This window comes from Grampus griseus (assembly GCF_964374135.1).
Source record: "Grampus griseus genome assembly, chromosome: 18".
NCBI lineage: Eukaryota > Metazoa > Chordata > Mammalia > Artiodactyla > Delphinidae > Grampus > Grampus griseus.
The window spans coordinates 12,534,558-12,606,646 of NC_139012.1; the positions used below are offsets into that span (position 1 = coordinate 12,534,558).

Here is a 72,089-nt window from a genome sequence, read left to right on the forward strand (position 1 = left end):
CTCCTTTTCAGAAATGTGTTAAGTACACAGAGCTAGCTTAACCTGTATTTTAGGGAAACATGTTCTTTCTCGTATTTTCTAACATTTGTCCTCAATGAATTGCTGAATTCTACTGTGCTATTCATTTGATCATTAACCGCTCATGGGTTCTCCAAATTCTTCTACCTCATTTGCTAACCATATTGTACCAGGCTGTAATTCTGAAGGGGATGCATAGAACCTGGGTGCTAAATACTGCTGTAAAAAAATAATGCTAGATATCAAACAGCAATTAATTCTCCATCATGTATTTATTGAAGATCAAATCATTGGTTGGCATTTAGCAGGCACTGAATGTATAGAATGTGTTTTTGGTTTTTTTTTGAAGTCCTCCACTGTGGAAAATTTTCAAAATAATAGCTCAGGACTTAAGCCTTACCAAGTGTGTGTTATTAAGTAGATTATGTGTCCCAGGAATGGAGGAGGATCAGAAAAGATAATAGAAACTCACTAATAATTAGTCCAGGAGAGAATCATTCCACTTGAGAATCACTTGCTGCCTTTTCTGCCCCGAGGGCTCTAATTCATGATAACCTGCATTTCTTGCCTATTTATGCTGAAAGTTGACCATGAGAGGATGAGAGTGTAATCCTGACCAGTGAAGCCATATTATCCACCTGACTGAAGAGAAGGCCTCAGCATTGAAGTGTTTCTAATGTAATTGCTATAGTCTTTAGAATCAGCTTCCATACAGGTTAGTATTTTTTTCTATGATGAAAAATGATGAAATTCGAAGTCATTGTTCTCTAAACTCTTTAAAGCAATGACGCTCCTCTGCTGCCCCCTCAAGGTTCTCACAGTTTTTCTCCAGGGAGACAAAATTTTAAATAACCCCAAATGCCACCCAAAATAGAATATATAAAAACCATACACAGGCTGCTCCCAGGGCAAACTATTGATAGTATCAATTATTAAAAAACAGTAATCTTATCTTCCACTTATTTCATGGGGTGACTGTTTACTTCCCATTTAGCAAAATTCAGGGATGATGTATCCTTAAAATACTAAAAAATATATTTTGTGCACATTTTAAGGTAAAAGAGGAAAACCTTTTTTTAGTTTTTGGCCGCGCTGCACGGCTTGCGGGATCATAGCTCCCTGACCAGGGACTGAACCCACATGTTCGGCAGTGAAAGCGCAGAGTCCTAACCACTGGACTGCCACGGAATTCCCAGCAAAACCTTTTTTTTCCAGATGTTTTTAGGTTTTAAGATACCTGCAGTATAAATCTGTCACAATAAATTCCATTCTGATTATAATTTTACTGTGTCCACGATCAGCCTATCGACTCAATTTCTGTTCTGAGATATAAGAATTTACTAGACATCGTAAAAGGTCAACTTTCAGGTATTGTTATTTGTAAACAGTACTGTGAACAGGCCCCCCTCTGGTTCTGTAGGCATAACATGTCTGTGGGAGGGATGGGGAGAGAGCTGACCTGGCACCCATCCTTCGCCAGAACTTCTGCATGCCTGACCTCACTGAATTCTCACAGAGATCCAGCAGAGCAGGTATTTTCCCATCTCCCAGTGAGCAAACTGAGGTAGAGAGGTTATGATGCCAAGTACATTTTCCAAATCCACACAACTAATAAAGAGGATACGTGCAATTCAAATCCAGGCTGATCTGACTGCAAAGTCCCCGCTTTTTCCTCATCAAAAAGTCGACAAGGGCTTCCCTGGTTGCGCAGTGGTTGAGAGTCCACCTGCCGATGCAGGGTTCGTGCCCCGGTCCGGGAAGATCCCACATGCCGCGGAGAGGCTAGGCCCGTGAGCCATGGCCACTGAGCCTGCGCGTCCGGAGCCTGTGCTCCGCAATGGGAGACACCACAACAGTGAGAGGCCTGCGTACCGCAAAAAAAAAAAAAAAAAAAAAAAAAAAAGTTGACAAATAACAAAAGTTGGTGCGGATGTGGAGAAAAGGGAACCCTTGTACACTGTTGGTGGGGATGTAAATCAGTGCAGTCACTGTGGAAAATAGTATAGAGGGTCCTCGAAATACTAAAAGTAGAACTACCATATAGCAATCCCATTCCTGGATTTACATCCAAAGAAAATGAAAACACTAATTTGAAAAGATAAGTACATCCAATGTTCATAGTAGCATTATTTACAATAGCCAAGATACAGAAGCAACCCATGTATTTATCAACAGATGAATGGATAAAGAAGACATAGTACACATATATAGAAACTGGAATATTACACAGCCATAAAAAAGAATGAAATTCTGCCATTTACAACAATATAGATGGACCGAGAGTGTATTATGCTTGGTGAAATAAGTCAGAGAAAGACAAAAACTGTATGTCGCTGTTTACAGGGTGGCTAGACAGACTTAGCAGGATTCTTGCTATAACTGGACAATGTAGAGACAAACATGGCAGTCTGAAAAGTCGAGGTGTAGGTGAAGGAAGAGAGCTCAGTCTTTGTCACTCGCAAAGGATTCAGAGAGAAAATGTCACAATATTTTAAAATATAGACAAAAGATACATGGGAGTTTTTTGTCCTTTTTTTTTTACACTTTTTTTTTTTACACTCTCCTATAAATTGGAAATTATTTTAGAATAAAAAGTAACTCCCCACCCCCACCCCAAACCTGTCCAGTTCTGGTGTCTTTGTCTGGTTCATGCCTCCAAAGGTCTCACTGGCTGAGCCATATTTTTCTTGCTGAGTTTTGTTCATCTGACCTGACAGGATAATTACTGCATTGTATTTCTCCTAACCAAGTAGAACAAAACTTCTCGAACCTATGTGACTGCGCTACAAACCTCAACAAGTGTTTCCTGAACTTCATTCATGAGTACCATCTGCATACTTGCCACAAAGCAACTGTGCCTCTGTTTACATTATAATTTAAAAAGTCAACTCTGACTTTTTTATAGAAAAATAGCAGGCAGCCACAAAGATACATACATTAAAAAAAGTTATTAAATTTTAAAAAATAAAATGAAATGACAGGATAATTAATTTATAAAAATGCATACTTGAAAATATGCTCCCTAGAGAGTGGAACTTTTTGTGCTGATTTAATAATAAAAGGATATTTAGCCTGAGGTCACTTAGTTTAAGATGAAATGGGGTTCTAAATCAATATAATGATCTAGTTTTAACATTTTGATGGTACCAAGAACTGTGCATATCAATTTATATATCCCATTTATTGGAAAGGGCAAGAGATATTTAACCTCCATCTTTAATAGAGTTGGATATTGAGAATTAATTCCTAGCCAAAATGATGTTACTTTTATTCCAAAAAGGCATTTGAATATTTATAACCCTGGAAGCATACATAAAAACATGATTTTTCCTTCTGAGAATATTTAAAAAAATCATTTTCAGACAATGTAGTTATGTTGGAATTTTATTATAAACTGCAAGGGCACAGACCTCGAGCTGGCCAATTTCAAGGATTTCTTTCACAGCAGAGGTATTTAAAGGCAAAATAAATAAATAAATATTAGGTTAATCACTATTGACTTATTGGGGAAAAAAGGGATAATCTAAATGTCCCGTTAAAGAATTCAGGTTCGGTTACCTAGGAGGGTGGGTAGTTTCTCACAGTCGTTTAAAAAAAATTTTTATAAATTATTTATTTTTGGCTGTGTTGGGTCTTCATTGCTGCCCCGGGCTTTCTCTAGTCGCGGCGAGCAGGGGCTACTCTTTGTTGCAGTGTGAAGGCTTCTCATTGCGGTGGCTTCTCTTGTTGTGGAGCATGGGCTCTAGGCGCACGGGCTTCAGTAGTTGTGGCTTGCGGGCTCTAGAGCGCAGGCTCAGTAGTTGTGGTGCACAGGCTTAGTTGCTCCCCGGCATGTGGGATTCTCCCGGACCAGGGCTCGAACCCATGTCCCGTGCATTGGCAGGCGGATTCTTAACCACTGTACCACCAGGGAAGCCCTCAGAGTAGTTCTTAACCGGACTCATATCCATAGAAAAACACACCTGCATTTCATCAGAAATGCTAATTTTCTTCCAGAAGGTTATGAATTGCATTAAGCAAAAATGTTCTGGTGGGACCAACTCTGCAAAGTTCTCCTTGTGAGGCGAGCTGGGCAGAGGTGGCTGAGGAGCAAGCGTGGGAAGAGACTTTTCACTGAATAATGTTTTATAAACCTTGAATTTTGAACCAGGTACAGGTGGCCCTTCGTGTAGAGTTAAGTAATTAAAAAAAAAATTGAAGACTCTCCAGAATTTGGACTTTTCCTCACAATACCCATAAATTTTGTCACGTGTGAGAAATAAAGGGAGAGAGCATCCCTTACTTACCCATTTGCTCCTAACACATGATCTGAGAAAATATGTCAAGGTTTTTTTTCATAAATAATTACAGTATTTCCAGCAAAGAGTTCAGACACAGGAAGCTCAGATTATGAGTAGGTTCTCAATTTTGGTTGGTTTCTGGAATGTTTGCATGATTGGGGGCTGGTCCCCAGGGCCTGGGTGTAGCTGTCACAGTAATAGCCACTACCTGAGTCCCCTGAGCACGCTGCACTCTGGTTACAGCATTCCAAGCAATCCTCACCACCGCCCTCCACCACAGACAAATCAGAGGAAGCCTTTGGAGCATCCAAAAGAAACTATTTGGAAATAACGTAATCTATTCCGGATAGCTCAAAGGCCAAGATGGGACGTTTGCAATGAAACAGGACTAGGTAAGAAGCGAATGCTCTCCTTACACTGTATAATAAAGCAGAAGCGGACGTACAGGGAAACAGGCCTTACCTGCAGGTGGAGGCTGCAGTTTTCAGGCAGGAAGCCTGTGGGTCCAGTGCTCCCTTATCAGGTGGGAAGTTGGGGCTGAAGGGAACGGTGGCCAGAGTCAGATGCTTGGGTAGAATCAGGCCTGTCTGGCCGTCCCCCCAGCTTTGCAGGCCTTCGGGAATGACTTCTAGGAGGTGGCCGCTGCACTGCAGCTGGGCAGGCTGTCTGGGCAGAGCAAGTGGCTGCAGGGTGAGTGGCATCCCTGAAGGCCAGGGAGGGGCCCCTCACTCACTGCCTCTGCTGACAGAGACACTGAAGTTTCCACTTTGGAGGGGAGCAAGGAGCAATCCCTTTTGGGACACAAAAAAGTGAGTTAGTATCCTCAAATGCAACCTTCCTTCTGCCTTATGCTCCTTTGCTACTGCTCTCTTAAGAAACGATGTTATTTCAATCCATTATGTCTCCAAATTTGTGTTGCTATTTTATCCTTACTTTCTTCTTGAAACGGCAGTTTCAGGAAGAGCTTCCATCTTATGGCTTATTGATCATTTATAGTAGTGGTAACCTTTCCCCGTGAGACCCAATTCACAAACACTAAAAACATTGATGGGCTATATTTTTCCTAAAAGAGAACCATCTTTTCTGGCCCTTTAATAATAAACTTTCAGTGTGTTTTTTCGTAAGAAAATGAAATAGGGTCATAACCCTATAAATTCTTCCACTATTTCCTGGTCATACGGGGGCTCTACTTCATTTCAATGGTGGTTTAAAACTATATAGTTTTCCTCCAAGGGGTGAGGGTTAGAGAAAATCCGCGAGAGTGAAATTGAGTGGAAAGCAGCAGCCACTAGCTGCCCTACGAGGAGGTAAAAAAAAGTGGGTAACTGCATTCAGGGATTGGGGCCAAGTTAATGCGCTACAACTTAGTACATTCTCTCTCCACTGCCAACCCAATAATGACTTAGCAGCAGTACCCTCGCTGGCAGGAACCAGAGGTGGGCGTGGGGAGAGGGCTTGGAGTCCAGCCTTCCTGACTTTCTGCTCCGCTGGCACCTTCGCCCACCAAGGCAGCACATGCTACACGCTGGTCCCAAATGCTCGCCTCTGTGCCATCCCTGTGACAGAGCCCCAGTCGTGGTGGCAAGTCTGCAGAGACGATCTCCACTCAGGGTGGGCTTTTCAGTGACCAGGAGAGGCCAGATTTTGAGTGTCTGGTGCAGTCTGCTAGAATGCCTAGATTGAGGCCACTGGATACACATCCTATTTGCACTGATGAACGTTATTTCCCTGATTTCTTCTATTACACACTCCACACCCTCTACTTTCATTGCTCTGAATTCTGATGTGTCCCTACGTGAAGGCAGACCGCCTGTGCGTTCTGCTCAGCATTTGCCCTCAAGCCATCAGTTTTTGTTACACAGCTTAATTCAATAAAACTCTTGACCGGAGTACCTGTCTTGTTGGGTATGAGTGCTGCACCCATTGTCCCTGGAGTATTTTATGACGTTGTTCATCAGCTGTAAACCAAACTTAATTCCATCTCTTCAAACGTGTGTATTCATAATAGCAAACTGACACCGCCAGGCACTGATCTAGGGGCTTCACGGATATTACCACCTCAAACCTCACAGCCACCCTGTGCGGGAGGTCCTGTTGATGGACTGCCTTACAGGTGAGAACGGAGGCACAGGAAGGCTGAGGGGCTTGCAAAGGGTCCAGAATGGTGAGCAGTGGGGCCGGGCTCCCCAGTGCTCGTCCCCCTGGGTGGCTACCACGGGGCCTCCCTTGCCAGTCACTGTGAGGACGAGTCCCTGGTGACCCTGAGTCTGGGGGACAGAGCCACCAGCGCTCACGGTGAGTCCAACGGAACTTCTTCCCCGGTCAGGGACAAACTGCTGCTTTTTCAGGTCGTGGTGCAGATGAGGTAATGGGTGCATTTAGGGGCTGGGCCATGTGCAGATGAGGATGTTCCAACACCAGTCCCTTGGTGCCGAGCAAGTAAAATTGCGTTTCCACCAGCCAAATACACTCATGGTACAACTCCGCAGACTCGGCAAAGCTGCTGATACTTTTCACAACTTCCTAGCCTTCCTCTCAACACCGAGGCTCTTCAGAGAATTTGCAAAAAAAAAAATACTTGATTTTGAAAAATTAAGAAAACGTAAGCGATGATAGCTAACACCATGCCTGACTTCTAAATTCATTTAAATCCTCTATAATGTGGGTACTATTATTATTCCCATTTTAAAAAGAAGGCAACTGAGGTACAGAGGTTAACCTGTCCAAAGTCTCAGAACGTGTACAGTGAGATTTTGGAACCCGAGCAAAGGTTTTAATCAGGTGCCAGCCTGTCTCTGTAGTCTCCTGGGACACAGCCACACCCGTTTGTTGAGTATTGTCTAAAAAAGCAGCTAAGTAGTTGTGATGAAGGTCCTAGGGGCAAAGCCTAAAATATTTACCACCCAGTCCTTTACAGAAGTTTGCTGACCCCTGCTCTTAACCATTCAACATCACTTTCTTTCACGATGTACCTTAAGACCACAGGATTGCTGTCAGGTTGTAACTCAAAACTTACACTCTGTACCTATTTGTTACAAAACCTCTAAGAGAAGCAGGGGAACTAATTTTTAATCTATAGCAAATGGCACTGGACTTGATTTCCATTACAATCTGAATGCTAGTTAAAAGGACAGATATGTATAAGATCAAGAACCATACAAGGAATCACTGACACACATTTCAGAATTATATTCTGCTACTCTAACTGGAATTTGAAAAAAAAACATTTTTTTGTGGAGTTTTACATAAGAACTTATCACACTGCTTTGGGGTTCATTTCTTAGAAATGAATAACTGAGCTATAATTTATCTTCAAAGTGTTTGCGTTCATCCACTCAAATATACAACATACATAGAAAATATAATATGCCCAAGTATTGTCTAGCAACTGACTGTCAGGATTCCAGATTGTGTGAGAAAAAAAAAAGTGGGGGGAGAGTCAGTCCAGGATGGTTTTAGAGTTAACCACCCACCTCCCCATCACCTGGTCAGAAGTTCAAGTGTTGGAAGTAATAATCCAAGCCCACTCCTTGCAGGTAATTCACTTTCTTCTAAACCTTCATACTTCTGGGACTAAGAAGATGAAAGATGGTAGATTTTGGCTATCACTCCTTTGAGGCAAAGAGATGAGAGGTACAAAGTGATTTCCATGGTACAAGCTCAGAGCCAGACTGTTTGATGCAATACTCGTCGGCAGAATGATGCGGTACTAAGTAAATCATTTAGCAAGCTCTTTAGCTAGCTATTACAGGACCAGGTACATGGAGAATGTTTATTTGCTTATGCATTTACTGATGGTTTTGTTAGTCAAACTACAGCTACAGAGTTATGATAAAGTTGCCTCTCATTACAGAAATGTCAAACTAGCTTTAAGACAATTTTGCTTTCCTTTAGATTTAGCGTTAAAAAAATATTCCAAATGAGTTATGCTAAAAACTTCTGACACTTGTGCACATAACGTAACCCTCTATGTCACAAAATATCCAGAAAATGTAAGAGCCACACACGTTTTTTTCCTCCAGAAATAGCTCGGATTCATAAATATATAATTACTGGCTGACATGCAAGGCCACTAAATTTGGTACAGAAGGAAAAAAACATGAATTTTCATCTCGTATAGACAAAATGAAGTATCGCCCAGATAATCCCTAAGAATTGTTAGTTCGTGTTACAATCAGTTATGAGTTTCAGGATCATGTCACATCAAGTCTTTAAAACTGACCTTCCCTGATTAACTTGATTCAACTCCAATTACTTGTTTTCCTACTTCTATCCAGAAGGATGTAGTCAATCTGCAATTGATTCTTTCAGGGACCTTAGACCCCTCTGACGGGTACATCTTCTGACTTTCCCCACTAATGTTTGAACTTGAAGCTACGAGGTTCTTTGCCATATGCCGTAAGTGCTTAGGACAGTGCTCTGCAAACACTAGACTCTCCGAAAACCATGCACCCATCTTCTGACCATACTTCCATCTCAACTTAGGTGAGCACACCACATTTTTAACATTTTAAGTAGTGTAATAAATTTTAAAAAGCAAACCTGAATTGCTCCAGTTGTTTGGCATCAGTACACGAATGGGATTTCCAAACAGCATTCTATCTCAGGAAGTACAGAGGGGTCGAACTACCACATTTTTACTCCGACAGGAAGACAGAATATAAAGCAGGTTCAAATTTCCCCACACACATTGAGCGTCACACAGGTACCCAATGAAAGCAATGATCTTACTAGAGAAGTCACCCAACATGGTGTTTGTCCTGCGAGATACCAAAGCTTCTGGGCCGGAAACAAAATATACGTGAGGGCTATTTGCCCCGAACCAAACCATCTTAATATAATTTATTCTACTTTCCATTCCATTTCAGATTTAGTTTTTTTTTTTTCTTTTTTCTTTGCGGTACGCGGGCCTCTCACTGTTGTGGCCTCTCCCGTTGCGGAGCACAGGCTCCAGACGCACAGGCTCAGCGGCCATGGCTCACGGGCCCAGCCGCTCCGCGGCATGTGGGTTCTTCCCGGACCGGGGCACGAACCCGCGTCCCCTGCATCGGCAGGCGGACTCTCAACCACTGCGCCACCAGGGAAGCCCTAGTTTTAATAAAGTAATGCAAATCATTTAAAGAAAAAACCTTTAATTTTAAATTCTGATCTAGGCATAAAATTCATTTTTGTATCACGGTTAAATTCAGTACAAACTATAAAAATGTTAACACTGGAGTTTCAACAGAAATCTAATAAGACCTCTTAGAAAAATTATTTAAAGAAACAACAGCAAGTCATTTACTGCTATGAGGTTAATACATAAAGAAAAACACATTCACACATTTTACTGAATTTATCAGTAAATAATTTTAGCCATAATACTTATCATAAAATTAAAAGTTGCATGTGGCTCCACAGCAATTACAATTTGCAATAAAAATACTAAGCCAAGTCTTTTTTTCTAACAGGAACAATGCTAGCTTTAAAACGACTGAAGTCTGCACACCAATTGTGAACAGAGTGGGTGTATCATAACTTAGTTTAAATTAAAGTGGAAGATGGTAAAAACTAGATGCTTTTAACTTTGAATTGCACGAGGAAAATATCAGGGGGAAACAAAATTCAGAGCCATCCTTATTCCTTTAAAAAATACTAGATTATTCTTATATTAAAAACATTAAATGAATCAAAGCCAGACAGTACTAAATTTTTACACAAACTTCTTTCGTATTTCAACGTTGTTTATTGAGGAGTGAATGAGACTACTGCCAGACATGCCAACGACACTTCACATTCAAGGGCTGGAAGCTGAAAAGCTTTCCAAACTGAGTCACTGCATAAGCCTTTTGGGGAAAAGAATCGAAAGTGACATAAAATAACATCTTCATGCTTGTTGTTTTTGTCTTCAGCTTTTTTTCAATTTTTGGATCTACTAGTTTGCTGGGTAAAAGGCTTCTTTCTACCGTACAGAAAGACTCACACTCCAATTAATAGAATTAACACTAGGTGTACAGCAACGTGTTTCAACACACATCTAATGCTGAAGAACTGATCTTAAAGCTGTTTTGTCTTAAATCTTCCTTATATCTAGTGAGAAAATTTAATTTCCCTTTCACCTTCACATGGGTGGGTTATACCAATAGAAAAATACTCTTCAGTGCTACTGCAGGGCTCATGGGACTTCCTCAGTGGTGTGGGAGAAATCCACTTAAACACCATCCTGAAACCCAGGGCTTCTCTTCCTGCTGTTGTGGCTTTGCAGAAGAATGGCCTACACACAACTCTACCGTTCTCTTTTGCTCAAAAACAAAACAAAGAAACCTAAACAAAAGGGTAAACGTTTATTTGGAGTTAGTTTTCTGGTGGTGATATTAAGGCCCTTCAGGCAGAGTTCAGGAGCTCCTGTATGGCTGCCTGCTGCTCGGGACTGAGTTGTGCTATGCATTCAGTCCACAGTCCTCCAGAAGTCTAGGGAAAGAACATTGTCACACATTTAGATTCGGCGAAAATGGTCACTGGGAAGTATCTTAATAATCATCATTAGGTAGACTGAAATAATGCCAAAATACCTTCTTTCCAGTAGATTAGCTTGATGAACATCATTGTAAAAGCAAGAAATCTTTTCATTTCTATAAAGTTTATTTCATTTACAGTAAGTTTTCTCATTTTTGCATTGATAAAGCTACACTTTAGCTGACACGTTCAGGTAATCTATACACATGAATTTAGGTAGGAAAAGTCATTGGTAGCTGACAGTTTTATTACTATTAAAATCTCATGTTTTTTTCTTCACAGATATGCAGAAAAACTACACAATGAGTATGTGCTAGTCTCAGATTTAAGATACAGGTTTTAGTTTTAATAAATAGTGAGAATATATGGGTAGATTATAATAAGTATAATCCATTTGAGGCTTGATGACAAGAGAATATAAAAATGAAATTTCCTTAGCTAGTTGGATTTCTACTTCCTTCCTCTAATAGAGAAGAATATGAAAAAAAAGCCAAAACCAAGTAATTTTTTAGTTCTTCTTCCCCAGTTTAACCAAACCAGCTTACCTGTACTTGGCGAACGACATTAGCCAGACGTTTGGCACAGGGATCTTCATGTTTAATTGCCTCATGCATTTCTCCTTCTGCAATTATACTGAATATTTTGGGCAGATTGGTATTGTTAGGGCCAAGAACGATTGGGTGATTACTGAAAAAAGAAAGAGAAGACAACCGCTGTAAATGAAAATTGTAACAGGAAATCACCGAGGCACTCATACTTTTCCACACCTTTCCCCCAACACTGAATTTTGTTATTCTGTCTTTGTACAATGATTACGTACTCACTAAAATCAACTGCCTTTTAGATTCAGTAGGAGGAAAACCAGCTAATTTTACTTATTAGCTTTTCAGTTTCTTCCCATGTAAATTATATATATATACGTTAAAAAAAACCCCAAGATATTACTAAGAACAGTTCCTTAACACAAATTTTATTTAGACACTGCAGAATGGTTTCTAAAATAAACCTGAAGTTCAAAAAGATAATACAGGCGTTCTAAATGTAAGCCGGGAAATAAGCTCCAGTCAAGTTTAATGGAAAGAAACCTAACAGTGAATCTAATGAGAATCCCAGCGTTTTTCATTAAGAAAATTCCAGAGTAGTCATCTCCAAGGGAGGTGATTGAACAGCGTGATGGAGAAGTGGCCACTGCAGAGGCAGGCGCAGGTAGGGGTCTCCAGGATGGCTGCTACATTCCTTAATGATGATGTCCTACCTGTGAAGACTCCCAGTATTTGTGTGAATGAGAACTTAAACAGGCATGAGGGAATATAGCCATTGGCCTGTTTCTACAAACTCCAGGAGATGAGTGGTTGTAGCCATTGGATTTATTTATGAACTAAAAGGAGTAATTAATAGTGCCAGAGCCCAGATCCAGTACCTAGGGGAACTTGGACTTAGAAAAACAGACCACCAATGAACATGCCTTTGATTTGATAGCTTCTATAACCTCCAAGGTTGCTGCAATTCTTAGCTATACTCACAGGCACAAAATAATACTATTAATGACAGAGGTCTGGGGCCAGATCCTGACTGCCCGTCTGGTATATTTCCCTTGTACCACTGATTTTTTAATCCAAAGAAAAACACTAGTATTTCAGAGGGTCAAAAAATAGTACTAACAATGTTCTTTGATCCCATTCTACTAATGAATGGTATGTCAATTATACCTCAGTAAAGCTAGTGAGTGAATGGATGAATGAATGAGTGGGGTGGGAGACAGAATAGAACCTTCCTTGAACATCACATTCTATAATGATCTGTTGAACTGAGTTCCATAAAGAATAACTCAAAATTAGATGTGCTTATATGGCACTCTTAACTGTGATACGGCTTCTTAACCTGATTTATAAAGACAGCATTATTATAACCTATACACCTGGAAGCTGTGCACAGGAAGCACTGTGTTACGTGAAGGGAAGGAAATAAGGCCTACCTGTCCCATTTCTTACCTTTCAATCAGGTCGCAAAGATAATTGAAAGTCTGAACAGCTTCTTCTTTATCCTCATGTAGTGGAAGCCAAGACAGCCAATGTGGGAGAACTTCTTCAACGTTCACACAATCAGGCTTGAACTTCATAATTTTCCCTACTGCCGAGATGCAGTTCTCTGTAGCATTGATATTTTCTTTGGTCTTAGAATCAGCAGACTGAATAACTCTTACCAGCAGTGGAAGTGCTTCTAAAATAAGCATTTGAAAAAAAGTCATTTAAAGTCTCACATTTTCATGCAAATGCTCATAAATATTTCTTATCTCTGGTCCAGGTATGAATTATAGTGAGGCAATGTTCAAGTGCAAGAAATGTTTGTTTTTGTGACTACAGAACCAGACACGGGGAAAGGGGGGTTGCCCTGGCGTGCTCAGGAGCACCTGCACCCCACTAATCTGTAGGCCCAGGAGGTTAGCAGCCTCCGGATTCACATTCCTGATCACCTCGGTGTACCGCAGCTTCTGAACGCCGCCCAGCTATATTCCCGTGCTGAACTTACAGGGACGCCAACATGTTTTAAAAGTATGCCCTCCAAGCCCCAAGTGGACTGTACCCTGGGACTGAGGTGAGGAGGCTATGGCCCCACTCAGATTTCACTTCCATTTCTACGAGCATGAGGGCGGTAAACTCCTAAGTGCTACAGTAAGGTGTTTGAAAAAGGAAAAGAGAATGAAGCAGTGTATGTTTGCCGGGGTGGGCGGTGTGCGGGGGTGGGGGGAAGCAAGGCAGGGATAACAGGGATGCCCGGGATGAGATGCACATAACGTAACAAACAAAAGTACCTGTACAAAAAGGACGATAGTTGTCTCCGCCGTACTGTGCCATGACTCCCAGGCCATACGCAGCTGCTTGCCTGACTTCTGGGCTGCTGTCACATGTGTATTGGAGCATTGGCCTTATGAAATATTCTGCATATTTAAATGAGGCTGGACTACAGTGTTCTATGACATCATCAAAGATGCACAAGCCCCACTGTCTATCTGGCCACGGTCTATGTAGACACTACAAAAGAGATACTCCTTTAAGCTTTGACTATTCAGATGAATGTGGTGCTGGAGTTTTTACGGCCAGCCACTTTGACAGACATTACTGTGGCAAATGTTGTCTGACATATTGTTTCAACAAACCAGAAGTCACTGTGTATTGGTTAATAAAAGACATGAACTAATGGAACAACAACAAAAAGAGATCGTAAAGAAACACTTATTCACTATAGGCTGTCATCTTACATGGATATTCCTGATATAGGTAATGAAAAAGAACACAGTAACAATCAGTTCTTGTGAATAACAACCCTCAAACTACTACATAGATTTAATAAAGTATAGGTTTAAAAGACTTGGGTGATTTGTTATAGAATTCCACAATCTGACATTACCAAGTACCAGGAAGAACTGACAGCAGCAGCTATGTATATACATTTACTTTACAAAAAAGATAACGGCAATGCTATATTTAAAAAACACAACAGTAGTAAAAGCTGCAAAGATTTAACTTTACAGTACTGATTCAACAGGATGTCATATGGGCCTAAATCATTTAAAAAAGATACTGCAGTACTAAATATCATAAAACACAAAATTGAAATCCAAAAAACCCCATAAATATCTGATGACTGCTTATAATTTATAATACATTTTAAAAATTGAATATATAAGGCTATCATCCAGAATCTGATTGCTGGTGGTACATAGTAGGGATCAAAACGGAATTTTCTTGTGTCTACTGAAAAACAAAAACAAAAACCTGCAACCATTTTTTTTCCATTTGTTAATTCAGCAGGGTATAGATAATCTGAAATAAAAAAAATCAGTTCTATGCCTTCAGACTGTATTATAAATTAGTTGAACTATGGAAAACCTAATTAGTAAACTTCAAGCATATACTGAAGGAGAAAATATCCAGGGCAATGCAATAAACTTGGTAAATTAAAGAGGTACAGTGGAAACCATGATTTCTATGATCCATTCTGACTTGAAAGTGTAAGTTTTCAAATGCTGTAAGGAAAGAGTTCCAGGTCAACTATCTAAAATAATTGTCAAAAAGAGGTAACACTTACAATTAGGTTGACAATTAACGGAAGCAGCTGTTCAAACCATGGTAACACTTTTTCCTTGTAGCTACTGAATATTGAGTGTAAAATGTCTGACACTTTGGTCAGAATATAAACATCATTATCATCCTAAAAAAAACAAACACATACATACCCATATGTATTTAAAAAGTATCCCTACTATTATTAACAGTAACATTTATTATACAAAACATAAGAGAAGTACAAAATTAAATTTCTCTTCACTTTCTTAAGGGCATATAGCAAGAGTCCAGAGACTGAGGTCACCCCAGTGATGTCTCTTGTCTGGCTATGGAAAGAAAGGAAGGAGTGTGGTTAAGTATTGCACTTATTGCAAATACTTTTCTTGGAATATATTCAAAATATACAGTTGAAAAATCAACCCAAATCTCAAAGATCTGAAACAAAAGTGATTTTACTTTACTATTTTTTTGTTTTCTGCAAGTATGTTTCTGGTTTGGGAGCAGGACGGTGGGGAGATGTGGGGTGAGTTATTTACGTCCCTGGGAACAATGTCTGTGTCAGCGTGTGAGCACCCTGCAGAGGACTGGGATGGCCGGCACATGTCAGCACCGGTCCACCAGATGGCCACATGCCACGTGACAGACCCTAAACACACAGCTGAAATATGTTTGATGGCATCAAGTGGTTTGATGGTGAGAGAACTGACTAACAATGTGAAGAATTGTGTCAACCACTGCATGCATATTATTTATGGGGAAATTTGCACAATTCTGTGGTCCAGTGGAAAGACAGCTGGCGTTATACAAAGATCTGGCCTTAAGCATGAGATTGTTGACAGTGCGGCTGTAGGCAGTCATTCAACATCTGAGTTTGAGTTCACTCATCTTTAAATGGCGAAAGCACCACCAAATACACAACATTGTAGTGAGAGCAGAAGAAAATACGAGGTGAGCTCCAAGGTGCTTTCATATGTGAGGCCATTGCAACAAAATGCACACAAAGCGTCCAAAACACAAATCAGCTAATTTCAAATGACTTATTCTCTAAATTAATCAATGAAATACATGTCAGATTTTTCTACTAAAGATTAATAAGAAGTACATCTTATGAGAAGTCAGATGAATCAGAAACTTAAGCATTATCCTCCAGATGCAAATGGTCGTGTAAATTAAGTTCTAAATGGAATAATTTACCTCATCTTGTAGTGATTCTTCCACCTGTTCATCATAGTCTTCATCTTGTCTTTTAACTAAAACACACCCAAATAAATGTCTTTAAATGGTCGCCAAAATGGTCAAGGATTACATTCAGAAATAAAAGCATGGAAAACTTACCTTGTCGCAATTCTTGATTTTTAAAATGTTCTTCAAGTTTAGCTTTCAATATACCTCCCAACTCTTCAAAGTGTTCATTATTAAGGCATCCATCTCCCATGACTTCAATGCACTAAAACGAGGTTGAGGAAAGAAAGCAACTCATAAGATTTAAGTGTTTTTGGAGTCAAAATTTAAACTCCATTAAGAATCAGAGGGAGGGACAGTGGTTAAGAATCCACCTGCCAATACAGGTGACCGGGTTCGAGCCCTGGTCCGGGAAGATCCCACAAGCCGCGGAGCAACTAAGCCGGTGCGCCACAACTACTGAGCCTGCGCTCTAGAGCCCGTGCTCCGCAACAAGAGAAGCCACTGCAATGAGAAGCAGCAACAATGACCCAACGCAGCCAAAAAAAAAAAAAAAAAAGTCAGATGGAGGTGTGAGAAAAATTAACATAACTCAGTACCCTGGAAGATTAATGATTAAATGAGTAAATCCACTTGGTTTGTATTTGCTACGATGCCAGTATTTTAAAGAGAAGAATTTAAAAAATATTTTTCCTTTAAACATGTCCTGAGCACGTCTTAAGTGCCGGGAATTACGGTGGATGCTGTGGATTCAAAGATGGAAAAGACCAGCTTCTAAGGAGCTCAGTTACTACATGCATACTCTGTACAAAGATGGCGCTGGAGAAAGGCTATTATAGGCGGAGGGAATGATACAGGCAAAGACATGGAAGCATGCGGTCTTTGGAAAAATAAGAGAAAATCTGAACTTCAGGAGCGTAAATGGGGACAAATAAAGAATTTTTAAACCAAACTGTGGAGCAAGCTATGGAGCTGTGAGCAATGGAGATGACCAAGAATATGGGAAGGGGAGTGACTCAAAGAGCAAGTCAATGCTTGAGGAAAGGCGAATGAACTATGAGCAAAAGAAGGAATGGCTTGTGGAATAGACCAAGTGAGGCTCTTTCAACAGCAAAAAGAAGAGATACGGCAAAAAACAGAAGGGAATTTAGGGGAGAGAGAACAGGACAGAAACTAGACATGACTTGGATGATGACAGCCAAGTTTCTGTAGTTGGATTACCAGGTAATGATGATGGAAACTAATGAAGACCAGAATACAAGAAGAGCTACTCTTGAAAAGAAAGAAAAACAAAAAGAGTGAAAGCACCAAAATATTAAACATTTTTGACAGAAAAAGAAAAATTTCTGTTACAACATAAGAATAAATCCCCCCATTTATTAGCAAGACTAATAAATGGACACACAATCTTATACATATTTTTGAAGAGAAAAATATTTACCTTTGCAAAAGAGTGCATTATTTCTGAGAGGACATCTGAATCTGGTTCTGTGCCAATGGCCTTGATTAGAGCATCACACATAAAATGCCACATCTGTGTGAGATACTCAGGACCACGAACTCTTGCACATTCCAGGAGAAGAGGCATGGATTCTGCTGCTGCCACTCGAACACGTTTTATTGTTAAGGAAACGTACTCACTATCCTTAGATTACATTTAGTGTAATCACTATCCTCAAGATTGTGGAGTGCTAGGCAACTTCTGTTTATCTAAGACTGCTCTCCAAGAGCTTGTGTTAAACATAACCTGCGTATAAAAACAGAAGTCTCCCTGTCCCCATGTCATACCTCCTGTCTTTTCTGTCACCTACAATATAACAGGAATGAAGGCTCAAATGTAACCCCTAATCATAAAAATGACTGAGGAAGGACCTGGGACTCTCACAGTATGTCTCAGAATGTACCTATCCCCAAATTTGAGGTAATGCATGCTTCTAACAAATGCAACTGAAGCAATGACTTTACTAAAGAAAACTACTGAGGATCTCTTCCTGAATCAGCCTCTTCAGTTTTCGATAAAGATGAGTTGCCTCTCCCTATCTAACATCATTTCTAAAATAAGGTCTTGAGACTTCTTCTTAAAAATAATTCTGGTCTGTCTTCAGGCATTATGGGAAGTCTGCTGGGCAAAAGCCATCTTCTGTAAAGGATGCCGCTGCAGGATACTGCATGAAGAACTACAACAAAGTGGCTCTGGAGCCAGGCAGTTTTGGGTCCAGGCTCTACCGTTCCATTGGGCTGTCATTTTTTTTAACTCACTTACGAAAGTGTGTGTATGCGCACACGAAATGGCATAAAAACCTACCTATACATATTAATTACAACTACCATTATATTGAGGAGGAAAACTGTTTCACACAGATTTACCAAGAGACATTTCTCTCCAGAGGTATTATCCACATTTGAAATGAGCTATATAGAAAGTTAAGTACTATTAAGTTGGTCTCTAACTTGTTAGAAGGTCTTGCTTAACATCACCAAAAGATATTTGGGAAAAGCAGCAATTATACACAACCATAAACATTTGCTAATAAAATAACAATCCTTAAAGCCCTTCAGTGCTCCACAGAGAGCTGTCAACTAGAGGATAGTTGACATTTTCTTTTTCATGTTTTCAGCACAAATGAAACAAAGGCACTTGCAAAGAACCAAGTTTATAACCTGAAACCACTGTCAGTGCAAACAGAATACTGGTGATGTACGCTTACTTCGGTTAGCACAAAGTCTAATACTTCAACAGCCTACAATTTAAGTAAATCTAGAAATGTTTTCTGTTCAAAAATTATAGGATATCATCATGGAAATAAAATTTCAGTAGAGGGACCATGAGTTTCACAACCTGTTCCGTGTACTCCACAAAGCCTTCTTTTAATTCCTTAGCATAGCAAACCTGAAACCAAAGTATTTGAAGAGAAAACAAGACCCATGTTAATTTTGATGTATTAATATTTATTAACAAACTGCAAAACCATGAGGACCACAGAATGTTATATCCTAACTAGAGCTAACTACATTTAGAGCTGTCTGCAGGACTGTGAAATTAGTCTTTTAACTAAAGGGAATTGTAAAATGGGAAAGGACCATGAAACGACTGTAGTATATATTGTCATTCGAAGGGGGGAATATTTCATATTCTTATTTTGTAGGGGGGAGAATTTAGCAAAAGTTTCAGCACTCTGAAAATACTTCAAACAAAAGATGCCACTTAATTAAGGCAACCTAAAATTAAAAAAAAAAACCCCAAAACCTGAAAATGTAATCACAGCACATCACTTGTATAAATCTGCAGCAAACGGGCTTATGCTATTCTGAATTTTAAAAAAATCATTTCAACAGATGAAACAAAAAATTGTTGTCTTAATGTAATTGTTTCTTTATTCTCTTTCACTACATGAAAAGAGTTGGTAATTTTGTAGAAGATGTTACATTTATATTTGTTCTCAAGTTGAGCGATACTACAGAAAATCCAAATTGTTTATAAATTATAGGTAATTAAGTACTGGTAAGAATAAGTTCAAGAAATATATGTTCAAATGAATTAGAAAACACAATACTAATACAAAATAAAATTTAAGCCATTAACTTTTATTTAGGCTTACTTAACTGCTAGATTTGTAATATACCATAATCTCTTTTTAAAATACTTTTTTATTGAAGTTTAGTTGATTTACAATGTTACCAAAATCTCTTAATTCTATTTGTAAAAAAACAAAAACAAAAAACTCTCACTGTCTACAACACATGCTCATGAAGGTTTAAAAAAGGAAACTCAAAGAGAATATACATAGGCCCCATAATACCACAAGAAATAATCACCGTAAACATTTTGATTTTCCTACCATGTCTATTTTTTTAAATACAATGAAATCATACCAACTTTATCTTTAATACTGTGAGCAGATTTCTGTTCATTCAAAAATATTCCTTAGCCACTTACTATATACTAAACACAAAACAGGCAAAAATCCTTCCCCCTCAGGTAGCTTTGTAATGGCTATGTAATACTCCAGGGCACGGTAATTACTGATCATCTTCCTAACAATAGTTATTTGGGCTATTCATTTTTGTTGTTGTTGTTATTAAAAACAGCACTGGTAATGAAAGGTTTTATCCACATTTGTTTAGGATGGAAATCCATAAGTGGAAATGTTGGGTCTAAAGGTTTCTATATTTATTAAAGAATACATTCCTGGCATAACTTCTTCAGCATCCGTGAAAAGCACTCCTATGAAATATATATATATAATATACATAAGTATATATATAATGAATTATATACATATACATTATATGTATTCATTATGAGAAGCTGTAAAACAAAGTTCAGTAAACATAATTACCAGCATCTGACAAGCAGTTGACTTTTCTTCCAGTCCTGCAGTTTTAATACCAAAACTTTGCTGATCTCCAAGGTTCACAAATTCCCAACCATCATCATCACTCATGTTCTCCATGTCTTGGGCTATTAACGAAGAAGGAAGAAAATTCATGTTAAAAATGGTAACAAAGAGAAATTCTACAACTGCCATGTCCGCATGCAGACACCTACTATCTAAAAGGGCCACTTCAGGCTTAATCGAAGCCGTCTTCAGTAGCGGTCCCATGACCACTGGAAGGTACTGCTGAAATTCCTTCCCAAGGATTTTGCACATTCTGGCCCATGCTGAGATCATGTAAGAGATCTGGGGAGAAAAATTTAAAATTAAAATAGAAGTGATTTTTAATAAAAAGTGGATAAATAAGACATAAAGAAAGCCCCTTCCCTGTTTCACGGAAATGATGTTTTTACATTCATGGCTCTTTAAGCAATAAGTGCATTTTCTAAGGTCACATACTTAAAATGTTCAGAAACCATGGAAATCACTGTGAACGTCTACACTAGGATACAGACGACAGCTGAGGCAAAAGAGCCCAGGACCCTGTCTTATTTGTTCCTACTTTCAAGAAACTATGTATTTCAAAATATATAGTTTTCTCTAACAGCATCTGAATCATTTAACAAAGCCCACTTAAACATATCAACCCCTAAGCACTAATTTTCTTGAAGGCAGGAACTTACCTTACTTTGTCTACTGACTAAAGTTCCATTCATTAAACACTAAATACCCCTTTCTCCTAGCTGTTTAAGTTTTCTGTGTAAGGGGTTGTCCACATTTAAGACACCTCTTCTACTACTACTGTCTTTACAAAGACTTAATCTACCTACAGAGAATCTGGTTCTATTTCATCCCCATGGCCCCAAAAGTGATTTTTACCCTCCAGCAACCATCTATATATTTGTCTATTTCACATGCCTGCATGTGCAAATGCACTCCCCACTCCTAATTTAAAAAACAAAACAAATTTTTAAGTGTTTGGAAAAAGCATTTTTAAGTATGGAAAACAACTGCAGAGTGGCTGTGTAAAGTTAAAATTTAAGCCAACAATTACTGATTGAATGCTCATGGTGCAGTAGGCACTGTGACTATCATGAAGATTGTGACAAACATTCACGATGTTCTTACTACAGGGTCCTCAGTACCCACCACTGAGACTGGTACCAGCCGTGAACTACGCGCAGAAGTTAGCCAGGCTGAGTGGGGAGGGTTCTTTCTAAGCTCAACGAGGGCTTGTTCACAGGCAGAGAAAAGAGCATGACATGCTCTAAAACTACTGGGTTTCTGTATTTCTTTTGCTTTTGACAGGGGAGGGAAGTCATCTGGCATGCAAAGGGCCAGGAGACATCCACATGGTGATGTCTAGTGAGGGGCTGGACAAATGAACCCTGAATTCGGCGACAGACCTGAAACCACAACCATATGAAGGAAAACCGGAGCTGTGCCTATGGATGACGCTGCTCAAGGAGAGTGAAGAGGTAAGAGAGCCTGGCATGACAGAACCCCAACGGAACCAAAAACTAGTCAGAAGAGGAGCAGCCTGGAATGGACCGAGGGAAAAATGGTGTGCCAAGTAGAAGGAAAATCAGTGAAGAATGTCTCTGAAACCACGGGTTGATATTATCACAAGAAACCTATTACTCGATTTCTTTTTTTAATACATTTAACCCTGAGCTATCGACCAAAAGGATGCAAGCGCATGTGAGGGCTGCTTTACCTGAGGGTCATCATCTTCCATATCACTGAAGTCTGTCTGCGTCTTCAATAATAGCTGCATCACATCTGATGCGTCTTGCATGAACTGGAAGGAAATATTTGGGGAAAAAAGACACTAATATTACTCATGTATATCACATCAGAAAGGCACTACTGCCACCCAATTTTTGTTTCTTATGTAATAATAAAACTTTCCCCCCAAATCTATTACATTTCCCACACGGGTTATAACCCCTCAGATAAAAGTATTATATTGAAATTTTTTCCTCTATATTGCAATGGACTTAGTGCTTTTTCTAGAAAAATACGTTTTCCAGTGAAGGTCAAAATGAATTGCAGTATAAAGATAGTTCTAGTGGCATCAAGTTTTGGTCCATGGCTTATGTATTTCCAGCAGTAAAAAGATAATCCAAATCCAGAAAGACAATTTTGGGTTGCTCCACAGAACTATATGATTTTCATTTAACTCTCTGTGTAGTTCTGGCAATCTCCATTGTATAAACTGTTTCAAAAATAGTTTGAAAGCCAAAATGCAGAGAACAGAACATAAAAATGTTTTATTGGTTAGTTTCTCAGTGTCTCCCAGAGAACAGTTTATAAGATAATAATGCTGGTTTTGGAGGAAATCAGAGAGAAAGGTTCTATATTGAAAGCTCTGAGAATCAGAACATGAGGGGCTGATGACAGAGGAGCTTCTTCTGAATTAGCTTTGACAGGTCTGAGACGTCAGCTAAGAAGAAAAACACACTGGCCCACCGTCCTTGCTAATTATTTTCTGAAGAACTACATGCATATAAATTTCTCTTGGGACACTCAATGCTTTTTGGATTAACAGAAAAGCAACTGGAATGTTCCCAAGCACATGTTCAAGTGGGCGAAACTAAACATATGGGTCTTGAATTCCACAAGCCTCCATAGAGACAGACTGTACCCATAAGAGAAGGTTTCAAGAGCATAACTGAGTTAAGAAACCTTAATATTAGCGATGAAAAAATGAAGGAAACAATTTATTTATATATAAAATTAAAGTAATATGAGAGTAAGATGATGGGAAAAAACAAGTATCCAGAAAACCATTTATCAGAAGGAAAAAACCCTCTGGTACCCTCAGTGCCTCCGTAGCCAAATTCAAACAAAAAATTCGACGTACTACAAATCACGTACTTTTTCCTTCCCAACAGCCAGACCAATGAGGCTGATGCATTCAATAGTTTTTCCTCTGAGAAGTCTGAGCTCCTTTTGAACTGCATTCTCAACAATGTGCTTCAGTGATGGCATAAATAAGTCATAGTAGGGGACAAATTTTTCTTCTGCAGTATCTGCAACTGATGCGATAGACGTCACAACTTGTTCCAAAACTAACTTGGTGCCTTTCTGAATCAACTAGAAGGAAGACACACAACAACCACACAAATGAGAACATGGAAGAAACACTCCCTGAAAGTTCCCGAGGGCTTTTCTGAAACCGCAAGCTGAGCCCACCCTCTGGCAGCCACACTGGAGACTGTAGGTCTTAAAGCAAATATAAGAACGGCGCTGAACTATTTGTATTTATGTGTGATGTTCTCTCCTTAACACAGTGCTCCTGGACTACTCCAGATGTTCCTCACGTCGCTCGTCAACCACAGCCGCTCTCGGCAGAGCTCTTTCTCCTTGTACCACAAGCCCCAACACACCTTTAAAAGGTCAGCTTACTCCCTTCTTCTGCATCTCAGCATCTGCTCTGTTTCATGTCATGACTGGCCTCTGATCTCCCTGGAATGTCCTTCTTCCTCGGCTACTCTCTCTTTGCATTGCTCTTGCTCACATACTTTAACCTCCTCCCCAGCCCATCTTAGCAACTCCTTCCTTCAGTCTGTATCTCACATATTGGACCCATGAGGGGAGGGAGGATTATACAGAGGCACCCTTCACACTTCAGCCCTTTACCCAAATCTACTAGTAATGTCACATCTGATCCATCAATTCCTGATTTAACTAACCTAACCGATCTGCCTTCAACTTGTCTACCTCTGTGTGTTTTCAGATACACACACGTTCCTGTATCATGTTCTTAGTTTGCTGTCATTGGACACTGAGCACGCATCCTTTGCTTTAAAGCCCCTTCTTTGCCTTCTGAGACATTATTTCCTCTCTTCCTCCCTGTTCTCCTTTAGACCAGTGCTAGGCACAGTGTGGTTTACCAACTGCTACCAGTTCATCATGAACTAAAGTATAGAAACTGAGTATTAATATAGCGATTTGACAGTAACTTTATGTCTGCTGAATATAATAGTTAAACGGCTTTTATTTTGCATGTCATTTTTATTCATTTCACTTTAGAGTAGAAATTTATTTTCATTATATTTGACGACAAACTGGGCTTCAATCTTTGCCTTTCTTACCTGAATCTTCTCTCTCTCATGATGCTACACTGACAACATTCACTTGTTTTTAGGTTGCCTCTTACTTAAACTGAAACTATAAACTGTCTTCTATTTGGATGGCCAGGCCTTATTTTAAGAATTCAACATATTTAAAACAAAAGGGATATTCTTTTTTACATATTCTCTATTTCTCTCACCCAGGTTAGGAGAGTGGTCAACATTTTTTGCTTCTTTCTCTTTCATCTTTTAAAATTCAAAGTGGCAGAGAGAAACAGCTAATGCTTCCTGAGAAGCATCTTTCAGAATCACTTTTCCTTCCAATTTCCAATATTACCATCCAAACTCGCTGAACAATAATCGTATGATGGTCTTGCCTTAAATCTTCCCCATTTATGTTTATGCCTCATGTTGCAACTGTGCTAATTTCCTACAATCACGTTTTCATGGTTTCTTGCAGCAATTAATTTATGTAATTCCAAATTTACATAAATAATTTACAGAGTTCAAAAATAACTCTGGCTTGTTTTCCAGGCAATTCACATGTTGCTTTTACCTACCTTTTAGTCCATATCTTTCCCAAGTCTAATACTGAGCAGCCCATTCTCTGGTCAAGCCTGAATTATACTAAGAACAGCCTGGAATATCTTCCTAACTTTCTATTCTTTATGGCCATTCTGAAAAGTCCTTCTTTCTCCAGGTCTTACCTATCAAATTAATCTTTATAAATAGGGAGCTTAAAGATCTCGAAACTTACCTCTTGAAGTTTAAGGACCATGATGGAATGCAGATGTTTCACCAAATTATCTAAATATGGAATAAGTAGTGACTTGGGACAGTCTTCGGTGAAGTTAATGAGAGCGGCAGCGGCATGGGCCTGTACACGCTGATTGCCCTGGTCTTCCATGGTCTGCAGCAGAGCTGCAATCACCTGTGAAATGAAGTCACACACACAGACATTTTCAAATGCCATCCCTCTTCTTAGAGTTTGAGTGTCTGCAGACTCATTACTTACCTTCTCATGGAATTTCTTTTGGAAACCAGGTGCAAAATCTGTAGCCATCTGTCCCACGGCATTACAGGCTGCATACCTCACTCTGGGATGCTGGAATAGGTGCCTTTGTATTAGTAAAGGCAATAGGGTCCCATGTGAAACTAAGGCAATAATTATGAATCAAATATTTACTGGTACTTACAGGATCTTGAAGAAAAAGCAAAACAAAATTTACTATCTCATTTAGAATTCCTTCCATTTGCTGGTGGCATCCTTCCCCAATGGCAGATAAGGCCATTAATCCTGCATGCCGATACTTCCAGTCAGCTACAGAACAGAATTACACAGGAAGGAACAGCAATTAGACACTACAAACATGTCATTCTGGTAGTCAGAAGTATAAGGAAGTTCTCCTTATTTGGAAAAGAGTAACAAAATACTTTTATAAATGTTTATTAACCAGAAAAATAGAAAAAGTCCTGACTGGATTACTTCATTGTCACAGTGGTTATGTCACACAAGCATTTCTACTCTGAAAGTTAAAAGGCAATATGGTGGGTAGAGGGAGGGATAAATTGGGAGATTGGGATTGACACTACTATATATGAAATAGATAACCAATGAGAACTTACTGTATATGTATAGCACAGGGAACTCTGCTCAACACTCTGTAATGACCTATATGGCAAAAGAATCTAAGAAAAAGTAGATATATGTATATGTATAACTGATTCACTTTGCTGTACACCTGGAACTAACACAACATTGTAAATCAACTATACTCCAATAAAAAAAAAATGCTCTCACCGTATTATAAAGGGGAGCAAATGTTCAGATGAAAAGAACAAAAACAAAAAACCCAAAACAAAAGCACCCTGGGATCCTCAGTGTAAGAGGATCCTGAGAATGAAAGTTTGAGAACTGCTGGTATAAGGGTTAACTAAGTTGCAGAAAAATCCTAAATTGGACATTAGATTTAATTTTTCCCTTTCCTTTGGGGAGCCCAAAACCCATGTAAAGATGAAGTCTGTTGTAACTCATTCCTCTGAAAAACTGCTAATTTTTTCTGTTAAACATTAAAACTTTATTATTATTATTTATGATAACATTATATATATGCTTTAACTGTATTTCAATTACTCAATATACCATTAAGCCAAATTTCTCAACTGAGGAATAATAATCCTAAGAAACCAATATCTGATACTAATCCTTGCATACTGGACACATTATTTTAAAGAGGAGTAAATAGACTTATTGCCATGATCATTTTGCAATGTATACAAATACTGAATCATTACGCTACACATCTGAAACCAATATAATGTTATGTCAGTTATAACTCAGTTAAAAAACACACAAGGGACTTCCCTGGTGGTGCAGTGGTTAAGACTGCACGCTTCCAATGCAGGGGGTCTGGGTTTGATCCCTGGTCAGGGAACTAGATCTCACGTGCATACCGCAACTATAAGAGTTCGCATGCCACAAATAAGGAGCCTGCCAGCCGCGACTAAGGAGCCAGCAAGCCGCAACTAAGACTCAGTGCAAACAAATTAAATTAAATTTAAAAAACACACAAAAATAAATAGTAAAGAAATGTGCAGAGTTCCTAGAAGTATGTTCAGCAAATGTAATCGGATGGTACTGGGATTTGAAAATGGTTTTCCTCCTTTGAATTTTAAGGTTAAAAAAAAATTGGGGGCTTCCCTCGTGGCGTAGTGGTTAAGAATCCGCCTGCCAAGACCTAAATGTAAGGCCAGACACCATCAAACTCTTAGAAGAAAACATAGGCAGAACACTCTATGACATAAATCACAGCAAGATCCTTTTCGACCCACCTCCTACAGAAATGGAAATAAAAACAAAAATAAACAAATAGGACCTAATGAAACTTCAAAGCTTTTGCACAGCGAAGGAAAGGAAACCATAAACAAGACAAAAAGACAACCCTCAGAATGGGAGAAAATATTTGCAAATGAAAAAACTGATAAAGGATTAATCTCCAAAACATACAAGCAACTCATGCAGCTCAATATCAAAATAACAAACAACTCAATGAAAAAATGGGCAGAAGACCTAAATAGACATTTCTCCAAAGAAGACATACAGATTGCCAACAAACACATGAAAGAATGCTCAACATCATTAATCATTAGAGAAATGCAAATCAAAACTACAATGAGATATCATCTCACACCGGTCAGAATGGCCATTATCAAAAAACCTACCAACAATAAATGCTGGAGAGGGTGTGGAGAAAAGGGAACCCTCTTGCACTGTTGGTGGGAATGTAAATTGATACAGCCAGTATGGAGTACAGTATGGAGGTTCCTTAAAAAACTACAAATAGAACTACCATATGACCCAGCAATCCCACTACTGGGCATATACCCTGAGAAAACCATAATTCAAAAACAGTCATGTACCAAAATGTTCATTGCAGCTCTATTTACAATAGCCAGGACATGGAAGCAACCTAAGTGTCCATCAACAGATGAGTGGATAAAGAAGATGTGGCACATATATTCAATGGAATATTACTCAGCCATAAAAAGGAACGAAACTGAGTTACTTGTAGTGAGGTGGATGGACCTAGAGACGGTCATAGAGAGTGAAGTAAGTCAGAAAGAGAAAAACAAATACCGTATGCTAACACATATATATGGAATCTAAAAAAAAAAAGAAAATGGTCAGAAGAACCTAGGGGCAAGACGGGAATAAAGATGCAGACCTACTAGAGAATGGACTTGAGGATACGGGGAGGGGGAAGGGTAAGCTGGGACAAAGTGAGAGAGTGGCATGGACATATATACACTACCAAACATAAAATAGTTAGCTAGTGGGAAGCAGCTGCATAGCACAGGGAGATCAGCTCGGTGCTTTGTGACCAGAGGCGTGGGATAGGGAGGGTGGGAGGGAGGGAGATGCGAGAGGGAAGAGATATGGGGACATACGTATATGTATAACTGATTCACTTTGTTATAAAGCAGAAACTGACACACCACTGTAAAGCAATTATACTCTAATAAAGATATTAAAAAGAAAAAAAAAAAAGAATCTGACTGCCAATGCAGGGGACACGGGTTCAAGGCCTGGTCCGGGAAGATTCCACATGTCATGGAGCAACTAAGCCCGTGCACCATAACTACTGAGCCTGCGCTCTGGAGCCCGTGAGCCACAATACTGAGCCCGCGCACCTAGAGCCTGTGCTCTGCAACAAGAGAAGCCACCGCAATAAGAAGCCCACATACCGCAACGACGAGTAGCCCCCTCTCACCACAACTAGAGAAAGCCTGCGTGCAGCAACGAAGACCCAAATATAAATAAAATAAAGCCAAAAATAAATAAATAAAATAAATAAAAAATAAAAAAAATTGGTGTTTACTATTTAAAGAAAAAACAATAAAACGTTTTTAAAATAAAGTGGGGTATATAGTAAGTTACTGGAAAATATGCATCGTTTTAAAGCCCTTTTCACATGAAGTATTAAATACACCTTTGGATCCTAACTCCAAACGTGGGTGTAGGGCAAGCATCACTTTCTTATTTTTTTTAATTTTTTAACAGACAAGGAAGGAAACAAAGGTCCAGACGTGCTCAAAGCCATACATTTAACAGTAACAAATCTTTATTGAGAGTTCATTGCCATACATGGGAAGGCTTCTGCAGCCAGCTAGTTATGCTGTAGCAGGAACTTAAATTCTTTAACTACAAATCACAAGCAGTTCCACAACATATTTGAAGAATGGCATTAAGCAGCGGTGAAACACTGATAGCTGGGTGACCGTGTGTAACCTTTCATGTCTCTGGGCTTTACTTTCTTCATCTTAAAAACGGAAAAGCTAGATTCTGTCTAGTAGCTTTAATAGGTTGAGCAACCTGTGATGTTGACTGTCTCTATCCGTTTGGGGAAAAAACCCTCAAAATTTAGGGAGTAAAAAAAGGAAAAACTATTATTCAAGACCCAGATGTAAAATCACATCATTAAAAAGGGATAACGGGGGCTTCCCTGGTGGCGCAGTGGTTGAGAGTCCGCCTGCTGATGCAGGGGACACGGGTTCGTGCCCCGGTCTGGGAAGATCCCACATGCCACGGAGAGGCTAGGCCCGTGAGCCATGGCCACTGAGCCTGCGTGTCCGGAGCCTGTGCTCCGCAGCGGGAGAGGCCACAACAGTGAGAGGCCCGCGTACAGCAAAACAACAACAACAACAACAAAAAAAAAGGATAACGGTTTTGGACCATGCCTTCTTAGGATAAATAAGAATCTTACAGGATAAGGAGGACCTAGGTAAAGGCTAAGGGCTGGAGTTCTCAAAAATTCACTTTCATGTGAAGCTGGTATTCTGTGATTCCATTTCACTACTTTAAGATCCCAAATCAATGATTTGACCCTCAAGTCTGTCTCTTGTAATACATGCTACAGATACACATGTTCATACATGTAAGCCAGGATTTCTGTAGAAGAGTGTATGCAGTAGCATTATTTGTTATCAACAGAACTATTACAGTTTAATGGGGAATTGTGGAATGCTACGTGGCTGTTAAACGAAAGGGAAGCCATCGTGTGGTGATATGATACACTGGGGAGCGGAAGCATGGGATCTGTATGCTATATTCATGTTAAACACAACTGTACATGTGCATAAATGAGGTCAGAGACTCAAGTCTCAGAGGACTGTTAACAGTGGCCACCCCGAATCTAAGTTAAGGGACTTTCAGTTGTATCTGAATTTTTAAAAAACATCAAGCACATTAACTTTGTAATTAAAAGGACAAAAACAACAACTTTTGTTACTGATACAAATTACAGGTACAAGGCTAACAAATGACCAAATATTTGCTAGGAATATAAAAGGAGAAATACAGAAGTAGCTTCTCCTCTAGAAGTAGGTATTTTTTTAAAAAATAAAAGATATTAGATGAAGGAAGACTGTGAATCAAATACATGCATACTTCATAAACATCCAAATAATGGTGTTTTATTTAAATTCAAATTTAGATATTTCTGGCTAGGGAGTAAATCTGTCAATTTTCCTTAGAATTTTTAATTTTTTCCCATATACTGTAGCCCATTCTGGGGAAGGAGAATTGAATAATATTTGCAGTATTGAGGAAAAAATATTCTTTACTGTAAGACTGAGTGGTTCTAAAGATGACTGAATAGGATTTTATCAATATGAGAATTAGGTTAAACATAGAATATAAAAAGGCAAAGACTGACTTTTAGACACAGTCTAAGCATTTGTTAGAGTTTACGATTTGGAAAGCCACACTCCACTATTCTAGCATTTGAAAGAGATAACAGCTTACGATTCTGAAGCATCTGCATAATATGTTCCTTGATCATCGGCAGGACGAGCTTTCCACCAAGTCCACAAGCCATTCGGTCTAAAGCACTCTCACCAGCAACCGCATTGCTACACACAAACAAAATGATATAATCATGACATAAGCAAAATACACAAGAATAGGACACTGCACGGACATATTTCTAAACATGTTATTAAACTGAGACTGAAGAAGAATTAATTCAAGTGGTCTTTCTAATATATGTAGTGAAGCTGTGGGTTAAAAAACCCTAGAGTTTAAAAAAGAGGGGGGATAAAATTTTTATCATGCCTCATTGTGGTTTAAAAGTCTTATGTCTGGGGCTTCCCTGGTGGCGCAGTGGTTAAGAGTCCGCCTGCCGATGCAGGGGACACGGGTTCGTGCCCCAGTCCGGGAAGATCCCACATGCCGCAGAGCGGCTGGGCCCGTGAGCCATGGCCGCTGAGCCTGCACGTCTGGAATCTGTGCTCCGCAACGGGAGAGGCCACAACAGTGAGAGGCCCGCATACCGCAAAAAAAAAAAAAAAGTCTTATGTCTGAATCTGACCTTTCAAGCCTTTTCCTACTCTCCCCCCACACACCACTCACTGGTTATAACTTAGCTTCTGACACTTTCAAGACTCAGGGGTAAGCAGAGTGTTTAGGAGAGCCTTGTGTATATCATTTCCTGGAAATATATTCTTCAAACTTATCAGTGGGGAGAACACAGAAAACTGAAAAAGGTACTGAGCCTGTATGTGATTTTTTCCTCACTGTGAGCTTATTCATCTTTAAGGGGTGCAATTTGCATTGCAAAAAACTATGCATTGGTGAAAGTAAATTCTAGTTTTTTTCCCTGAAAACTGAAGAAAAATTTGGGCATAAAAGCCTTCGCGGGCTTCCCTGGTGGCGCAGTGGTTGAGAATCCACCTGCCGATGCAGGGGACATGGGTTCGTGCCCCGGTCCGGGAGGATCCCACATGCCGCGGAGCGGCTGGGCCCGTGAGCCATGGCCGCTGAGCCTGCGCATCCGGAGCCTGTGCTCCGCAACGGGAGAGGCCACAACAGTGAGAGGCCCACGTACCGCAAAAAAAAAAAAAAAAAAAAAAAAAAAAAAAAGCCTTCGCACATTAATTCTGTTTTAGAACTGCAAGATAAGCAGTGAGTTTGTCATGTGCATAATCTTTAACTGTTCTGTGTGAAGGCAAGACCAGAATGATGAAACTATGACCTTCAGAACAGGTTCTTAGACTTAAACTGACCTTGAAAATATATTTACGCCTTATTTACTCACAGGTAAAATCTTATTCACCCAGTCCAGAAAAAAAATAGCACCATATAAATGTTAAGTGCCTTTTACAGGGCAAATTAAGCCAGGGAGCAGCACATAACAGTAACTGAACCAGGGCAAGAAAACCTGATTGGAGCCCAGTCTTCTCTTCAGCCCTATTTGATGATTTCCAGTCAAGCATTATTTTCATACTTCTAAAGAGTATTTAGGCCAAAAGTCAGTCATTTTTAATAATAGGATTAAGTTTCAAAAAGACACCATATAGTCTGTAAATCGAATGTCTAATTCTATCTAATATCTGTTATAGTAGCTTACACCAACTACCAGTCTTCTGGGGAAATTATTTCAGTTCTTTTTAAGAAAAGGAGGTAAGGCAGTATGTATAATTCACTGGGAAGAGTGAGGGAAGTGGTATTAAGCCCAGTCTACTGAGTGGCTAGACAACCCTGGACAAATCACTGAATCCTCCCTCTCCATTTCTGCATCTATAATATGATACTATACCCTTTAGGACCACTGAAAGAATCAAATTAAAATAGCTGCTCTGACGTGCTATGTTTCATATATGTAAGGAGCCATTATCACTACTTCACAGTGAATATAAATTCTGATCGACTTTTCCACAGGAATCTGTATTCATGGGTGCCTACTAAGTTAAAACAAGTAAAATAGTAATTTGAGTGTTACTGTCACCCAGTGTATGAATCTCACCATCACTGCCTCCTCTCTATCCTAAACATAAATTGCATTATTTGGGGAAAACACTATTCTAAGTTAACGCCTATGCATATAAAGGCATTTATCACAATAAAGCTTCTTTATATATATTTTAGAAGATACTATTAAAAAATTCTTGAAGAAAATTTAGAGTAAAACAGGGTAATAAAGATAGCTACTTTATTAAAGATAAGTATTAAAAAAATTTGGTACAGAGAAACACACAACGGAGAAAGCCTAAACGTCCGATATTCCAAACTTAAAAGTTTAACTTCGGATTTACGGAATACAGTGTGGGGAAGAGATAGGCCTTGTAACCCTAAGCCCTCACTGCCACCCGACCTTGCTCTATCCGGTCAAGGAAGCTTCACGGTTTCTAGTCTGTGTGACTACCTGTCAAAATCATCATCTTCTAGTTCGTCCGCATTTGCCCAGTCCTCATCCTCTTCAAGGTCCACCATCATGGCTAACATCTGAGGAACTAAAGAAAATAATTATTTCATACCCGAAGACTGTCTCTTTAATTTTGTCAATATCACCATGTACTAACAACTTTAAGAAGTAAAAAACAAAGGATTTGCTTTGCTTCTAAGAGTAAAACAAAAAAATTATTTGCCTGTTCTCCCCAAATCTGGTTTGTTACATTTTTACCTTTTTTATCACACTGGCTTTAGATCTTGTTCTTTTTAAGAAGCAACATTAAGGATAAAAGTCAGATATTCCAAATCCTGTTACGTCCTCTTCCTCCCTCACCAGAAGCAAGCACCATAATAAAATCAATGTTTCTCATTACCAAACTGTTTTTACACTTGAACTATATAGTTTCCTCTATGTATAACATATAGTACTATTCCAAGATTTTACTTTTATATAATAAATGGTATCACTATATATATCCTTTGGCAATTTGCTTTTTTCTCAGCACACATGGATTCCATTTGCATTACTTCATAGCATTTCATTATATAAACACACTATCCTGTTGGTGGACATTTCAGTTGTTCCTAATTTTTTTCCTATTACAAAATTTGCTTTGATGAGATTCTTATACATATCTCCTTGACAAGTGTGAGTTCAGGGCATTAAATTGTTACAAGTATCTTTAATATTACTAAAACCCACTGAACTGCTCTCCATAGTGGCGGCATAGACTTGATTCCTATGGGAAGGTCAAAGGAGGCCTGTCTGTATATTGTGCAAGGTGTGAAGCGCTCCTGTGAGTTCTCTCTGCTCCACACCCTTCATCGACACTTGATATTGTCAAACTTTCTGACAGTTGGTATTTGATAGTTAATTACATCTGTATTTATGGAGACTGAGCAGTGTTTAATAGCTATTTCAGATTCCTCTATTGCGAACTGTTACTATGCATTTCATTTTAAGAAAGACTATGGAAAGTTATAAAATACTTGTTATAAAAGGGGGTTTGAGGGCTGACTAGGTTGAGCATAACTACTCTAACTCACCCAAGCTTACTTCACTTTCTGATTGGGGGCAGATGTCCTTAAAATAATGGAATCCAGTAAGTTCCCAGCTTCTATTTTCTGGACACCAAAACTTTGTTGATGTGTGTGCAATGAACTACTTTCTCTCAGTCTGTGGCTTATCTTTTAATTTCACTCATGATGTATTTGGATGGTCAAATTTAGTACAAATTTAGTAATGTTTGCATCTATGGTTTCTGACTCAGTCTTAAAAAAAAAATCACTTTCTACTATTAAAAGCTTTACTTATAAAATGTATCTATTATTTCACGTTTTATCAACCGAAAATTGGGTTTCATAAAATATTTGAAGTTGGGATATGTTTTTCCCATAGAAATAACCAGTTGTGCCAACGACCTTTGATGAATTACCTTTTTAAGTCCATTCTGTCTCCATGTGAGTGGATCTGCTCCTGGACCCTTTCGTTCTATCCAACTCATCTATTACCTGCACCATCAACAAACTCTAAATCGTCATAGCTGACAGGCAAGATCTGTACTTTATTCATCAAAATTGTCTTGGCTACTCCAGGCCCTATGTTCTTCCACACAAAGTTTAGAATCAATCTTATCATGACCAATTCTATTGTGATTCTGGCTAAAATTATATTGAATTTTTAGGTTAATTTGAGGAGTACTAATATTTGCTTCTGCTATTAGTCTTTCAATGCGTCATCCAATTTTCCCCATAGAGGTCCTGTATATCTTTCGATCTACTTCCAGGTATTATAAGTCATGCCTGCTGTTCTGAGGTTTCAGGGTGCTGCAGCATGGCCATCATGTTGGGTCCATGCAGTTAAGAAGTACAAGTGCATTTCCCCAGAATCACCTGAGTTTGAAAGGACATTCCTTCTACCAACAGAATCTGTGGACTCGCACAACTCTCAGCAAACTTATCCAACAATTTTGCCACCGTAACACCAACTACTTAAAGACTTTTGACTTACTAGTCTGTGCAACAATATTGGTATGTTTTCTTAACATAGCAGCTGCAGTCTCAGAGAGGGTCACAATTACTTCAAGGGCAAGCTGGCGTTGCATATTATTGAGGCTGGTGTCTCCACACAACTACAAAAAAAGACATACTTGTATATATTTAGTAGTTTATTCACGGAAAATAAGAAACGGAACATTTACCTAAGTATTTAATTTACCTTCAGACTTAGCTGTAAAGTTGCTTCCAAATGAGGACGTAAATACTTTGGAACAGTGTCTGCAATCTCAACAAGGGATTTTAGGACCGAATCATCATTCTGGTAGCATGAGTCATTTACAGCCTAGAAAAGGTGAAATAAATAAGGTCTGTGTTCAAGAGTCACTTTATGATGCCTCATTGGCCAGAACATCAAGAGGCAGACAAAAAAGAAGTACTAGTATTCTTTTTCACTGAGTAATAACTTAGCAATCAACATTATGCAGATATTCTACCTACAACCACATATATATTTTCCTTTTACCTAATGTTAACTATAAACACATAAAGATTGAAACCTAAGTAAAAATTAAAACCAGTGCAACTATAATAACCACAACAACACTTAAGACTGGCAAAGAATTTTTTCATAACCAGAAGGAATCCCTTTTTCTCTGTCCTTCCAATACCCACACATGTAGTAAATACTAGATCCTATGATACATTTAAAGTGTCCAATATCACCCGATTTATTTCTCTTTGATGTCAAGTTTGGTCACTGTGGAATTTAAGTATGCATTTTGTATCTACCTTTGCCTATTTCAGAGTCACAACTCCTAAAAGTTCTAACATTTTACCTTATTCTAAATTCAAAGGAAGAAAAATCTGAAATTAGACTTAAATAATGTGTAACTCAAGACTTGTAGATAAGGGACTTCCCTGGTGGCGCAGTGGTTAAGAATCCACCTGCCAATGCAAGGGACGTGGGTTCGAGCCCTGGTCTGGGATGATCCCACATGCCGCGAAGTAACTAAGCCCGTGAGCCACAACTACTGAGCCTGTGTGCCTAGAGCCCATGCTCTGCAACAAGAGAAGCCACCACAATGAGAAGCCCTCGCACCACAACGAAGAGTAGCCCCCGCTCGCTGCAACTAGAGAAAGCCCGCATGCAGCAACGAAGACCCAACGCTGCCAAAAATAAATAAATAAAATTTAAAAAAAAAGATTTGTAGATAATCAACTACTAAAACAATAGAATGTTTCATCAGTTAATGTTTTGTCATTGACCTAAACTATCTTTTCAGCTTAATAGCACAGGGAAAAAAGTTTCTACTAAGTTCTGGTAATAACTCTATCACATATGAACCTTTAGTTTTAGCTCCCCTAAATCCTCTCTAACCTGGTCCTCAGCAGGGGCACTATTCCTCTCAGGAAGTGCTTCTTGGTTGTCACAGATTGAGGAAATACAAAGGCCAGGGGTACTATATGTCCTACATCTGTGACACAAATGCTTACGAAGAACTCATCTGACTTTCTTATCATGCATCTTGCATGATTATGCCAGACACTTACATAAATGAAAATCTCATTTATAATGATCTGAACCTAGAACCTAACTCACAAATTATTTTTTGCCTGGTTTTAATGTACCATGATGTCCCCACCCCCCGCAAAATGTAAATACTGTATAAATTGAGAAGGAATACATATTTTGTTTTGTCCAGAACGTCACCATTTCTGGAAATCACCAGTTCAAATCACCAACAGTAACAGAAATCATGGTGTTCGAACCGCCGATGATACCTCTGTATCAGTCCACATTTTTAGCTACTGCATTTGTATAGATCACTTAGAAATCACCCAGTCTACTGTGTCTTTGTTGTGGTCAGGCCCTAGCATTTATATGTGGAAAAGTATGCCATTTTATTAGACATTACTTTCTATTTCTTCTTTGTATCCACTTAAGGCCATACATTGATATTTTAAAAACTTGTATGTGTACATGAATTGCTACTATGCATTTCATTTTAAGAAGGACTATGGAAAGTTATAAAATACTTGTTATAAAGGGGGTTTGAGGGCTGACTAGGTTGAGCATAACTACTCTAACTCACCCAAGCTTACTTCACTTTCTGATTGAGGCAGATGTCCTTAAAATAATGGAATCCAATAATGTCAACTAACCATAAACTACTTACTTTATAAGACAAACTGTTACAAGCCCTGTATTTAACAGTAAGGACTGCAGTCCAATTGGGGTTTCAATTGTGCATGATTTCACCACTTACCAACACTGTGACCTTGGGCAAGTTTCTTACCCTCTCCTCCTTAGTTTCTCCTTATGTAAAAATGGGCATTACATTTCATAGGTTATTTGGTTGTTCTAATGGAAATAACCTATGTGATTACATATTCAATAATAAACATAAATTGCTCGTATCATTTGCCTTATAGAAAAAATCTGAAACTAAGAGACCAAAGGTCTGTCAAAGACAAAAGATATTAACTCAACGGGGACAGAGATTTGCATGTTTTGTTCATTGCTGTATCCCCAGCTGGCACATAGTAGGCAACAAATATTTATTGAATAAATGAATGCATTACAGAACTCTGATGAGAATATAAGCAACAGAAAACCACTAAGGATATAATTATCACCTATTCTAAACTGTTTTCTTACCTGTAAGAATCCGGGTAACAAGTCTGCAAAATGTTTGAACAGGGCAACATTATGTTCGTTTGCAAGTATAAATGCAGCGGTAGCTCTAGCAGATAATGTCCTGATCTAAAATGAAGAGAGTAAAAATGCCAAACACGAGAAATTCTTAATAGATGCAAGTTCAAGTTTTCTTACTCAAGATGAAAATTTTCTTTATCAGTAAAACTAGTAGTTATATTTTAAAGTATAAAAGCAAAGACGATCTCCAAACACATAGATTTCTTTCACAAGTTAGGTGCTATATTAAATTAGGTGTTAATATTAACGGAATTGAAATTATTTACCGATGGATGTTCCTGATCTTGCATACACTGAACTAACATCCGTTTGATGACGTCTAAATAGTGCTGCTGTTGATTTCCAAAAATTCCAGGAAAGTTCCTGAAAAAATGATCCAAGGCATGCTTTAAAAACCACATTATAGGGGCTTCCCTGGTGGCGCAGTGGTTAAGAATCCACCTGCCAGTGCAGGGGACATGGGTTCGAGCCCTGGTCCGGTAAGATCCCACATGCCGCGGAGCAACTAAGCCTGTGCGCCACAACTACTGAGCCTGTGCTCTAGAGCCTGCGAGCCACAACTACTGAAGCCCACTTGCCTAGAGCCTGTGCTCTGCAACAAGAGAAGCCACTGCAATGAGAAGCCCGCACACCGCAACAAAGAGTAGCCCCCGCTCGCCACAACTAGAGAAAGTTCGTGCACAGCAATGAAGACCAAACGCAGCCAAAAATAAAATAAATTTATTAAAAAAAAAACTACATTATACATCTAATTACGTGTCTAACTGACTTAAAAGTTTACATTAATCCTTAAGGCTGGACTTCATCTACCCATTTTCCAAGCAATCCTATTTTGGGGTCAGGTGAACAGAAAACAAACACAGTGGAATCAGACTGGGAGTAGAGGCGACCCAGGTGCACACCCATCCCAGCTCTCTGCTTTATCCTTATCACTGTCTCAGGGGGAAGCTGACCTGAAGTGCAGGATGGGACAAGAGCAAGCACAGGGGTTCAGGTGGTAACTGTAATGACCATGCTCACAATCAACTCCCAGCCTTGGTGATCCAGGCAGTCCAAGTTCTGCTCTACTTTAAAGGTGGTAAATAATTAAACTGAATACTTTTACTTAATTCTCCAATTTGGACTACTGATATAAAGATACACTTGACAACTAAAATAGAAAATGGTGTAATATCTAGTCTTAAGGTAGATCTCAAAAAAAATGTATATGGTCTTGATAAGTTATAAATTCAACTGTATATTTTAAATGCAGTAGAACTGTACAGTAGGCCAAACTTTTTAAAATGCAGTTAATCATTTAATTCTAAACTTAGATCATTTACTTATAAATGAGGTTATTAAAATATTATGTTTTTCTAAAGCTTGGTCACAGAAGACCCAGAAGACAGTGGGGATTCACCAGCATTCTTTCTCTGCTTCCAGATGCCATTATTAAAGTGGCTTTCTAAAAGCTACAGCTGGTACTGTGTCAATCTCCTAAGGAAGAAACTGTCCCAGAAATTTTTTCAGAATCATAAAAGACAAAGGAAAGAAATAAAATAGCAGAGAATCCCCGTATACAAAAAAGGATCATAATGGAAAACGAAAAGCTTTGTTCTTTTCAATTTTGCTTCCAACACAAATACAAAGCTTATCTAAAGGCATTATTTAAGGCTAAAAAGTTAAGCTAGACTAAAATAATCAATTGAAATGTGCTTTGGGCACTCATAACATTAAATTTCCCCCCCAAATTAGATCAATGTGTATACCAGAAAATATGAAGGGCAGCTTCCCGCAGTCCCACATTTTGAGAGCTGACTGAATCAAAAAGGAACTTCAGACCTTCAGGCCATTGGTTGTTGCCATCCTCATCTAAAAGGAAAGAAATCCAGGCATAACCTGTGTAAATCAAAACTTCAAAATATCAAGAGTGAATCCTTTCATTTCGTAAGGCTCATTCAAAATATGTGGCTGTAGAAAATGTCACCCGTTCTGTTTTTACAAAAATTCCAATAAAATCAAGTCCTTCCACCATAAACTGGCATTATAAGCTAGTAAAAGCAATTGTGTGCATCTGGGTTACATAAGCACAGACCATCAGCAGTGGTTATTTCTCAGGAGTGGGATCTGGAGAAAAGGAAGCACACTTTTGACTACTGGACTGGTTGAATCTTTCATACGTACTATTTGTTATTAAAGAGTTTAAAAAGCAGGCAAAGCCAATATTTGGTAACAAGTCTTAAAACCAAAATATTTATTACTTGCAAACTGGAGAATGGGAATGGGAATCCCAGAGCTGTGCTCACACTGTGCAGTTTTAAGTACTATAGGATGTTATCAATGTGTTTGTGTTTTAACAAGATTTTAAAATATAGATTTTTGTGATACTTTGTGACAAAAATGAACCACTACAAAATTCTACTGTACAAGTTAAGAGACTCACTGGTTTTACTGTCACAAAGAACTTAAGAGTTATAGAAAATACAGATGAGTTATGCATTAAAAAAAAAAAAAATTTCCCCCCCATTTGCTGAACTTCTCTGAAGTGGGTAGTGTGCTGACAAAAAAATTTATGGAGAGAGCACTTTGAAACATTCTGGAAATGCTTCCATTATTAAGTGATTTTGAGTTAGAAATGATGTAATCTATAAAAATTCCTATCTGCACACTTAAAAAACTTGAAAATAGAACTTCCCTAGTTAAAAAAATTCAAGTTTCTGTGGGTTTAGAACTTACTTAAAATATAAAAATTTAATGTTTCCTATTAGTTTTTAGGAATTTGTTGTATCAGTAAGTTGAATTGAACATCTGCATTACTAGTAGTGGAGATTAAAAAATTGTGTCATAATTTACTAAGCACAACTAGCAAAATTCTCCCAGTTAGCCTTATCTCAGTGAGGTATTCTTTTCAACCTTTAAAAATGCCACCTAAATGAACCAAGTTTAAAATCACATGTATGAATCTGTGAAAAAAAATAACACAGCATATCCAATTATATCATTAATGTTTTTAGTGAGACCAAAAAGAGTTCTGGCTGCAGATAAAATGCATTTTTAGGTGTTTTCATTTACCTTATCCTCTAAAAATATTTCTGGGTATTTAATAATGAACTATAGTAGTATAATAAGCATATGTGCTTAATTCATAAACACAACTTTAACAGCAAAAATCCACCTGGAGGGCTTCCCTGGTGGCGCAGTGGTTGAGAGTCCGCCTGCCGATGCAGGGGACACGGGTTCATGCCCCGGTCCGGGAAGATCCCACATGCCGCGGAGCGGCTGGGCCCGTGAGCCATGGCCGCTAAGCCTGCGCGTCCAGAGCCTGTACTCCACAACGGGAGAGGCCACAACAGTGAGAGGCCTGCATACCGCAAAAAAAAAAAAAAAAAAAAAACCCGCCTGGAGTCCACTGAATTCTATTTCTACTGGCAGGTTTATAAGTTAAACTATGCTTTCAAAACTACAGATTAAGGAGAAAATAAAACTAGAAAATTATTTCTCCACACAGAGAAATAGTTTTGAAGATCAATAGGTAAGTATTAATTACATCTGCATTTCACAAACATCTGTAATTTTTGGCTTTAAATGCAGAATCCATAATCACTCTCATTTCGAACAGAATAAATGATACTCAAGTATTTGTGAGTCTTCCTCCAAGATTCCACTTAAAAAAAAAATAGGGCTTCCCTGGTGGCTCAGTGGTTGAGAGTCCGCCTGCCGATGCAGGGGACATGGGTTCGTGCCCCGGTCCAGGAGGTTCCCACATGCCGCGGAGCAGCTGGGCCCGTGGGCCATGGTCGCTGGGCCTGCGCGTCCGGAGCCTGTGCTCCGCAACGGGGGAGGCCACAACAGTGAGAGGCCCGCATACCGCAAAAAAAAAAAAAAAAAAAAAGATATATGTACTCATTTTGTTCAATAACATAATGATAAACGTATTTGCACACATACCTATCAAATTCCTGGCCAGCTCTGCAGCAATATCACAAATTTTTTTCCTCATGCTAGACTGTGTTTCCATTTGAATAATCATTAGTAGTTCACTCTTGATGGCAGTCTGAACATCAGTGGGAAGAGTTGGATAGACTTCATCAAATGCAGAGGACAAAAGACGTCTTAGGAGAACGGCAGCCATTTGTCTAGCCTATAAATAGGTAACATTGTTAATAACTTGGTGTCTTACTGGAGAAAAAATTTCCAACAAGCTACATTCACTCTGCCATTGATGTACTTTACTATTCTAGTTTTACAATTCATTTCAAAAGTATTTTGTTAAGAGTTTTAAAACAAATAATAGGTAAAATACATAAAAATCTTCCTAATCACATCAGTCTACTGTACAGAAAATGCCACACAAAAGCTATTTGTTTAGAGCTGAGGAAAAGCCTTGAACATATTAGATCTTGAATAGGAACACATATCTTAGCAATGACAAACCTGTCTTTAATTCTTATTTTAAATATATTCTTTGGAGAAAAACAAATCTTAATATAAATCGCAAACCCTATAAAATGCTCTTTTCTTACTTCCCCATCTGGCTCTCATTCTAGTGAATAAAGTACCTTTCCTACTTAATCTTATGCTCCCAGCCTGGCCAATCTTACTGTATCATCGCCCTTTCATTAGCCTCTTAGATAAAGCGCTATCAAATCCATTTATCTGGGACTTCCCTGGTGGCGCAGTGGTTAAGAATCCTCCTGCCAATGCAGGGGACACGTGTTCGAGCCCTGGTCCAGGAAGATCCCACATGCCGTGGAGCAACTAAGCCCATGCGCCACAACCACTGAGCCTGTGCTCTAGAGCCTGTGAGCCACAACTACTGAAGTCCGTGTACCTAGAGCCTGTGCTCCACAACAAAAGAAGCCACTGCAATAAGCCCACGGACCACAACGAAGAGTAGCTCCCGCTCGCCACAACTAGAGAAAGCCCGTGCACAGCAACAAAGACCCAACGCAGCCAAAAATAAATTAATTTAAAAAATCCATTTATCTTTATACTTCATTCATGCAAACAAACATCACAAGTTCCCCATATCTAAAAAGCCCTAATCTCAACAATGTGTATATTCTTATCCCATTTTCAGATTTGTAAAATGTATTTAAATTTGGCACTTTCTGTGTAATATTCATTCAGAGTATCAAAAGAAAAGCTGAGACAAATGCCATTCTAAAATTTTATCATAAAAAGTCAATAAACCATTGAAAATATTAAACCCGATTTTTCATGTTCTTTTTTTCTGGACTGCAGGTACTCATTATCACTATAATTACTTTGAGACTATGACCAACAACAACAAAAAGAATTAAACCATACAAATAAAATTTGCCATTTTTTTCCCTCCATTTACTTCTCACTGAGAAATCTTATTTGAATCACTTCTGGCTGATAGCAAACTTCTTAAAAATTTTAATTTATGCTCTACAAAGGATTCAGAGAGGTTAAACAGTGGTTAAAATTGGTGCAATTCTTCTCACACATACACTGAATCATGAAGATGCTGAGGCTAGTTCATAATCATCTAATTCCTAAGTCAAAGCAGGATCTAAATAGGGTTCAAAATAGGCTTTTAGAAATAAAATTCAATAATTTTCACATTATTCTTGGCTTTAAAACTTGTTTTGCAGCTAACCTGCATCAATCTTCAAGAATTAAAATAGCCAACTATTTTAGAGATTTAAGTTACTTCTATGTTTATCCTCATATTTGACGTTTATTTTGAATTAAAGAAAAACAGTATGTTACAAAGGTGAAGAAGTGCCTTTTGTCACCTGTTTTAAAAAAAACTAGGGCACTTTATTATAGTGTTTTCTAAGTGTTATCAGAAAACACTAAATTGCCAGTTTAAACTGACTAAAAGAAGGCAGGTGTAACATTATATAGGATTTAGTGTGACTTCATTTCCATCATGTGTTAATATAAGCATTTTACATATAGTGTGACTGTTAGCAATGAAGTCTCACTTTACAAATTCTAATGCAATGTTTCGTAGGTGGAGTAAGTTTTCTACACTTGGGTATTTTGATGCCTTTTCCATAAGAGAGGATTTTCAATTAACATTAACTATATACAAGGATATTACTTTTGAGAAAAAGCAGCTAAATGCAGAGAAGCAGTAACAAACTATATATTTGAATTTAGTATAGTAATTTGCTGAAAACCATGATTTTTAAAGGATTGTAGCAAAGTGTGTCTTTGTCCTTACACATCTGTAGCACGTTTTCTTCACCACCCAGAAATAGCTATATGCATAAAAGTTTTAAAGACAAAAAGTATTTTTTCATTTGGCAATACATTAAAACACTGAATGAATTCAATTTCCTCCTCTAGAATGAATTGTTCCAAGGAAGAAAAATTTTTATAGCTACCAAAAAATTAACTTACATTTAATAATTTTTATGTAATCATCTTATATGGAAAAAAAGAAATTCTCATTTTTAATACAGAGTATTTCAAAAAAATTGTAACTCCAAAGTAGCTTTTAACAAAGAATTAAGTTCAGAGTTCTGGTAATATCTATGCAGTAAACAACAGTTCTCATTACCCACTCTGACGACTGTTTGTAAGAAAGTAACATTCAAAGAATTAAAGTAGTACCTCCTCAGCAGCTGTTGTATTTCTGATGGCTTGTAAAAGGAATGTGATCTTCGACTGGCCTGGGATATTCTCATAGGTTTCCTACATGAAAAAGAAAAACAGTAAAGGTTAGAATATCATGTTAGAAAATGTCCTGAGTACACCATTAATAGAACTGAAAGGAAGAGCAGGAAAGATCCATGCATGGGGAGTCAAACAACCTAGGTATGGTGTGAAAGTTTTCTCCTGTGAAAAGAACATACTTTAGACAAGTCAGGAAAGAGGATGCTGAAGAAGTTACTTACCAAGTTCCTTTCCACCTTTGTCTCTTAACTAGATTTTTCTAATGTATGTGCACATTTTCTTACCTTAGGCTCTTCTGTGATTAACAGAACTCAAGGCCTAAGAGAACCAAAAACTTGACCAGCGTTGAGCTACCATGCTGTGAAGTGCTCACTCAATATCCTCTTACATCATGGAAACTGCTTATCTTGTCAACATTTTTTAGACCAAATGATGTAGAATTGGTTCAAGTTACTACTTAACAACCACCAGAGAAATACCCTCAGATGAAGCAAGTCAGAGAAAGGGCAAATATTCAACTTCTTTATGCTACATTTTCTTTCAAGCAAAGATTATACCGAAACCATATTATATACGTAAACAAATGAATATGGTCAGGAGAAAGTTGGCCAGGAAACTTAATATCATTTCAATAAATCTAGACATCTAGGTTTTGTGACTCAGGACACTTCTTTCCTTCTCCAATAATAACGTAAAATGAGAGCAAATTGTTTAACAGTAAAAAAAATTGACGCCAATTAAAAGGTAGATAGAGCGGATCCAAAAATAAGCCCGAAGTATATGATGTCTACAAAAGTAAACTCAAGTGTAGATTCATGTGCATGCATACAATTTCTAACGTCAGTCTTTTAAGGTGGAAAAGTAATCATTATTTTAAGTACACTTGGAATTGTTTTCCAAGAAGCCTCTTAGTAAATATTCTATTCTCATCTATCCACTTGAAGGTTAATAATGTAGATAACATGTTAATTTCTCAGCCGTCTAAATTCAAAGAGCTTGTCTGCTCTGCTACCATCCTCTATAATCTACCTAGTTTCCCTCTAGACAGAGGTGATGAGGACAAGGAAAGGACAACTGTGCTTCTCAGAATCCCTATCTCCCATTTACCTAGTGCTCCGTGGTATCCCTGGGATACTGACAGATAAGAAAATAAAGGCTCAGAAGTTAAATGACTTGCTCAAGGTCACAGACAATAAATAGTAGAAAGAATTCTGTTCTTCCGAGGCCAGCTGTACCCCAAATCTCCCTGACACTGAATGCTCTCTCTGGGTTTCACCTCTGGGGCCTGACTCCACTAAACAACCAGTTCTATTTAGGCAGCGCTATACAGTTTTCAAACTTCTCAAACATAGCTGAATCTGAGGAAGAACACATTTCGGGGAAAGGACAATTCAAAATCTTCTGATGACCTCAAGTCCCCTCTAGTACATAAGCACACAGGAACACAATGCTGAAAACTGCGACAAAAGGTTTTCACAGCTGAGAAGATGGTCTGAATTTACTTATCCAGAAATAATAATTTATGTAAAGATACCTACAAGATGATTGCAAAAATGGTTGTACCTTGAGATTTTTCACTTAATCTTTATCAAAGCAACTCAAAAACCAGCAGTTTTTTTCATTTAAACAAAGTCTCTTACAGTATAATAAAAATGTCTTTTTATTCCTTGTAGCTTAGCCCCTAATGCCCTGTAGATGCTATATATGTTTAACACTTAAATTTCCAGTGGTCTAAATCAAGTTTTGGGGATAAAAAACTCTTCACTAAGATACCAGTCTCAGAAAACTTGCTATAAAGAGTAAGTCAAATAGTAAACTCTATTCCACAACAAATTAAAAGTCAATGGAAGGAGAGTTTAGTATGACATCTGACTCCTGAGAGGGTTCTCCCCATTTGATATGTCCCAGCATGGCAATCCAGATCTAGTATTACATTTACACCATGACACTAGTCAAGGATAAAGTCTGGCAAAAAGAACACAGCCATTAAGTCAAAAGAACAACTTTCTCTTAGCCTAAATAGACTGAGTTCCACAAAGACAGAGATGGTATCTCTTCCTCATGGTATTTCCAGCACCTGGCACACTAGAGTACAGCAAATGCAAAGAATTTTTCTAAGAATATTCCTAGCTCTAGCCCAGGCAGGTTCAATGAATGCTACCAGTGTTATTGCAAATAAAAGTTCATTCCGTTTGATACCACCATACACAATCCCACAATGGAAAGCAGAGTTCACCCCCCAGCCCCAGAAAGGAAAAATGCCAAAATGCACTCATCTCACTCATTCCATAAATATTTATGGCAAGCCTCCATGTATATGGAAATGTAAAGATGGGACAAACAACTTTTACCTAGGAAACACCCTGGTTCCTCAAAAATCAGGTAAAATTTTCAATACATTGACCTCTTTCAATTCAAATCTCATTAATGAAGTGCTGTACTACAATCAATGAGGAACAAGTCAATGGAAAAAACTGGGAATATAAAATCCATGCACGTGATTAGTGATTACTCAAGTTTATGTCATATAAAAATGTCTAGTCATGAATGCCATGGACATTCAACTCTGGAATACCTGTCAATTATCAACGTATTCATGTTAATTATTAAATTTTTAAGACTTACGGGCATTTAAATCATTTCTTCAAATACCAGAAAAAATTTTTTTTTCTTTTTTTGTGGTACGTGGGCCTCTCACCGTTGCGGCCCCTCCCATGGAGGAGCACAGGCTCCGGACGGACACGCAGGCTCAGCGGCCCTGGTTCACGGGCCCAGCCGCTCTGCGGCATGTGGGATCTTCCCGGACCTGGGCACGAACCCGTGTCCCCTGCATCGGCAGGCGGACTCTCAACCACTGAGCCACCAGGGGCGCGTCATTTTTTTTTGTAAAGTTAAAGAGAAAAATCCTTTAAGATTTAATAAAAATAAAATATAAAGCCTACCAAATGGTTTATACAATGGAAAAAGTTTTATAACTTTTTCAAGTTTTGAAGTCATTCAATGATTTCAACAATATATAACAATAAGTCTTTTACTGTACCTGACTTCATATTTGAATATAAAACAAGTCACCTTAGTCAACAGTTTGGTATTTATGTGTCAACTAAGTATTTTTATTTTGACTGAGTAAATTACAAAGATATTTATTGAGCCCTTGACAATTCTTTACTTCAAAAAACAATTCTGTATTTGCTATATCAGACTGTAATACTCAATTTTATTTAGTTTGATCACTTATAAAGGGCTTATTTCGTACGGCAAAAGGGAAAAATGTGGTATTAAGGTATTGTTATGTGCGGCCATTTCTTTTTCAAACATTTTGCTTTCCTGAGAAGCTCTATTTACAGGCCAGATTAGTACTATATTACATGGTGCTAGGGAGCTTCCCCTCAAACATTTACCTTTTTTTCTGTCAAATTAAGAAAATTCTATATTATAGTACTTAGTTTACATATTAATACAGTCCCAGGATATACAATGAAAGTAAAAATATAGTAACTGAATGTTTTCACTCAGAATAAAAAGACTAACAGTACTTATTTTCAATTGTTCTTTATGAGAAAATGTGCTGAATGCTGCTAACCATCCCCAAATTGATGGGAGTGATAAAAGATTTACAACAGGCACCAACCGGAATTCAAGCTAAACCAGACATTGGTATTTAGTTCAATAGAAGAGAGATTCCCCACTAGGCTTGACAATAGAGACTTAAGCAACTGGAGGGAAGAGGGAGAATTAAACTAGCTTACTAATTACAATGCTGTTCTGCTTTGTAACACATGGAAATTTCTATCATGGGTTGGGATTAAGAATTTATTTTGGTGAAAAATTACCTCTAGAGTTAGCAGAAAGCATTAAAATGTTTTTATAGGCTCATCACATCCCTCTGATAGCAGTGCGAGCTGATGCAACTAAAAATGCACATCACTTCTAAGGTACGGACAAATACAACTTTTAAATATTCTACAAATAAACCTGTTAAAGTCTGAAAAGATAATATACATGTACTCCAATGTACAGAATTATTTTTACGAGCAGGACAATGGAAACCTCAACATCCATTCATAGGTGGTTGGTTGAGCATCCATTGCTGCTTTAAAAAAAAACCCTCTTATGTGGCAATTGAAATATACTGAGTGAAAATTCCAAGTCTGCACAACAGGATGCGTACTATAAGCCCATTCATGTAAAAAAAAATCAATGTATACATACACGCCTATAAGGATATTTGCAAGGAAGATTCACAAGACACTTAAAAGTGGTTACCTTTGGGGAATGGCATAAAAAAACTATTTGCAGGGAACTCCCCGGCAGTCCAGTGGTTAGGACTCAGCACTTTCACTGCCATGGCCGGGGTTCAATCCCTGGCTGGGGAACTAAGATCCCACAAGCCGCGCTGCGCAGCCAAAAAGAAACCCAAACTATTTGCAGTTTGAACTTTTACCCTGAATGTGTATAAGAAATGAATTGAAAGTCATTAGGATAAAGTTAATAGTTGTTTAAAGCACTTTTCATTCAGAACTGAACTTCCAGTGTATTTACTTCACGGATCATAAAACCACTAAGCATAAGCAGCAGACCCTCCATCTATTTAAAGTAAGAATGATGTTGTGATTTTAAAAATAACTATAAAAGCTCGTGAATCTAGAAGAGGATTTGTCCCCCAATTTCATTACCTATGTACCAAATAAATTTTTGATCCGTAAGAGTATCTGGCTGAACATCCTTCACTGACTCTTATAAAAAATCTTCAATCACATGGTTGCAAAGAACTCCATATATAATCAACTTTGAGGATAGGGTCTGATAACGCACTTTACAGGAACTGGAAAATTTCTGCCCTTCCCTTGAAGCGTCTCAAATCGCATCTCAGGGCTTAGTATAACAACAGTCTTCTACAGAACCAAGTGCGCCTTACAGCTACACTGGTAAATGAACTTGCAGAGACATTTGAAATACTGTCTCTTGAAACTTTATCTACAGCTCCACATTTTGGAGGTCAGGAGCCAGAGGTTGTTAAAAAAAAAAAAGAGAGAGAGATTCAGGCTAGATTTAGTGAAATTAAAGGCTTAAATATATGGCATTGGCCCAGTTAGACAACGGAAGTCCCAGAACATCCCATTTATGAGACCACAAATCTCTAGAGATCAAACAAAATGTATCCGAAGGATGGGCAAACTAACGGTGCAAGCTGCTTAGAAAGAAATCCTAACGGCAACTTCACAAAACTGGGGGCGGAGGGGGGGAGGGAAATCCGGCTTCTGATGTTAGGAACCAGAACGAGAAAGAGGACTAAATGTAAACAGGTGGAAAGAAGGCGAGAAGGCAAGGCACATTTCAATAGGAAGGGATGGGGAAGCGAGGGGCAGACAGTGTTAAGAGTGAGGGGCAGGAGAGAAGCAGGGGTGACGGGTCAGGGAGCAGCCAGGGTCTGGGGGACCACAGAGCTGGGCAGGGTGGGACCGCAGCTGGAAGGCCGGGGGAGGCGCCCAGAGGGATAAAGCGGGAAAGGGGCGAGGGGAGCCCCGGGGCCCGCCCCACATCCCACACTCCACCCCGCCGCCCGGCTTCCCCATCTGGGCGGGGGCAGCTTGTCAGCAGCGGCCGCACGTGTGCGCGAGCGGCGACGGGGAGGCAACTGGCGCCGCGGCTGCAAGGGCCGGAAGGGCCCGGGGGGCACCGCTGGGAGCCGACGGCCGACTCACACGTGGGCTGCGCGGCCGCCGCCCGCCCGGCCCGGCCTGCGCCGCCGCGGCTGAGCGGCGAAGGCCCAGCGGGCGGCGTCGCGGGAAGGATCGGCGCGCCGGCCGGGGCGCGGAGTCGGGGGCCGGGGGGGGCGAGCTCGGTTACCTCTGCCTGTTTCCGGACCACATTGTCGGGGCTGAGCAGGTTTCCCAGGAGTAGGTAGAACTGTTGCTGCTCCGCCGCGCCGGCCGCCATTGCGCTAGGCGTGAGAGAGAGAAGGAGGGAGGGGAGACAGGAGCCGTGAGGCGCGCTGGCGGGCCGGCGGGAGGGGCGGGGGCGGGCCCAGCGCGAGGACCGGCACCAGCAGCTACACGGGGCTGGGGGGCCGGGCGGGAAAGGGCGGGGCAAAGGGGAAAGGGGAGGACAGGGCGGGGCCTCGCGACCCCTCACCCCACCGGGGCCGCCAGCGCCGGTGCCCCATTGGCCCTGGGTGCGAGGGGCGGGGCCGAGACCGTCTGCTCGCGGGCCGAGCCGATTGGCCACGCACCCTGCAGTGCCGTCACTGGCGGGGCGCGACCGACCGCCCGGCTTGGCGCGGGCGGTGGCGGGGCGGGGACGTGGTGGCTCCTGTGGCCGCGGCTTGCGTCGCGGGGAAAGCGGGAGGAGCCGGCTGGCGGGCCTGGCGGCGGTGAGGGGCGTGAGGCCCGGCTGGGGAGGAGGGGCCAGCTCCGGAGCGCGGGAGATTTCGGCGCCGCGGGCTGGCAAGTCTCCTCCCCTGCTGCCCGGCAGCCCCTCCCTGCGACCCGAGGAGCGGCCCCAGCCCCAGTCCCCCGGCCCCTGGAGCCCTAGACCCCCCACCTCAGAGTGGATTTCAAAATCCACTTCCTACTTTAATTCCACCCCCAGCTCCAGAGATCCCTCCATCAGTCAGACCCTCCGACCTCCCCAAGGGCTATGCCTCAGGCCGCCCCTTCCTCCCACCAGGCTCACCAGTGACTCACCCGGAAGAGGGGTTACTCAGGCCCAGGCCCCCCCGCCAGGCCTACCCACTCCCAGCCCGCTGTCGTCCTCAGTGGCCACGTAGCACACTTGCCTCCCCCTCTTCCCACCCCAGTATCCTAGACTATTCCTTTGAATTCCTTGTTTTGGGGTCCCATTCTTTCAATGATAGAGGAAAGTTAAGACCCCCCCGCCTTTCCTAAAGAAACACAGGCTTGTAGGGTTGATTTCTCAATAAATGTTTGATTCACATCCGTCCTTAGGGGCTCAGAGACCTCGTTTCAACTGAAGTAGACTAATGCATAGATAATACCCCAATCTGCCTTTTCTGGAGCTGCCAAAGGCTGAGGGAGCAGTAGTGTTCCAATCAAAGGGCACTTCTCTTGAGCCCCTACTATGTCCAATGCATTGGGTTAAGGTTGACGGTGGAGAAAATAACACAATTCATTTCTGCCTCAAAAAGACAGTTTCTAGTGAGAAGTTTCCGCTCTGAGTGCGATAGAGACTACTACACTTCCGGCCGCTCATAGTATTTAACTTAGGGAATTCAATTTCCTGTTGACTATTCTGTTGAGGTTCTGGTCTTTGAAGGTCCACTTAAAACGTTTGCTTTTGAATGAATGATAAACCTTGCCTGTACGTTAGAATCCAGGCCACTGTGTCCAGAATCCCTGGGATCCACATGAAATTGTGATTGCCAGCCAAGGTATTGTAAAGGATTCTAACTGATTCGTGGAAAAAACTCCCTTAGAAAGTTTTATCTGTGACAGTGATAGGGTTCTCTATAAGAGGTCTGCCGACCTAGCTTGGTAGATTTGATGTTTCTTAGATGTGACAACTTGTCATTCTCATAATACATTTCTTCAAAGACAGACCATTATGTACATTAATTTGGGGTAGATTTTGTTTTTTTTGTTTGTTTTGTTTTTTTGCAGTTGGCATGTCTGGAGTTTGAGGAGGCTTTATTACCTCACCCAAGGTTATTAAGATTTGGGGGATTACATACTAAAACACCCATTTTAGTGACTAGTTACCAGTGAAGTAAGATGAGTTGCCTACACACTTGCTCAGAGGATGGCCTGATCTAACACCTGTTGTAATATGTGTTTTTATAGGCAATGACTGTGTAGATTACATATATTTGTTAAATAATTCTTAAATAATAGAAATTCTGACATAATTCTATGGATTTGTCTAAATAGGAAGCTTGTTTTTTGATGAGGCAAAAAAGCATAAAATTATTTCAGGCTAGAGACAAAACAAGTTAGTATTAGTGGTGACATCAACTGCTAGAATATGCAGTGACAGCCCATCCTTATTTTAATATTGTAAGCATCTAATCAAAAGGGAAGGAGGAGATTTTTAAGGGTAATGAATAAAGAGATTCCCTAATGGGAGAAATTCCTATAAACTTGGGGTGGATAACAGACATCCTGACAATTGAGACCAGTTTTGGTATCCAGAAAACCTATTAGGTGGGAACTGTCCTTTCAGCAGCAGGCCTGCCTGCCATTTTTGGAGAGTCTGTAATGCTCAGCCTTCTCGGAATTTATTGCACTTGAAACTGATTTCCCATGGAGAGAGTCCTGTTTGTTTTATGAGTGTTCTCTTCCCAAAAGAAAATAGCTTAGATATTGTATAAAGGCAGTTCACAAGAATAGACATTTATTTCCAAAGCAGATTAGATGGTATAAGGTAAAGAACCTTGAACTTGGGTTGAATGGATTTGGGTCTTTAGTTTCTTACTAGTTATGTGAACTTGAGTAGGCACTTAATGTCTTTAAAGCTCAATTTCTCATCTATAAGATGGAATAATAATGGTTGTTAAGGTATGATATTACTAGTCACGAAAGTTCTAACATCAAATTATAATTGGAAATGAAATGGAGGCGCAGAAAACTTTTTAATCCTGCTCACTCCCGATTAGCTGCCTTTGCTTTGGGCGGATTAACTGGGAAAACAGCCAGCTCTTGATGCCTTTCTCTTTAGCTTATGAGACCTCTATTAAGTTCTGGAGGTATATTTGCTAGGTTACAACTCCCTGTACAAAAGGGTGAGGTTGGAAAAATGGAAAACTGCAAGTTTCTCTCAACTGGGACCTGAAATCTAGGTAGTTTAGGATATTTGAAGTTTGTTACAAGGCACTGCACTGTCTGTTTGATCATGATATAATACTACAGGAGGCAAGACTCCTTAATGAGAGAGCATCAGAATCCTCTCTGGCTACTGCTCTTGGCTTTATGGGCTTCCATGTTGATGGGCATGTTCTAGAAATGGGAGGAGGCTGGAGAAATCAGGCCTATAAAACTTCTGTGAAAGCTTCTCTCAGCTGTGGTAGAATTTGGTCTTGCCTGTCATTTCTGGTTTATCGGGTGCTGAATGTAAATAAAGTAAGATTCTCCCAAATGAACACTCTGTAATTTTTTTTAAGTTGCTCCAGGACTCCAAAGAACTACAGTTACTTGTCCTGGTAGTTGTGAGCACATGTACTTTCTGTATCACTACTTATTATGAGGGTCAGTTTACATGGTATAAATGAAAGTATTATAATCTGTAACTGTACACAGATTTAAGGTGATGGTGTTATTTACAGATGTTTGTATTAATAGTTAACATGGTACAAAGAAAAAAGGTTGGCTTTGTTTCCTCATCTGTAAAATGGGAATAATACTTCTTCATAGGAGTGCTGTAAAAGGATAGTATTTGTAAATGCACATAGCATGGTGTCTGCATAGTAGTTACTCGGTAATTGTCAGCTATTATTAGTTAGATGGATTTGGGTGCTAAATAACAAATAGACCTTAAATAAGTAATTACTCTTAAAGCTGCATGTGATATAAATGTGTAATCACAGTTGTGTGTGTATAAAATATAGATGTATATTTTCTATTAGTCTTTCAATTATGCAGAATAAAATAGTATGTGGATGGATTAAAGAATAGTTAATAGACACTGGGCTGATAAAGAAGATTTCTCTTTCCCGTACTGATGTTATCAGTTGCCTAGACAAGAGCCAGCAAAAAAGATGAGAACTGTTGAAAAGTTGTTTACTGAAAATAAAAAAGCTGAACAGTTCACATTTCTTCAGCTGCTTTTTATCAAAATGTTCAAGCCCCTCTCTGGAGCAGTGAGTTTCAGTCAGAGCATGCCAGCCAGGGGTGAGTGAAACCTTATTCCCAAGGGCACTGCACACAATAGGCCCTCAGCAAATTGCTGAATGGAACACAGGCAGGGGAAATTTGGCCTCTGTTCCTTTTGCTCGCTCTCTCATAGTTTTACATACGAAATTCACCGCATGTCTGCGGGTGGTTGGATTCATTTTAGGGAGGCAGTAGAATTTGGAGGCCAGGCTCACAGGCTCCAGAGCCAGCCAGCATGAGAGTTCAAATAATGGCTTCACAACGTACATGCTGCTTGATCTTGCCTAAGTTAATTAACTTTTCTTAGCCCCAGTTTCATCTTCTATGAAACAGAGATAACAGGAGTACCTTTCACCATGTTTTAAAATACCTGGCATAGAGCCTGGCATAGAGCAAACGCTTAATAAATGCTGGCTGTCATTACTAATGCAGATTGGAACCTCCAAAATTTGTAAATTTAATGCTGATTGCACATCTACCTGTTTATTACGTTTTTATACTCGTATTATATAAGCAATGCATAATAATTGCGGTTAAGAAAAAATTTTGGGGTTTGACTTGATCAGCACAGAGGATTTCAAGGCCATTTTCAGCTTTAAATACTACAGTTGCACTGTCCAATGTGGCAGCCACTAGCCATTATGGCTATTGATCATTTGAAATGTGGCTAGTTTGCATTAAGGTGTGCTTTAAGTGTAAATTTCAAAGACAGTAGGAAATTAAGAATCATAATTTTATATTGGTCACATGTAGAAATGATATTATATTAGGTTAAATAAAATATATTATTATATTTACTAATAAGCTATCATTATTAACTATATTAATAAATTTGACTATTTTCTCTTTTTAATATATGGCTACTAGAAACTTTAAAATTTACGTATGTGATTTGCATTTGTAGTTCACATTATATTTTTATTGGACTGTGCTTTCCTAGAGAATAAAATAACCAACTAGCTAAACATAGGTGTCCTGAATACCTTTTTCATTTAGATTTAGGAAGTGACTTGTCACCAAGTGAAAATCAGTTACCTTATAGGGCTTTCCGTTGCTTCCAGTTTTCCGAGTTGAGTCTCAGGGATTTGAAGACATGGTACAGCACTTTCTGAGCGTGTTCCTCGCTTAGGAATTTCCTTTCCCTGCTGGCTGGACATTAAATAGATTTGTGAACCTTTAGAAGGTAAGTAAGACTCCAAATTTGATCCTGTGGAATAAATCCTTATGGGTTAAATCAGGACTGGTTAAGAGATGGGGGAAGGAAGAATATCTTTTATAATTTTGATGTTGATTATTTTCATTTAATGTGGTAAGTGGATTTAAAAACCACAGTTTAGTTTTTAAGTTTAATGTTTTTTCTTAGAACACAAATAGGGTGAAAATAAGAGAATGGAAAAAGATATACACACAAACAGTATCCAAAAGAGAGCTGAAATGACTATATTAATGTCAGACAAAATAAATTTTAAGAAAAAATTGTTGTCAGAGACAAAGGAGGACATTTTATTATGATAAAAGGGTCAATCAATCAGGAAGACTTAACAATTATAAACACATGTACCTATCAACAGAGCCCCAAAATACGTGAAGTAAAACTTGACAGAACTGAAGGGAGAAATTCAACAAAATAGTTGGAGACTTCAATTTCCACTTTCAATAATGGATAGGACCACTAGGCAGAAGATTGACAGGAAATAGAAGACCTAACATATCTATCTGTAAGACACTCCATCCAACGACAGCAGAATATACATTCTTCTCAAGTGCATAGGGAACATTCTCCAGGATAGATCTTATGTTAGACCATAAAACAAGCCTCAGTATGTTTAAAAGGATTGGAATCATATGAAATATGTTCTCCATCCACAGTAAAATGAAATTAGAATTCAAGAACAAAAGGAAATTCACAAGTAAGTGGAAATTAATCATCACCCTCCTAAATAACAAATGGCTTGGAGAAGTCACAAGAGAAATTAGGAAATACTGAGATGAATGAAAATGAAAACATAAGATACCAAAACTTATGGGATGTAGTGAAAGCAGTTCCCATAGGGAAATTCAGAGTTGTAAGCATCTTCATTAAAAAGGACAGACCTCAAATCAATAATCTAATCTAGTTTCTTAGAAACTAGAAAAGGGGCAAACAAAACCTAAAGCAAGCAGAAGAAATAATAAACAAGAAAAGGAAATAAATGAAGTAGGAAATAGAAAAACAATACAGAAAAAAAAAGTTGTTTCTTTGAACACATCAAAAAAAATTGACAAACTTTGGGCTAGAGTGACCAGGAAAAAAGAAGACTCAAATTACTAAAATCAGAAATAAAAGAGGACATCACTACCAAACTTTCAGAAATAAAAAGAATTATAAAGGAATGCTATGAACAATTGTATGCTAACAAATTAGATAACCTAGACGAAATGGGAAAATTCCTAGAAAAATCACAATTTCGAAAGTGAATTCAAGAAATAGAAATCTGAATAGACCTGTAACAAAGAACTGAATAGAATTAATAATTAAAAAGACTTGTCACAAAATTCCAGGACTAGATGTCCTCACTGTAAATGAATGTTCTACCAAACATTCAAAGAAGAGTTAGCACCAATCTTTCTTAAACTCTTCCAAAAATTAGGAGCAGAGTGAACACTTATTTTATGAGGCCAGTGTTAACCTGATACTAAAACCAAAGAAAAATAGCTCAGAAAAACTATGTACAAGGCTTCCCTGGTGGCGCAGTGGTTAAGAATCCACCTGCCAATGCAGGGGGCGCAGGTTCGAGCCCTGGTCCGGGAAGATCCCACATGCCGCAGAGCAACTAAGCCCGTGCGCCACAACTACTGAGCCTGTGCTCCAGAGCCCGCGAGCCACAACTACTGAAGCCCGTGTCCCTAGAGCATGTGCTCCGCAACGAGAAGCCACCGCAATGAGCAGCCCACACACCACAATGAAGAGTAGCCCCCACTCGCTGCAACTAGAGAAAGCCCACGCACAGCAACGAAGATCCAATGCAGCCAAAAACAAATAAAATAAATAAATTAAAAAAAAAGAAAACTACATACCAGTATAAATATTGATGCAAAAATTCTCAACAAAATCATAGAAAATTGAATCCAGCAACATATAAAAAGGATTATATATCATGACCAAGTGGAATTTATCCCAGGAATGCCAGGTTAGTATATAAGAAAATCAATCAATGTAATATACTAATAGAATAAAGTACAAAGATCACATGATCATCTCAGTTGATGCAGAAGAAGTGTTTGACAGAATCCAACACCCTTTCGTGATTAAAAAAAACCCAACAAAACACTCAACAAAATAAGAATAGAAGAAAACTTCCTCAACCTGATAAAAGCCATCCATGAAAAACCCACAGCTAATATCATACTTACTGGGAAAAAAATGAATGCTTTCTTCCTGAGATCAAGAATAAGACAAGAATGTCCATTCTCACAATTTCTTTTCAACATTGTACTGGAGATTCACAGATGACCTGATCTTGTATAGGAAAAAATCCTGATGAATTCACAAAAATGCTATTAGAATAAATAAATTCAGCAAGGTTGCAGGACACAAGATCAATATACAAAAATCCATTATATTTCTATACGCTAGCAATGACCAATCAAAAAAAATGAAATTAAGGAAATCCCATTTATAATAGCATCAAAAAATAATATAATACTCATGAACAAATTTAACAAAAGAAGTAAAACACTTTCATGAAAATCATAAAATATAGCTAAAAGAAATTTATGAAGACCTAGATAAATGGAAAGACATCCCATATGCATGGATTGGAAGACTTAATATTAAGATGGCAATACTCCCCAAATTCATCTATCGATTTAAGGCAACACCTATCAAACTTTCAACTTCTTTTTTTTTTTTTTCAGAAATGGACAAGCTGATCCTAAAATTCGTATGAGTTGCAAGAGACTACAAAGAACCAAAAGAATCTTGAACAAAACAAAATTGGAGGACTCACACCTTGATTTTTAAGCTTACCACAAAGCTACAATAATCAAAACGCTGTGCTACTGGCATAAGGATAGACCCATAGATTAATGAGAATAAATAGAGAATCTAGAAATAAACTTTCTATTTGTGGTCAGTTGATTTTTGACAAGGGTGCTGTGATGGTTAATTTTGTTTCAACCTGCCTAGGCTATGGTGCCCAGTTGTTTGGTCAAACACAGTCTAGATGTTGCTGTGAAGGTATTGTGGATGTAAGTAACATTTACAATTAGTTGATCTAAGTAAAGCCGATTACCCTCCATAAGGTGAGTGAGTCTCATTCAACCAATGGAAGGCCTTGATAGCAAAGACTGAGGTTTACAGAGAAAGAAGCAATTCTGCTTCAAGACTGCAACATAGAAAAACCTGCTGGCTTCCTTTGCAAATTTCAGACTCCAGACTACAAAATCAACTTTTATCTGAATTTCCACATGTTGGCCTGCCCGACGATTTCAGACATGCCAGGCCTAACAATCATGGTACCTAATTCGTTAAAATAAATCTCTCTATAATATATCCTAATGGTTCTTTGGAGAATGCTGATGTATACAGGTACCAAGACCATTCAGTGTGAAAGAACAGTCATTTTAACGAAGGTTGCTGGTATAACTGGATATCCACATGCAAAAGAATGAAGCTGGACTGCTACTTTGCACCGAATACAAATCTCAAAATGAAGCACAAACCTCAATGTGGGAGCTAGAGCTATAACGTTCTCAGAAAAACACATAAGACCAAATCTTCATGGCCTTGGAATTAGCATCGGTTTCTTAGACATGACACTAAAATCACAAAAAGACAAAGGAAAAAAAATAGGAAAATAGGACTAACGTGTGTGCTTCCAAGGAAGCCATCAGGAAAGTGAAAAGACAATCCATAGAATGGGAGAAATATTTGCAAATCAAATATCTGATAAAGGACTTGAATCGGAATGTATAAAGAACTTCTACAATTCTATAGCAAAAAAACAACGCAATTAAAAAACGTCAAAATATTGAATAGACACTTCCTCAAAGAAGATATATGAATACAGATAGCTAATAAGTACATTAAAAGATGCTCAACATCATTAGTTATTAGGGAAATGTAAATCAAAACCGCAGTGAGATACCAGTTCATACCCACTCAGATGGCTATAATAAAAAAGACAATAGCAAGTGGTGGTACAGAGACTGGTAGAGAAATTGGAACCCTCATACACTGCTGATGGGAACATAAAATGGTGCAGTCAATTTGCAAAACAGCTTGGCAGTTCCTTAAAAGTTAAACATAGAACTACCATATGACTCAGCAATTCTACTCAAGTGTATACTCAGGTGATGTGGAAACATATGTCTACACAAAACTTGTATCAATACATGAATGGTCATAGCAACATTATTCATAAGAGCCAAAAAGAATTAACAATCCAAATGTCCGCTAACTGACGAACAGATAAAATGTGGCTTATCTATACAACGGGATATTATTTGGCAATGAAAAGAAATGAAGTACTGACACATGGTACAACATGGATGAACCTTAAAAACATTATAAGTGAAAGAAACCTGACATAAAAAGTCACATTTTTCTGGTTACATTTATCTGAAATGTCCGGAATCAGCAAATTCAGAGAGACAGAATGTGGATTCGTGGTTGCCAGGAGCCTGGGGGAGGGGAGGGGGCAGGAGAGGAAGGGAGGGAATGTGGAGTGACTAGTAATGGGTATGGAGTTTCTTTGGGGGGATGAAATGTTCTGGAATGTGAGGGATGCACAACTCTTGTAAATATACTAAACACTCAATTGTACACTTTAAAAGAATGAACTTTATGGTATGTGAATTATATCTCAATAAAGCTGGTATTTTAAAAAGGGCTTTTTCTTAGAGAGCTGAAGGAAATTGATGCAGATCTCAATTACTGATTTTTTTCCCTATTTTTTCTATTTTTCCACAATATATTTAGCTCCGTTCAGAATACGTGGATGGTAACATTCATAACCCTCAAACCTTCTGAGCATTCCTGAGCCAATACGTGGGGCGAAGAGGAGATCCAGATGGGATGTAGCCTGTATATTTTCCTCTCCATTTACTTGCTATTTATGGCGAGTACCTCACAGTTTGGACACAATGACATACACATTTTACCTCATGCATTGTGATAACATACATAATGGAATATTAATTGTGACATCAATGCACAGCTCAAACTTGCATCCACTGGCAGGATAGATTTTTAACCGTCTTCAGTTAATAAGGAAGAAACAAACAAAAGAACTTCATAATAGTTCATATTCCTCAATTCTACCCACTCTACATGTAGTAGCTCTTCATACCCTATTTTACTATATTAGTATTTATTTAACAAACATTTCCCTTGGTCATTTATTTAGCAAATATTTAATGGCACCTTCTCTGAAGTGGGCACTGCAGGGGTTCGTAGTGAGCAAGTGGAACTTCACAGAGTTTACAATCCTTTGAAAGAAGCCAGACAATAAAGTAAACTGAGTAGATCATTTCTTATTGTGACACATGACAAGAAGAGGATAATGGGATCATGAATGACGGGGGAGGAGTTGGGTCTCCACCCAGAGGACACAGTCTTTTGAGAGGAGGTGGTGTTTGAGCTGAGACTTGAATGATGAGAAGACACATGAAGAAACGGGGGAAATCCCCCAAGCAGAGGAAACAGCGAGTACAAAAGCCCCGAGGCAAAAAGAGAGTCTGGTGTGTTCCAGCCAGGGAAGAAGGGTACAGCTAGAGGGGAGTCAGCTGTGAGGAAAGGGGCTCGGAGGTAAGCAGGGGCTAGATGACCCAGGGGCACTGTGATAGTTCAGTGGTGTGACGTAATCTAAGTGGAATGGGAAGCCAACGGGTTAAGTCAGGAATGTGACCTGAAAAACAGTTTCAAAAGATCATTCTGGCTGCTATATAGGAAACAGACTGTAGGAGAGAAGTGAGGAAGCTGTGTGAGCATTAGGAAGTCACTGTAGTACTCGAGGTCAGAGAAGGTGCTGGCTTGGATCAACAGAGATCATGTCTGAGGTGGTCAGATTTAGATAGTATTCTTCTGAAAATACATCAGGACGCAGGGTGCAGAAGCAGATCCAAGTTTTATGGGATCTGAAACGTACACAATCTGAGGGCCCTCTGTAAGAAAAATTAAAATCTGAACAGAAAATGAGGTTCCCTGCAAGGCTTCTATGCAAGTGAAGGGCCCGGCCGCTGAAGCTTCTCGAGCTTCATGGTAGGTCCTCCCCTGATGGGGGTGAGACAGAGGAATCAAGGATGCCTAGGTTTGGAGTCTGAGCACCGGTGATGTCATTAAGATGATCTGTTTGGGGTAAGGTCTGGAGAGAAGAAAACAAGAGTTGGGTTTTGTTCATGGTGAATTTGAGATGCCACTAGGCGTTCGAGTGATGATGTCCAGCAAGTAGTTGGACAGAGGGGTCAGGACATCAGGAAGAGGGCAGGGCTGGAAATATCAACTTCAGTCATCACATTCATGACATTTAAAGGTGTGGAAGTGGATGACATTGCCTGGGGAAGAGAGAAGGCGGCCAAGGACTCAGCCCTGAGACATCCCAACACTAGCGGTCAGGCAGAGGAGGTTCCTAATTCATTAATAATACAAATGTAATCATAAGAGAGAACTGGCACATTGAACATGTCACCTTATATTCGAATTCCCTTTGATCTCTGGTTGCAAGGGCCTTTTAACACCTAGGAGTCCACTAATGAATGTAAAGATAGTCGGAAGAACAAGTAGGCACAAATGTTAAAGAGAAGGTCAATTGCACAGCATTTTATTTGAGGGAATTATTTTTATTTTTCATATTTCAGGAAAAGTAGTAGTGGTGGTGCTGCTAAGGAAATACTATTTTCTCTAAACCTTCAACCATTCAGCCCTCCTACAGTTTCATCTACTTCTCCACCTCTCACTTAGAAATCACGCTTTAAACAATATGGAATTCAAATAATTCTTTAAAGAATTAGATCACATTGATATCTAAGATGTCAGATGCTGTCCTCTTCCCGTCTCAATCTAAGCTCTTATCTAATTTTTGTTCACACTTAAGTTTTTGCTCGGTCATCAGAGATAATAGCCCAGGCCCTTTTAAGGAATGTAGAAAGGAAGTGGGCAAAGCAGGAATGTGTTTTAATTTCTATCTGCCATGTACAGTAAGAGTGATATTGGAAACATGTTAGAAAAATGCTAGTGTTACATGGATCCAGCTCTACCACAGGCCAAATATTTCCTCTTAAACCTAATTACAGATAGCAAATCTTGATAGAACTTAGCTTAAGATGGGAATATGGGTACTTGTATCTAAACACCATCATTATAAAGGGATTCCATTATATGTTACAAATCAGGCTTGTTATAATCAGTCTTCTCTGTGTGTATGTGTGTGTGTGTGTGTGTGTGTGTGTGTGTGTATAATTTCATATGGTGATAGGTTATAAGACATATTAAACCAAGGTAAGGAGATAGAAAGTGAAAGAGGTACTATTTTTAATAGGGTAGTCAAGGAAGACCTTTCTGGAGAGGTGACATTTTAGCGCCCAAGAATGGACTGCTTCATGGAAATTACTTTTCAGAAAGAGAAACGTTATTTAAAAGATTCATATTAAAAATGCTCAACCATTTTTTAGATCAGATTTAAAAATTCATAATAATAGCTAACGAGCTTTTGATCTGTTTGTGCTAAGCTTCTGTATTTTAATCTCATTTGATCTTCATCTTTAACCAATGAGGCTTCAACCATTTTGTCAAGAAAAAGTACATTGGGGTCAGGATCAAACTGGTTCCAGCTACAGCTCCACCACTAACCAGCTGTGATGCTGACCTGGGCCCTCAGTGCTTCCCTAGGTCTCCATTTCCTCACCTGTAAATTGGGATAGTTGGGCGAGATCCCAAGGGCATCTTTCCAGCTCCAACATTTGAGGGTAATTAAGTCAATTATCGCACTGTGTTGAAATAGATGACTACAGAGGCCACTTAGAGTCGCTTGTCCTGAAACAAAACTGCTCTGTGTCTCTGGGATTTGAGGTCTTATATCTGCCTGCTTTTTAGAAGTTTTTTCTTTTCTTCTTCTTTTTTTTCTTCTTCCATTTTTCCTGTCAGTCAGCTGCCACTTCTTGTAGCGGCCAACGTAAAATGACAGCTGTCTCTACTTGTCAGCTGCTCTGATCATCTGGTTTGCTATGTGCTCTGGAGACTAAATAACCAAGGACATTAAATGGTATATGAAATAGGCAAAGCTGACCATATTTTCAGTAGAGTCCCATGCATGAGCTTTACAATTGGCCACTTAGGTATTTTTCATTTAGGGGTTAAGTGTGTTCCAGAAGCTTAACTCTGCTAAGATGCTGACACAATGCCCCGGCACAAAGCTGTCTCTTAGTGCTAGTGTTATGGAGGTTCCAACATATATACATATAAACACAAGTGACAGAGCAATGAAGCAAAACTGTTTAGGAAGGTCTAAATTAGACTTTATATAATAAAAGCATTGCCACTGACAAGTCCCCTGTATCTAATTCTTTTCTCTGTAATTGTGGCTTTTTTATACCTAGTTAGGGGGCTAAGTCCTCAGAGAAGCATTTAAGTAAGGTAGTCCATCAAGTAAGTAGTCTTCTGACTTAGTGATTTAGTTTTCCCACAATAAAAATGAATTATGTTTTTCCTCATTTACCATTTCCTGTGGTCCCAGAAAATTAAGATAACTTGTCCTCAGCCTCTGAGAGGAAACAGCCAGAATGTATAGAGGCCTAAGATGGGAACTCTGAAGATTTTAAACAGAACTTATTTTGAGACGCTTGAGAAATTAAAGAATCAAACTGCTTTTAAGTACTTATTTTTCTGTAGGAAAGTGGGGTAGAAAATCCTGGTGGATTGGATTTTGATTCATGAGTGAATAGAAGGTGAAATGATCAAGAAATGAATATCAGAATTGTAGAAGAAAACAGTAGGAGATTTTTGTTTTAAAGGAAATAAAGAATGCAATTAACAGTGGCCAGAGACAGAACAAAATATATCTGCTAGTTTTAGTCTTACTTGGGTGCTGCAAGGATCCTGATCAGGGAAAACAGCTGTGCCCATTCATGGGTCCCGGAAAGGTTTTTCTCCAGAACCACCTAAATGAAATAAAAACTCATTTCTAACTCTTTCAGAATGACTACTGAGATCAGTAGGACAATAGCCTACATTTTTTGGAGCAACTCTAATCAAGTGATGTTTCCTTAAGTCCACGGAGGCAGTCACCAGCTAATTTAAAACACAATATCAAGGAACAACTTGCAATCATTGAATTCGCATTCTCTCATTCTTGGTTTCTGTCTAGTCCCGTTCTCAGAATCATTTTTTCTGGCCTTTCCTCTCTCGTCGGAACCACTACGGGGACTCCGGATGGTGAGAGAGCGAAAAGGTCCTCCAGGATCTCACACAGAAAGACTTGCCCTCCAGAATCACCCTAATTTGTCCCTTAGTGTGGATTGATAAGTTCTCACATTTTTTTCATCTAAATCTCAGGTCTGGGGATGACTTACCTTAGTCCAAGCTATTCTCAGCACTATAGTTGCTCCAGTCGTGGGATGTCATTAATCCCACAGTTCCAACCTCATGGCTCAGAAACATCACCATGGAGACCTCTGACTACAATTGTGACCCGCTGCAGGTCAGCAGTGCCATGCTGCTGGCCCACTTCAACTTGCCTGCCATACAAGCTTTCCAGGTGGCTCGTTCATTCAGATGTTATCGGCTGACCTAACTGTCCCCAAAGCCACAGAAGGGACAGGAGCTCTGGCCTTTGAGAACTCAAAACATGTGGTTGGGGGTTACTAGGACCCCAAATGTATCAGCAACTTCAGCTTTGAAACTACTTAGTTTCTTTACCTAGGATTTCAATTCTATTCCACTATTCAATACTAAAAACAGAAACTCATCTCTCAAACGGACAAAGATAAATTTATATAGAAGCAAAAGGAAATTCCCTGTTAAATAAGTTTATGGCATTTTGGTCTGTTTAAGTTCTTATAGGATATACTGATTTATCAGATTTGGCCTCCATTGTCTTGGTCCTTGATGACCACTACATTTAAAATTTCTTCATTCTGTTTCTTAATTTTCATCGATAATTAATGAAAATCAAACTTTTTGGTTTCTGAAATTGTTTCATAAGACACATGCAGATCCCTTTACAAAGGTTGGTTTTTTTTCTTGGTAAGATATGAGGTCTAAGCACTTTCAAGGTCTCTCTGCAAATCCTGAAAGTTCTTTGGTGCAATTCCCTGCTTCTTTGTCCTCACTTTCATCACGTGTTTTTGTTCTGACGTTACGGCTGGTGGGCAGGGGTCATGGCAGTGAGGTACCCTCATGGCGTTTTGCTTAAGGATCCTACCAAGAGTCCAAAACCAGAAGTTTTGCAGGTTAAGAGCCAAGGACTGAATGGTTACAAACTGATTGTAAGATGTATGATGAACGTATTAAAAGAATGAATTCCAGCCATTCCTTCAGTCCCTGGGAAATTGACCAGTTGCTGGCTGACCTCAGCTGCCCTGGCTGACCTTTGGACATTTCAAACCTACACCAAAGACTGGAATATGGGGAATATCTATTGATCTCTTCATCAGCAGGTACAACAGGTGGAAAACAGTTGAGTAAGGAGCATCATGGTGGATAAGGTAGGCTAGAAAATCAGCTATAGGAGAACTGGGGTGGACGTTTTGCCTTACGGCCTAATTTGCCTTACATTCCACGTTAGTCACAGATGAGCTGTGAGAATCTTGGATCATCAGAAAACTCCATGATCTCTTCTTTTTCTTTTTAAGATGTAAACCTTCTAATGATTACTTAGATATGGTGTCATTCTTTAGTTAACAATAGGTTTAGATCCTTCAAGCTGTTCATGTAGCCTTCACCATTTTACTACTATCTGAGATGGAGATGGGGAGGTTAGTGGTGGATAATGCAAATGTCTTTTGTTTTTGAAAAAAGAAAAACTCCTGTCATTATTTCCTAACTATTCAGTGAGCTTATACTGTGTTCAAGTGATCAACTGTGGTGGCTTCACCTGCCCCAGGTCATACCTTTATACCCTAAAATCTCAAACCACTACATCTACCCACTCACAAACTGGTACATACTTGTTTCCTTCCTACCATCGTTAGCCTTATTTTGGGGAATGTAGAGCCTGCAGACCTTAAAAAATAATTTAAAAAATTTTAAATGTTCATCTTTAAATTAAGCAACATAATAACTCAGAAGAAGGGAGTGGTCTGGAAGCAAAGTGCTGGCTTCCCCTCCCAAGGCTGCACCCTTCATGAACATGTCTATACTGAGACCCTGCTGAATTGCTTTTCTTGGGATGTATATCTTCATGCTACATCATACATTTGGTGAAACAACTCAGCTGTGCTCTTAGCTGGTTGAAGATGGATCACCCCATAATGTAATTCAGACAAAAGCTGGGTTTATTTTTTCAAAGACCATGGGAAATTAAGCACATTTGCCCACTGGCTCATTTCTGGGCCAGGTTTTGCACCAATATGGAAGCCTGTTTGGCAGGACTTACCACTGCAACAGAGGACTTTCCCGAAATGCATCTTGATAGCTCTTTTCACTCGAAAGTTCATCTCTGCAGGAAGTGGGGACCTTTTGCTACATTTTATCCTTCACCTTCCATTCTATAAAAATCAAATTTAAGATAGGAAAATGCTTCCAAATTGTAGATTCATGGAACTAGAAAGAATTGGTACAATTCAAATTCATACAACTAGGACTCATATAATTCAGGTAATAGAGGTAATGAAGCAACCAAGAGATTAAGAATCTAATCTACACTTAACCTTTCAAAAAGAAATTTTTTCATGAGCAAAGGATCTGAATAGAACTTTCTCCAAAGATGACATACAAATCACCAATAAACACACAAAAAGATGCTCTACATCTAATCATCAGGGAAGTGAGAATCAAAACCACAGTGAGATACCACTTCACACTCACTAAAATGGCTAGAATCAAGAAGTCATAATAACAATGTTGGTGAGAATGTGGAGAAATTGGGACCCTCTTACACTGCTGGTGGGAATAAAAGTGGTGCAGCTACTTTGGAAACTGTCTTGCAGTTCCTTAAAAGTTAAACATAATTGTTATCATGTGACCCAGTCATTCCACATCTCAGTATATACCCAAGAGAAATAAATACATATGTCTACACAAGAACTTGCACATGAATGTTCTTAGCAGCATTATTCACAAAAGTCAAAGGTGGAAACAATTCAAATACCTATCAACTGATGAAGAGATAAACAAAATGTGGTATATCCATGCAATGGAGTATTATTTGGCAATCAAAAGGAATGAAGAACTGATACATGCTACGACATAAATGAACTTTGAAAACATGATGCTAAGGAAAGAAGACAGTCACACAAGACCACATACTGTATGATTCCACTTACATGAAATGTTCCAAATAGGTCAATCTATAGAGACAGAGTAGATTAGTGGCTGCCTATGGCTAGGAGAAAGGGGGGGACAGGGAGTGATAACTAAAAGGTATGGGGTTTTTTTGAGTTGATGACAATGTTCTAAAATGGATTATATTTATGGTTGCACAACTGTGAATATACTAAAAAACGTTGACTTTTACACCTTAAATAGGGGAATTGAGTGGTATGTGAACCATATCTCTAGGTTTCCTATCTCAGTTTTTAATCATCCTGGCTGCCAGAAAATTCTTTTTCATATTTATCCTCATTCTTTTTGCTCAGTCTAAGCAAAACTCATTCCCTCTTGTTTTTTTTTTTTTTTTCTGTTTTGTTTTGGTATAGACAGACAGAAGTAAAAAACATCCTTATTAAACTTCCTGAATCATAATTCTTCTAATACTCAGAGGCCAGTATTAAATTAGCTGTTCTGAGGAAACAATGTTGGTGCCTTTTACCTTTTCTCATAAGATCCATTTTTACACCACTGTTTATCTTGGAGCTTCTTAACCACTCTGGGCCTCAGATTCCTAATCTATAAAATGAGAGTGTTGGACTAGATCTTAGAGACACCCTCCAGCTCTGAAGTTCTGTGAAAATGTCAATATCCTTTGAGAAAGCTGGACACATAAAAGACAGATATTCTCCTGAGCCACTGCAGGTATGACTATAATCTACTATGAAAAGAATATGGAAATGGATTGAAGTAGCCATGCTTTAAAATAAGTGAACACAGCATGAAGTGGACACAGCAAAAGACTAAGTCAGGTAACTTGATTTCTGCTTTTATGACTCGTGGTGAGAATTTGGAGAAGTCACATGACCGCTTGCATACATTTTCTTTTATGTAAAATGGGCTTCATGTAACCTGCATAGCTCCCTCTAAGAAATGTTTCCGTATAATGAGTAAATAAGCAAATATTGTAATGCAAAGATTTTAACAATTGTTTATAGATGTATAATTCAAAACACAAATGCTGTCATTGAAAGACTTCTTTCCTTGGAGAAAATTTATGTCACCTAATTTTGGGGGTCATCATTTCACTTTGGTCTCATCATCTCCTCTTAAAACATAATGAATATGGCATAGTAAAAAATAAAGCAAGGGACTTCCCTGGTGGCACAATGGTTAGGAATCTGCCTGCTAATGCAGGGGACATGGGTTCGAGCTCTGGTCTGGGAAGATCCCACATGCTGCAGAGCAACTAAGCCTGTGCACCACGGCTGCTGAGCCTGTGTTCTAGAGCCCACGAGCCACAACTACTGAAGCCCACATGCATGAGCCCGTGCTGTGCAACAGGAGAAGCCACCGCAATAAGAAGCCCGTGCATCACAATGAAGAGTAGCCCCGGCTCGCTGCAACTAGAGAAAGCCCACACGCAGCAATGAAGACCCAATGTAACAAACAAACAAACAAAAAAAGCAAGCATGGAAATAAAAGCATAATGAAATTATGATAAATGTGAACAAAGCTAAGAAGAACATAAAAAAATTAACAAAATATTTTCCTTTCAAATTTGGCCTTCTAAAAAGTCTACGTTAATTATAAAAATTGTTAAGCATATTTCTAGTTGACCTTCCGCCCACCTCTCTAATGATTTCACCGTGAAGTTGTCTTATCTTTTTGGTCAAATCTCAGAAACCAGAAGTTAAGGGACCATGTCTAATTTCTCCTTTGTAACATCTCAATGCCTAAAACAATGCAGGTCCCTGGTATTTACTGAGGAAATACTGATGTTATTTGTTGTCTTGTAATAGAGGAGGTTTAACTGCTAAATGAAAATGTGACAATAAAAATTTTGCAGTCCAGCACTACATAATGATCAAGGGATCAATCCAAGAAAAAGATATAACAATTATAAATATATATGCACCCAACACAAGAACACTTCAATACATAAGGCAACTGCTAACAGCTATAAAAGAGGAAATCAACAGTAACACAATAATAGTGGGGGACTTTTAACATCTCACTAACACCAATGGACAGATCATACAGACAGAAAATTAATAAGGAAACACAAGCTTTAACTGACACAATAGACCAGATAGATTTAATTGATATTTATAGGACATTCCATCCAAAACAGCAGATTACACTTTCTTCTCAAGTGCACATGGAACATTCTCCAGGATAGATCACATCTTGGGTCACAAATCAAGCCTCAGTAAATTTAAGAAAATTGAAATCACGTCAAGCATCTTTTCCGACCACAATGCTATGAGATTAGAAATCAGTTACAGGGAAAAAAACAAACAACACAAGCACATGGAGGCTAAACAATACGTTACTAAATAACCAAGAGATCACTGAAGAAATCAAAGAGGAAATCAGAAAATACCTAGAGACAAATGACAATGAAAACGTGACGATCCAAAACCTATGGGATGCAGCAAAAGGAGTTCTAAGAGAGAAGTTTATAGTAATACAAGCCTACCTCAAGAAACAAGAAAAACCTCAAATAAAAAATCTAACCTTACACCTAAAGGGACTAGAGAAAGAAGAACAAACACAACCCAAAATTAGTAGAAGGAAAGAAATCATAAAGATCAGATCAGAAATAAATGAAATAGAAACAGAAAAAATAGCAAAGATCAATAACACTAAAAGCTGGTTCTTTGAGAAGATAAACAAAATTGATAAACAATTAGCCAGACTCATCAAGAAAAAGAAGGAGAGGACTCAAATCAATAAAATTAGAAATGAAAAAGGAGAAGTTACAACAGACACCACAGAAATACACAGCATCCTAAAATACTACTACAAGCAACTCTATGCCAATAAAATGGACAACCTGGAAGAAATGGACAAATGCCTAGAAAGGTATAACTTTCCAAGACTGAACCAGGAAGAAATAGAAAATATGAACAGACCAATCACAAGTAATACAACTGAAACTGTGATTAAAAATCTTCCAACAAAGAAAAGCCCAGGACCAGATGGCGTCACAGGTGAATTCTATCAAACATTTAGAGAAGAACTAACACCCATTCTTCTCAAACTCTTCCAAAAAACTGCAGAGGAAGGAAGACTCCCAAACTCATTCTACGAGGCCACCATCATCCTGATACCAAAACCAGACAAAGATACTACAAAAAAAGAAAATTACAGGGCTTCCCTGGTGGTGCAGTGGTTGAGAGTCCGCCTGCTGATGCAGGGGACACGGGTTTGTGCCCTGGTCCGGGAAGATCCCACATGCCGTGGAGTGGCTGGGCCCGTGAGCCATGGCCGCTGAGCCTGCGCGTCCGGAGCCTGTGCTCCACAACGGGAGAGGCCACACAGTGAGAGGCCCGCGTACCACAAAAAAAAAAGAAAATTACAGACCAATATCATTAATGAATATAGATGCAAAAATCCTCAACAAAATACTAGCAAACAGACTCCAACAACACATTAAAAGGATCATACATCATGATCAAGTGGGATTTATCCCAGGGATGCAAGGATTCTTCAATATACACAAATCAATCAATATGATACTCCATATTAACAAATTGAAGAATAAAAACCATATGATCATCTCAATACATGCAGAAAAAGCTTTTGACAAAATTCAACACCCATTTATGATAAAAAAACTCTCCAGAAGGGGGCTTCCTTGGTGGCGCAGGGGTTGAGAGTCCACCTGCCAATGCAGGGGACACGGGTTCATGCCCCGGTCCGGGAGGATCCCACATGCCATGGAGCGTCTGGGCACGTGGGCCATGGCCGCTGAGCCTGCGCGTCTGGAGCCTGTGCTCTGCAATGGGAGAGGCCACAACGAGAGGCCTGCGTACCGCAAAAAAACAAACAAACAAACAAACAAAACTCTCCAGAAAGTGGGCATAGAGGAAACCTACCTCAACATTATAAAGGCCATATATGACAAACCCACAGCAAACATCATTCTCAATGATGAAAAACTGAGAGCATTTTCTCTAAGATCAGGAACAAGACAAGAATGTCCACTCTTGCCACTATTATTCAACATAGTTTTGGAAGTCCTAGCCTTGGCAATCAGAGAAGAAAAAGAAATAAAAGAATACAAATTGGAAAAGAAGAAGTAAAACTGTCACTGATTGCAGATGACATGATACTATACATAGAAAATCCTAAAGATGCCAACAGAAAACTACTAGAGCTAATCAATGAATTTGGTAAATTTGCAGGGTACAAAATTAATGCACAGAAATCTCTTGCATTCCTATACACTAACCATGAAAAA

At 39.1% G+C, this 72,089-nt stretch overlaps 1 protein-coding gene and 1 long non-coding RNA gene across 2 annotated transcripts; one reads left to right on the forward strand and one right to left on the reverse strand.

Moving 5' to 3' along the window:
- Nucleotides 1-9,467: 9,467 nt before the first annotated feature.
- On the reverse strand, nucleotides 9,468-50,590 carry IPO5 (importin 5). Its single transcript, XM_082675975.1, has 26 exons — nucleotides 50,423-50,590; nucleotides 44,510-44,590; nucleotides 41,867-42,059; nucleotides 39,688-39,790; nucleotides 38,206-38,302; nucleotides 37,883-37,987; nucleotides 35,444-35,566; nucleotides 35,237-35,357; nucleotides 33,200-33,287; nucleotides 30,802-30,908; nucleotides 25,694-25,818; nucleotides 25,513-25,602; nucleotides 25,255-25,428; nucleotides 23,299-23,517; nucleotides 22,136-22,219; nucleotides 20,592-20,724; nucleotides 20,383-20,504; nucleotides 18,836-18,932; nucleotides 17,484-17,656; nucleotides 16,196-16,307; nucleotides 16,055-16,110; nucleotides 14,883-15,005; nucleotides 13,606-13,825; nucleotides 12,785-13,013; nucleotides 11,339-11,480; nucleotides 9,468-10,748 (listed from the first exon to the last, which is right to left on the reverse strand). Exons 1-26 carry the CDS (start codon nucleotides 50,510-50,512, stop codon nucleotides 10,662-10,664), a joined length of 3,294 nt encoding a protein of 1,097 aa, XP_082532101.1. The 5' UTR covers nucleotides 50,513-50,590; the 3' UTR covers nucleotides 9,468-10,661.
- An 812-nt stretch (nucleotides 50,591-51,402) lies between these two features.
- LOC309835812 lies at nucleotides 51,403-58,526 on the forward strand. Its single transcript, XR_014298050.1, has 3 exons — nucleotides 51,403-51,962; nucleotides 55,458-55,579; nucleotides 58,294-58,526. It is a non-coding gene; the product is annotated as an uncharacterized lncRNA (long non-coding RNA).
- The last annotated feature ends 13,563 nt before the right edge of the window (nucleotides 58,527-72,089 follow it).

Coding starts and splice junctions, on each gene's coding strand:
- IPO5 (XM_082675975.1), bottom strand. CDS start 50,512: ATGGCGGCCGGCGCGGCGGAGCAGCAACAGTTCTACCTACTCCTGGGA. Junction 30,909..33,199: donor GAAGATGATGATTTTGACAG/GTAGTCACACAG, acceptor GTTTGTGTGTAG/CAATGCGGTTGCTGGTGAGA. Junction 25,819..30,801: donor TATGCAGATGCTTCAGAATC/GTAAGCTGTTAT, acceptor TCTGTTCTGTAG/CTGACTGGAAGTATCGGCAT.